This window comes from Aotus nancymaae, unplaced genomic scaffold, assembly GCF_030222135.1.
Source record: "Aotus nancymaae isolate 86718 unplaced genomic scaffold, 86718_ANA_hifiasm-v0.15.2.pri h1tg000043l, whole genome shotgun sequence".
NCBI classification, from domain to species: Eukaryota; Metazoa; Chordata; class Mammalia; order Primates; family Aotidae; genus Aotus; species Aotus nancymaae.
In genome coordinates this window covers 16,195,431-16,266,315 of record NW_026988457.1, presented here as the reverse complement: position 1 = coordinate 16,266,315, position 70,885 = coordinate 16,195,431, and the positions used below count along the sequence as shown (strand labels likewise).

The window sequence follows — 70,885 nt, the reverse complement described above, 5'->3', positions numbered from 1 at the left end:
CAGTCTCTCTTTTCTCAGCCCTCTCAGGATGCCTGCAACACAGCCAACACTTTCCTTTCCATGGCAGCAGGCATGTGAACATAAGCTATTTTTGAAACTATTTTTTCTGTAGAACAATTTTTTAGATCTACTGATACAATGAAAAATAACTTGTCAGCTAATTAATACATATTTCAAAAAGTATATAAGTATTTTCAGCACTCCCCGCTTTTTTTTCTTCAAAGTTGCTCTGGTTTAGACAATAAATTATATAGCCATACTACCCTTTGGTTACCATTTTAAAGATCAAACTTGCCTACACTTCCTCTCCCCCTTGAAGTTGCCTGGAAAATAACATTGTTGCAGTTTTCATGGAACCAGATATAGAGGCCACATGTTGAGCATGGATGCGAGTAAGAGTCACTAAATATGGGTGTCTGGGAGAAGGCATGGAGGAGAGCCTCCCAGCAGCCGGGATCCCTCAACTGCACACTGTTACTCAAGAGAGAAATAAAGTGCTTCTTACTAAGACATTATATTTTGGTGTCTTGTTGCTACAGGAGCTTAATCTGTTTCTCAAGTAATATACTTCCTAAATAATAAAGATTAAACCTTATCTGTACACACTATGTCAGAAGTCACTCAGAGAGAACTAAGGCTTAACTGCACCTCTTGTGAATGACTAGTTGTGCATGCGTGTGTGTGTGTGTGTGTGTATGTATGTGTATGTGAGAGAGAGAGAGGGAGGGAGGGAGACAGGATCTTCCTCTGTTGCCCCAGGCTAGAGTACAATGGCACCATCACAGCTCACTGCAGCCTCACTTGACCTCCTGGGCTCATTCAATGTTCAGCCTCTCAAGTAGTTGGGAACCCAGGCACCCGTCACCATGCCCAACTAATTTTTTGATTTTTTTATAGAGTAGGGGTTCTCACTATGTTACCCAGGCTAGTCTTGAACTCCTAGGCTCAAACCATCTTTCCACTTGGGCCTTCCAAAATGTGGGGATTACAGGCATGAGCCACCACATCTGGTCTGTGAGTGATTAAGTTTTAAAGTTAATTATTAACGTGAAAATTATGTAAACAGTAATACTCCTCTCACTGAACTGAATTGAACCATGAACATTAGAACAAACTAACCTGGAACCAACCCAAATGCCCATCGATGATAGACTGGACAGGGAAAATGTGGCATATATACCCCATGGAATATTATGCAGCCATTAAAAATGATGAGTTCATGTCCTTTGTAGGGACATGGATGAACCTGGAAACCATCATTCTCAGCAAACTGACACAAGAACAGAAAATCAAACACCGCATATTCTCACTCATAGGCAAGTGTTGAACAATGAGAACACATGGACACAGGGAGGGGAGCATCACACAGTGGGGTCTGTTGGGGGTAAATAGGGGAGGGACAGCGGGGGGGTGGGGAGTTGGGGAGAGATAGCATGGGGAGAAATGCGAGATATAGGTGAAGGGGAGGAAGGCAGCAAATCACACTGCCACGTATGCACCTATGCAACAATCTTGCATGTTCTTCGCATGTACCCCAAAACCTAAAATGCAATAATAAAAAAAAAACTAACGTTTAATAGAGCATGGAATGAAGCAGTTTCTTGCAGTTCTGGACCATGTTGTGTGAAATATGTGTGCCACCTAAATATCACAATCCGAGCAGTGACATGTCCACACTAGGAATGACTCTGACTCACTGAACCCAGATTCAAAGTCCTCATCTTTGACTCCTCCAGGGTATACGGTTACATGATGGAACCATATGTCTTTAATAGATCATCCAAAGTGTCTTCTCTCTTAGCTTAGCTGTATTATTGCCACGGTATACTGGATGAAATCTGGAGGTCCTTTAACACCCGGCTTCTATAGGGTCAGTTCTATTCCACCTTATCATTTCCTAATGTAATTGTAAAAGCTTTCTTCTTATTTGTACTGTAAATCAGAATATAAAGTCATCCTGAATCAAGTCCTATTAAACATGCAAGTATGGTGATTTTTTTAAAAAAACTAATATTTGCAAGCTATAAAGAATATAATGTCTTATGAGACAAACAAAATATGGCAAAGTATAATACTTTATTCAATGTAGATGCCATAACATTACCTCTCTTCCTTTACGAGTATTTGGTTGTCACCTAGATGTGCTGATTTGTGCTATATCTGTTTCTTCCAGACTCTTAAGAGTTTGAGTCTTGAAATGCTTATGACTTCATAGCATTGCTCTTCTGTTCAGTGACAATTTATTTCAATTATGTTTTAAGGGGTAAAATATTACTTAAGGATGGTTTAAACCTATAATATTGCTGACTCCTCAGCTGATTTTATCTTACCCTAGAGAAAAATTTCCTTGGTCAGGTGCCTGGGGGAATTCGTAGTCTCAGAACTACTAATAAAACAATTTTAAGGTATTAATACCTCAATATTATTTTTTTTAAATAGGAAATGTGTCACAATTTGCATGTCATCTTTGGACGGGCACCATGCTAATCTTATCTGTGTTTTTCCAATTTTAGAACGTGTGCAACCAAAGTGAGCATCTTAATACTGCTTTAAGGATTGGAGTTTCTACGCTATAGTACGTGTTATGACAAGTTTAATTCTGTTTTATCCTTTCTTTCAGGAAGCAGTCTTTTGGGTTTCCAGACAACCTCAGTGGTTAACCAGGGTCCCCACTTTTGAGAAGCTTTAAAAAACACTGTTTCTTCCCCTAAGTCCCTGGGGCTCCCAAATGTGCAGCTCAGACTTTTGGTGGCTTTCTCCAGAAAGCAAATTTCCTGACTTGAAAAGAGTTCTGAAGGGTGGATTCCTCGTTCCAGTTTCTTAGTTTCTAGTTCTAGTTCTGATCCTGTCTAAATTAGGACCTGGTTGTTCCCTGTTGTCTCACTAGCTGGTTGATGCTATTAATAAAACAAAACAAAAACACATTTTTGTTTCATTAGAAGTCCAAGACTGATGGACTTATATTAATTATATAATGTATGATGTATAAATGTGTGAAATAATGTGTCACATCACCATGTTTAAAAGAAATCATACTGTTCTCATCTGTTGCTTATGACCATGAGACAATAGCCTGAACTTTCTCCCCAGCTAGACAAAACTTTAAGCAGGTTTTCTTCTGATTCTGGGTCCCTCACTTGCACTTCTTAAGATCACTCACTTCAGTGAAGTTGAAATTGCCCCTTTGAGATATAAATCATTCCCTAGCCTCTGGCCAGTTTCACAATGCAGAAATGTCTCTCCCAAGGACCTGGGAGCTATCCCAGTGCAAGGTAATCATCTAGAAAGAGAGCACCCCTATCTTCCAGTCTCTGTGAGAGGTTAGGAACCTAACTTTCCTAATCCTCAATTAGCAAATACATCTGGCCCAATCACACTGGCCAACCTCTCCCCTAGCATCATGCAGTAGATTTCACTAGCTCATGCAAAACTCTCCCTCCTCTTGTTTCAACAGAGTGGAATTCAATCTTTCCCCTCTATTGCAGTAGCCTTAAATAACACTTTCTCTACCTCTTTAACACCATCTCTTGCAATTTTTCTCTGACATTTAAATAATGATTAATTCGTTCTGGAAATTAACCCTTTTTTTCCCATGGTTTCAGCAGCAGTAGCTAAAAGAAAAATTTTCATCAACCAACATAAAACCGAAGTTTTATTGTATGCTTTAATACAAAGGTAAAACACTGCAAACCAGTGGAACTGTATAGAAAAAATTCGCCAGGAGCGGTGGCTCAAGCCTGTAATCCCAGCACTTTGGGGGGCCGAGGCGGGTGGATCACGAGGTCAAGAGATGGAGACCATCCTGGTCAACACGGTGAAACCCTGTCTCTACTAAAAATACAAAAAAAATTAGCTGAGCATGGTGGCGCGTGCCTGTAATCCCAGCTACTCAGGAGGCTGAGGCAGGAGAATTGCCTGAACCCAGGAGGCGGAGGTTGCCGTGAGCCGAGATCACGCAATTGCACTCCAGCCTGGGTAACAAAAGCGAAACTCCGTCTCAAAAAAAAAAAAAAGAAAAACAAGAAAAAGAAAATAATTCAATTTTACAGAACACATCAGCTTTTTCAGGCTCTTAATTTTCTTAAACATAAAAGAGCAATATAAATTCCTGTGGAATTCTCCGGTTACTTAAGAATTTTATTATGAGTGAATTAGTTTAATAAGGCTGTTTGGTAGAGGGTGTGATTGCATTAAAAAATTAGAATGGGAACAAAGACTTGTAAAATTCAACATTTTATTTTATTTATTTTTGAGAAGGAGTCTTGCTCTGTCACTCAGGCTGGAGTGCAGTGGCACGATCTCGGCTCACTGCAATCCTGGCCTCCCAAATTCAACTGATTCTCCTCCCTCAGCCTCCCCAAGTAGCTGGGACTACAGACATGCACCACTACACCTGGCTAATTTTTGTATTTTCAGTAGAGAGGGAGGTTTCACTATGTTGGCCAGGATTATCTCGAACTCTTGACCTCAAGTGATCCACCCACCTAGGACTCCCAAAGTGTTGGAATTCTAGGTGTGAGCCACCACACCTGACCAAGAGTCAACACTTTAAACTACCATTTATTATATTCACTGTGTCTATGATTGGACATATTTTTTTGATGGCCACAAAATTATAAAATGGATACAGAATAGTCTCTTCAAAAAATCCGGGAAGTTCTTTCTTCTTAAAAGGATCATAAAGCCGGTCACAGTAGCTTACGCCTGTAATCCCAGCACTTTGGGAGCCGAGGCGGGCAAAGCACCTGAAGTCAGGAGTTCAAGACCAGCGTGACCAACACGTTTAAACTTCATCTCTACTAAAACTACAAAAATTAGCCAGGAATGGTGGAGGGCGCCTGTAATTCCTGCTACTCAGGAGGTTGAGGAGGTAGGAGAATCGCTTGAAACTGGGAGGTGGAGTTTACGGTGAGCCAAGATCTCACCACTGCACTCCAGCCTAGGCAACAGAGTGAAACGTCATGTTTTAAAAAAAGGGGGCGGGGTGGATTATAAATACAATTCAAACTGGCATGACGCTTTTACTAATATAGGCTGACGTTTTACTTCAAAGATCACATTTGTCCTTCTAAACTAATTTTGGTCAGTATGTGTGTGTGCATGTGTGGGTGAATGTGTGGATGTAAATGGCAGTAAAGGGTAGATAAAAAGGGAAGGTGGTAAAAAGAGACTTGGTCTAACATTTTTAACACATTTTTAAAATACACAAAATGTATGTTCTAAAAACAATGGTTTGCTGAAAACAAAATATTACAAACTAGAGAAAAGACAAAACTGGCATTTTAAAGATTTTATTATGTATTATTAAATATGTATTAAATGTAAATGTTATAAAATTTAGCGTCCCTATCTCCCAGTCTCTGAGAGTGGTTAGGAACCTCACTTTCCTAAGCCACAATTAGCAAACACATCTGACCTAATCACATGGACCAGCCTCTCTCTCAGCATCATGCAATAAGTTTCAGTAGCTCATGAGAAACTCTCCCACCTTTCATTTCAACAGATATGTCAACTGATATCATTACAAAATCATTGTATCAGATATTAGACTGAATCTCACAATCACACTCAGCTTAACACTTCTTTTAGATCTGCTCACCTAAATGTGTCTCCATTATCTATGAATTGAATAGCTTAAGAAATGTATGTCATCTGTGTTTTATAGTGTAAGTTATTGTAATATAGAAATATGGACTTTCTTTAACTTCCATTTTCTGCGTAGGAAATGCCAACATTTTTCGAGTGCGGTTAAGAGTTTCCAAGCATTCAGAAGTGTAGAGTGTAGGAAATCCACTGCAGAATGAGGTCTGCTTGTCATCATCTCAGTCTCAACTGCTCTCCCTCCCTCATCCTTCTGTTTCATTGATGAGTACAGAAGATCAATTATTTTTAAATAAAATCAACATTGATGAAACTAAGATGTTGATTTGATTATCCAACCAATCATTTATTGAGTGTTCATTACAAGTCAAGTTGTGTTCTGGAGAACCAGTTCAGGAAATGAATGTTTGATCTTGATGTACACAACAGAAATACAAACGTACCATTTTAAAACCACACGTCTTATGACAATCCAGATTCCCATGTAGGTTGTGTGAAACTCTTTCAAATGAGAATGTAGCATTTCAAAAAGAAATCATTTTAAAAAATCATTCTTGAGACAGACAATGGAATTAGAAGATCATATGTGGCAATTTCACTAGCTCAAATCGTAAAGTATTGTTTTCAGTCAGTTGGCAGCCATATAATTCTTAGTTTTATAGACTGATACTCACCAGAAATTAAAAACTTTAAAAAAAAATACCTGGCCAGGCGCGGTGGCTCACGCCTGTAATCCCAGCAATTTGGGAGGCAGAGGCGGGTGGATCACGAGGTCAAGAGATCTAGGCCATCCTGGTCAACATGGTGAAACCCCGTCTCTACTAAAAATACAAAAAATTGCGACTTCTCTGGCCTCTCCTGTCGGAAAGCAGAACCTCGCCCGGGAGCCTGAATAAATTCCTTCATATTGGAAAAAAACAAAAAAAAAATTAGCTGGGCATGGTGGCACGTGCCTGTAATCGCAGCTACTCAGGAGGCTGAGGCAGGAGAAATGCCTGAACCCAGGAGGCGGAGGTTGCGGTGACCAGAGATCCTGCCATTGCACTCCAGCCTAGATAACAATAGGGAAATTCCGTCTCAAACAAAAAAAAAATAATAATCATCTGGGACCAGCGGCTCATGACTGTAATTCCAGCTACTCGAGAGGTTGAGGCAGGAGAATTGCTGGAACCAAGGAGGCGGAGTTTGCATTGAGGCGCGATCGTGCCATCGCACTCGAGCCTCGGTAACAAGAGGGAAACTGCGTATCAAAAAAAAAAAAAAAAAAAAAAAAAAAAATCTTCCGGCCCCGGTGGCTCACGCCTGTAATTCCAGCTACAAGGGAGGCTGAGACAGGAGAATTGATTGAACCCAGAAGGCGGAGGTCGTGGTGAGCCGAGCTCTGGCCGTTGCACTCCAGCCTGGGTAAGAAGAGCGAATAGCCGTCTCAAAAAAAAAAAAAAAAAAAAAAAAATCTTCCGGCCCCGGTGGCTCACGCCTGTAATTCCAGCTACAAGGGAGGCTGAGACAAGAGAATTGATTGAACCCAAGAGGCGGAAGTAGCGGTGAGCCGAGATCGCGCCATTGCATTCCAGCCTGGGTAACAAGAGCGAAACTCCGCCTAAAAAAAAAATATATCGGTGGCTCGCGCCTGTAATTCCAGCTACTCGGGAGGCTGAGACAGGAGAATTGATTGAACCCAGGAGGCGGAGGTTGCGGTGAGCCGAGATCGCGCCATTGCACTCCAGCCCGGGTAAGAAGAGCGAATCTCCGTCTCAAAAAAAAAAAAAAAAAAAAACTTCCTGCCCCGGTGGCTCACACCTGTAATTCCAGCTACTCCGGAGGCTGAGACAGGAGAATTGATTGAACCCAGGAGGCGGAGGTTCCGGTGAGTCGAGATCGCGCCATTGCACTCTAGCCCAGGTAACAAGAGCGAATATCCCTCTCAAAAAAAAAAAAAAAAAAAAAAAAATCCTCCGGCCCCATTGGCTCACGCCTGTAATTCCAGCTACTCGGGAGGTTGAGACAGGAGAATTGATTGAACCCAGGAGGCGGAGGTTGCGGTGAGCCGAGATCGAGCCATTGCACTGCAGCCTGGCTAAGAAGAGCGAATCTCCGTCTGGAAAAAAAAAAAAAACCTTCCTGCCCCGGTGGCTCACGCCTGTAATTCCAGCTACTCGGGAGGCTGAGACAGGAGAATTGATTGAACCGAAGAGGTGGAGGTTGCGGTGAGCCGAGCTCGCGCCATTGCACTCCAGCCTGGATAACAACAGCGAATCTCCGTCACACACACAAAAAAAATCTTCCGGACCCGGTGGCTCACGCCTGTAATTCCAGCTACTCCGGAGGCTGAGACAGGAGAATTGATTGAATCCAGGAGGCGGAGGTTGCGGTGAGCCGAGATCGCGCCATTGCACTCCAGCCTGGGTAAGAAGAGCGAATCTCCGTCTCAAAAAAAAAAAAAAAAAAAAAAATCTTCCAGGCGCGGTGGCTCACGCCTGTAATTCCAGCTACTCGGGAGGCTGAGACAAGAGAATTGATTGAACCCAAGAGGCGGAAGTAGCGGTGAGCCGAGATCGCGCCACTGCATTACAGCCTGGGTAACAAGAGCGAAACTCCGTCTGAAAAAAAAATATCTCGGTGGCGCGTGCCTGTAATCCCAGCTACTCGGGAGGCTGAGGCAGGAGAATTGCCTGAACCCAGGAGGCGGAGGTTGCGCTGAGCCGAGATCGCGCCATTGCACTCCAGCCTGGGTAACAAGAGCGAAACTCCGTCTGAAAAAAATAAAAATAAAAAAATGTTCTGGCCCCGGTGGCTCACGCCTGTAATTCCAGCTGCTCGGGAGGCTGAGACAGGATAATTGATTTAACCCAGGAGGCGGAGGTTGCGGTGAGCCGAGATCTCGCCATTGCACTCCAGCCTGGGTAAGAAGAGCGAATCTCCGTCTGAAAAAAAAAAAAAAAAAAAAAAATCTTCTGGCCCCGGTGGCTCACACCTGTAATTCCAGCTACTCCGGAGGCTGAGACAGGAGAATTGATTGAACCCAAGAGGCGGAAGTTGCGGTGAGCCGAGATCGCGCCATTGCATTCCAGCCTGGGTAACAAGAGCGAAACTCCGTCTAAAAAAAAAAATCTCTCGGTGGCTCGCGCCTGTAATTCCAGCTACTCGGGAGGCTGAGGCAGGAGAATTACTTGAACCCAGGAGGCGGAAGTTGCGGTGAGCCGTGATCGCGCCATTGCACTGCAGTCTGGGTAACAAGAGCGAATCTCCGTCCCAAAAAAAAAAAAAAAAAAAAAAAAACTTCCTGCCCTGGTGGCTCACGCCTGTAATTCCAGCTACTCGAGAGGCTGAGGCAGGATAATTCATTGAACCCAGGAGGCGGAGGTTGCGGCGAACCGAGCTCCCGCCATTGCACTCCAGCCTGGGTAAGAAGAGCGAATCTCCGTCTCAAAAAAAAAAAAAAATCTCTTCCGGACCCGGTGGCTCACGCCTGTAATTCCAGCTACTTGGGAGGCTGAGACAGGAGAATTGATCGAACCCAGGAGGCGGAGGTTGCGGTGAGCCGAGATCGCGCCATTGCACTCCAGCATGGGTAACAAGAGCGAATCTCCGTCTCAAAAAAAAAAAAAAAAAAAAATCTTCCGGCCCCGGTGGGTCACGCCTGTAATTCCAGTTACTCGGGAGGCTGAGACAGGAGAATTGATTGAACCCAGTAGGCGCAGGTTGTGGTGAGCGGAGCTCTGGCCGTTGCACTCTCAGCATGGGTAAGAAGAGCGAATATCCGTCTCAAAAAAAAAAAAAAAAAATCGTCCGGTCCCGGTGGCTCACGCCTGTAATTCTAGCTACTCGGGAGGGTGATTCAAGAGAATTGATTGAACCCAAGAGGCGGAAGTTGCGGTGAGCCGAGATCGCGCCATTGCATTCCAGCCAGGGTAACAACAGCGAAACTCCGTCTAAAAAAAAAATCTTCCGGGCGTGGTGGCTCGCGACTGTAATTCCAGCTACTCGGGAGGCTGAGGCAGGAGAATTACTTGATCCCAGGAGGCGGAGGTTCCGGTGAGTCGAGATCGCGCCATTGCACTCCAGCCTGGGTAAGAAGAGCGAATCTCCATCTGGAAAAAAAAAAAAAAAAACCTTCCTGCCCCGGTGGCTCACGCCTGTAATTCCAGCTACTCGGGAGGCTGAGACAGGAGAATTGATTGAACCGAAGAGGTGGAGGTTGCGGTGAGCCGAGCTCGCGCCATTGCACTCCAGCCTGGATAACAACAGCGAATCTCCGTCACGAAAAAAAAAAAAATCTTCCGGCCCCGGTGGCTCACGCCTGTAATTTCAGCTACTCGGCAGACTGACACAGGAGAATTGATTGAACCCAGGAGGCGGAGGTTGCGGTGAGCTGAGATCGCGCCATTGCACTCCAGCCTGGGTAACAACAGCGAATCTCCGTCTGAAAAAAATAAAAATAAAAAAATGTTCTGGCCCAGGTGGCTCACGCCTGTAATTCCAGCTACTCGGGAGGCTGAGACAGGAGAATTGATTGAACCCAGGAGGCGGAGGTTCCGGTGAGTCGAGATCGCGCCATTGCACTCTAGCCCGGGTAACAAGAGCGAATCTCCGTCTCAAAAAAAAAAAAAAATCTTCCGGCCCCGGTGGCTCACGCCTGTAATTCCAGCTACTCGGGAGGCTGAGACAGGAGAATTGATTGAAATCAGGAGGCAGAGGTTGCGGTGAGCCGAGATCGCGCCATTGCACTCCAACGTGGGTTAGTAGAGCGAATCTCCGTCTAAAAAAAAAAAACAAAGAAAAAATCTTCCGGCCCCGGTGGCTCACGCCTGTAATTCTAGCTACTCGGGAGGCTGAGACAGGAGAATTGATTGAACCCAAGAGACGGAAGTTGCGGTGAGCCGAGATCGCGCCATTGCATTCCAGCCTGGGTAACAAGAGCGAATCTCCGTCTAAAAAAAAAATCTTCCGGGCGCGGTGGCTCGTGCCTGTAATTCCAGCTACTCGGGAGGCTGCGGCAGGAGAATTGATTGAACCCAGGAGGCGGAGGTTGCGGTGAGCCGAGATCACGCCATTGCACTCCAGCCTGGGTAACAAGAGCGAATCTCCGTCTCAAAAAAAAAAAAAAAAAAAATCTTCCTGCCCCGGTGGCCCAGGCCTGTAATTCCAGCTACTCGGGAGGCTGAGGCAGGAGAATTGATTAAACCCAGGAGGCAGAGGTTGCGGTGAGCCGAGTTCGCGCCATTGCTCTCCAACCTGGGTAACAAGAGCGAAACTCAGTCTCAAAAAAAAAAAAAAAAAAAAAAAAAATCTTCCGGGCGCGGTGGCTCACGCCTGGAATTCCAGCTACTCGGGAGGCTGAGGCAGGAGAGTTACTTGAACTCAGGAGGCGGAGGTTGCGGTCAGCCAAGATCGCTCCATTGCAGTCCAGCCTGGGTAAGAAGAGCGAAACTCCGTCTCAAAAAAAAAGAAAAAAGAATTTTTAACCTATACCTTTTATTTGGGAAACACTGCAGTATCACAATAAAATGTATTTTTATCATTGTCCTACTGATTGTGATTTCTACTGTGTTTAATTTTGCGGGCTTATGTATTCTATCTAGGTCATCAGGACTTAGAGGAATAGAACCAGGTCACACATTTCTCTTTTTCCCCCTACAGTGCATGCACTACACTGTTTAGAATCTTGTAAGCAATTAAAAAAATTGTGCAATGTACGAACTTATTGATAAATTAATGACATATTAGTGTTTAAGACAATTGAAGCACTCTTCACTATAGATAGGGAAAAATTCAATACAGTTGAATTACCCAGAATAAATTTCCCAGTGCCATAAGTTTATGCAGATAAAAACAACTACACAGGCCAATTCTCTAGAGTAGAGCTCCTGCTGTACCTGTTCTATTAGTATTGGACAGTTATTTTAGCCACAGAAGTGAATATACTTTTTTCTTAAGCAGTATAAAGCACCCTATATCTTTATCACTGGGTTTTTAGTTGCAGAAGAGGTTTAATCTTGCGAATATAGCGCATGAACAAAAGGTTTCACCTGCACTAATGCAACTCACATTTAATTGACTTTGCCTCTCTTATTTAACTGTCTTCGTTGTATTTGTCTTAATACAACAGCAGAGACCATAGCAGAGATTTTTAGCTGCTTTGATGTCACATAATTAAAAATTCCCTCTAAGTATAGTTCACTTCTGTTCTAATTAGTGAATTGTTTTTATGTGAAATCTTTTTAAAAAGTTCGTATGTTATATATTAGTTTTAAACATTAGAGTTTAAAAATAATCTTGATTTTATTAGATATTAGTTTAAAATCTACTACAGAATTTGCATTAGTGGTCCTGCCTAATTTGATTGCATAATAAAATTCAGGTTTATTTTATTTTAGTTTGAGGGCAGAATCTTATATAGAAATATGTCAACAATGACATCCACAGGCACAAGCAGTATGAGAAACAACAGTTGAAAATATGGGTTCATATTTCATATTGATTGTTTCAAAAACAACAGTGAAACCACAAACAAATCAGTGAGAACAGGCACAAGATGCAGATAGTTCACGAGAGGACATATAAGCAGCAACTAAGCACACAAAAAGATATTCAACATCATTAGCCATTAGGGAAATGCAAATGAAACCTACAAGGAAATATCACTGCACACCTATCAGAATGGCTATTTTTAAAATAAAGTGACAACATCAAATGCTGGCAAAAACATGGAGAAACTGAATCACTCATGTATTGTTGATGGCAATGTAAAAAGGAACAGCCACTCTGGAATAGAGCTGGGCAATTTCTTAATAAACCAGGGCTTGGAAAGGGAAATGGGAAATGGATTTCGCTTTAAAGGACAACAAAAAGATTCATGTGGTGATGGATTTGTTCTGTATCTTGACTGTGTCAGTGTCAATATCCTGGTTGTGATATTGCGCCTTAATTTTGTAAGATGTTACTAATGAGAGAAGTGGATTAAAGCTTAAAGGGGGCCTGGCACAGTGGCTCACACCTGTAATACCAGCACTTTGGGAGGTTGAAGTGGGCTGATCACTTAAGGTCAGGAGTTCAAGACCAGCCTGGCCAACATGATGAAACCTCATCTCCACTAAAAATACAAAAATTAGCTGGGCATAGTGGCAGGTGCCTGCAATCCTAGCTCTTTGGGAGGCTGAGGCAGGAGAATTGCTTGAACCCGGGAGGCAGAGATAGTGCCACTGCACTCCAGCCTGGGCAACAGAGCAAGGCTCGGTCTCAAAAAAAAATTAAATTAAATTAAAAGCTTAAAGGAAACTTCATGTGAATCTATAATTATTTCAAAATTTAAAAAATAATAATTAAAACATATTTTACTCTTCTCCCCAATCATTATATATTTATTTTTCTATTTATTTATTTAGCTTTACTGCATGTTATATCAGGAAATATTATCTTAAAAATGGGGGTACTGAGCATCTAATCTCATTTCTGATTTCACAGGAAACATTCTCAATTGGTCACCATTAAGTATGATGTAGTTTGTGGATACCATTTTCTATAATCTATAACCTGTTGAATAATGCAGTTCATTGATTCTTAGTGTGCTATAGACTTTTATTATTGACTGATGATTAAAGATATCAAATATGATTTATCTTCTGAAATATATTTTTTTCTTAATTTGTCAATGTGGCAAGTTGTATTGACTGATTTGAAAAATCAACATTACACTCCTTCAATAAACCAAGTTTTGCTGTGGTGTATTATTTTTTGTATGTTGCTGAGTACAATTTTCTAAATTTAATTTTAAGTTTTCGTCATCTATTTTTATAAGTAAGAACAATTGTTCAACTTTTGATTGCAGTGTTTTCTTTTTTTTTTTTTTTTTTTTTGAGACGGAGTTTGACTCTTGTTACCCAGGCTGGAGTGCAATGGCGCAATCTCGGCTCACTGCAACTTCCACCTCCTGGGTTCAGGCAATTCTCCTGCCTCAGCCTCCTGAGTAGCTGGGATTACAGCCACGCGCCACCATGCCCAGCTAATTTTTTGTATTTTTAGTAGAGACGGGGTTTCACCATGTTGACCAGGATGGTCTCGATCTGTTGACCTCATGATTCACCCGCCTCGGCCTCCCAGAGTGCTGGGATTACAGGAGTGAGCCACCGGATTGTAGGGTTTCCTTAATCTGATCTTCTTATAGTCTTTCAAATAAATTGTAATTTGCTATTTTTTCATAATGTTTGTTATATTAGAACATAAAACCATCTGAACACAGGGTTTTTGATGTTTCTGTTTTATTTATTTATTTATTTTGATGATGGAGTCTTGCTTTGTTGCACAGGCTAGAGTGCAGTGGGGTGATCACAACTCACTGTAACCTCCACCTCCCAGGTTCAGGCAGTTCTCCTGCCTTAACCTCTGGAGTAGCTGGGATTACAGGCACCTGCCACTACACCTGACTAATTTTTGTAATTTTGGTAGAGGCAGGGTTACACCTTCTTGGCCAGGCTGGTCTCGAACTCCTAACCTAGTGATTCACCCACCTCAGCCTCCCAAAGTGCTGGGATTACAGGCGTGAGCCACCATACCAGCCTTAGCTGTCTTGTTTTGTTCCTTCCCCAAAAGAGTGTATTTATTACGGATTCAATTAACTTAATAGTTATAGAATATTTAATTCTTTATTTTTGTCTTGCTTCAGTTTTGGAAGAGACGTTTGTCTAGGATATGTTTATTTTACTTTATTTTGTCAAATATATGACAGCCAAAAATTATTCACATTATGCTGTTATAATTTTTCATGTCTGCTTCGACCTCTCTCATACTTTCTTGTGAATTCCCTTTCAAGCGTTCCATTTTCCTTTCCTAATATCTCGCTTCTGTGAAGTCCGATCCAATCCATCAGAAGTATTTCAATACACTTGAACTTCACATTGGTTGATTGGTCAGAGGAAAGATAAAAGTCCCAGAATGTCTTCCACCTGGAGGCGTTTCTCTCACTAGGTAAGTTAGGTGCACATAGATCCACAGGAAGTGGGATAAGCAGTTCTGTTCAAATTCATAATTCATCTATCAAGCAAGATCCAAGTACAATTGGATACATTTTATACCGACATAGTAGCCCAGGCCCTGGCCTACCCAAAAATTCTATATGGTATATTTGCCATTTTCACACCATTATCTTTGAGAGTAATCTCCAAAAATGTTTTATATGGATAAATTTGGAATTAATTTAGGTAAAGTACTCAGATGTGGTTAAGCATTATATCTCATCTTTAGTATAGCTCTTCTTTTATATATTTTACTTTCAGAAACAGTCAAACTTTTCAGAGTTCAAGTTTATGTGTACACAAGCACTGTATTTTACCTTCACCAACTCAAGTCAAAAAGAAGAAAATGCCAGCTCACACCTTCCACGCTCATTTTTGTGTTTTAGGAGATGTTCCATTGAAGAGGAAAATTAGAAAGTTCAAAGACTTGAAGAGTAGAGAAAATAGGAAAGTGTTTAAAACTGGAAATACTCCACTTACTCATGGTTACCTTCACTGACCCTGTACGGTAAACAATTCGAAAACACACAGGCACCTGCAGTTTAAAAATAAATGTTACCGATTTGCATAATTTGTATTAACAGAGGATGATGTATTCTAAATTGAAGTTTTGATTCACAAGAAGATTAAAGCCATTCAGAAACCTAATTCACTCATTGAAAGGAAAAAAAAAAAGATGAGCAAATTGTCTCCGGAAATTGTCTTAGGTCGGAAGTCTGTGGTCCCTGTTCACATGTACCCCAAAGCATCCTGCTGCTGCAGCTGTCTGATAAGCACGGTGTACTCCGCCTTCTCTGCACGCTTTGCATCTAGCTCATATTACCTCATCTTTATTTCCTTTCTGACGCCTCATCCCAGAATCTTCATATAAGGTCACACAGGAAGGAGAACTGCATTGAGTTTTGGTGCCCTAAATGGCTTCTGCCAACTTTGTCCCCCCACTAATTTCTCTCAGCCTCAGTTTTCTCAGCTAAACTATGAAATGTGAATAATAATGTCTGCCCTAAAAGAAATTAACTTAATTTTTACATATTATTTATGAAAGAAGACACAAATAATGTCTCCCTAAAATGAAAAGTTACATGTTATTGACATCTGTGTTTTATAAACAGATTGAAAAGGGTTTATTTGCACAAGATTTGTTTCTTTATGTGTTTGTTTTTGTTTAATTAAACCCATCAGGGCTGGACGCAAGAAGTTTGCTTCCATGTTTTGATAAATAAGGGGCACTGAAGAACCCCCGATCCCCAAATCTCTCCCACACTGCATCTTGACCCTCTACATTTTGCTTTGTTTCTCTCTGGAATTTCACATGTAGAGGTATGTTTCTTCAGCTTAACAAGTATTAATTAGTACCGTGGGCATAGAGTTTATTGTACCTAAGAGGATATTCTCACAAGTGAAGTAGCATACTCTTAAAAATTAGTAAGTAGCTTGCTGTTGATAATTAACAACAGGTAGCAGCTAGGACAGTGCCGGGCAACCACTATTCATTGTGAGTTTAAATTGATTGTTTTCTCAAATCTGAAAGAGATTTCTGGCACTTAAGAAAAATAGAATTATGTAAAGGAGGGAAGAGAAACGAAGAAAAAGTTCCTTAATTCAGGCTCTTGCAGAAGACCCTGAGCAGCAGGGGCCCAGTGGCTATCTAGGAGGCCGCTGACAACTATGTGCTCGGCAAATTGACTGCCTTTTTGTTTACAGTGGCTGCCTCCTCTCACACACCCAAGTGCTGATTTCAACAAAATACGTGGACTGTTCCCATTTATAAAAAGGCAGAGAAAGGTCAGGTGCAGTGGCTCGTGCTTGTAATCCCAGCACTTTGGGAGGCTGAGGCGAGCGAATCATCAGAGGTCAGGAGTTTGAGACCAGCCTGGCCAACATGGTGAAACCCTGTCTCTACTAAAAAAAATTCCAAAAATTAACCAGGTGTGGTGGCACAAGCCTGTAATTCCAGCTACTCAGGAGGCTGAGACAGGAGAATTGCTTGAACCCGGGAAGCAGAGGTTGCAGTGAGCTGAGGTCAGGCCACTGCACTCCAACCTGGGCTACAAGAGTGAAACTCTATCTCAAAAAAATAAAAAAGGGCAAAGAAAAATGACTACAAAATAAAGTTAATCGATTTTGATCTATGTTGCAATGTTTAAAAATACGATTTCTAGGTATCATTGTCTGTGGCTTAGGGCATATATGTAAAAGATATATTTACATATAACATATATATAAACATGTGCATATATATATGTGTGTGTATATTTGTGTGTATATACATATTCATTCACTCGATTATGGTTTAAGAAGCAAGAAACCTTGAGCACATGAGTCTTAGTGCCATGAAACCTGTTAGAGGAGGTTGTAGGAGACTGCAGTTTCCTGTCTCTTTCTCAGAGAAAAGACACGTCACATTGCACCAGCAATTATCTTATGACTTCTCAGTTACTATCTCTGAATTCCTTACATCGAATGAGGAACTTTCTCTTTTCATGACATGTATCAAACTGTCACTCCCTTACATATCATTGAAGGCATAGTATGTACCAAATACTATATTACACGTTATAATTCATAATTTTTCTTCATAAAAACCTCATAAATTGGACGTTATATTTTTAGTTTACAGATAACAAAGCCAAAGCTCAGTGGATTTGTGTGATCGGTTTCCTGAGGTGCTACTGGCTTACTACACTGACCTTCATTCTTTTCCTTAAAGAAGATAAACTTATTTTTATTTTACAGAGTTTGTTCCTGCTCTTATTCTTTCTGTTCTCAGAATTTTCCAAGGTTAAATCTTTCCTCTCATTTTTATTTAATTCTACATATGACCTCCTCAACAAGACCATGCCTGATGACCTTTATAAATGACCTCACGTCCATCCCTATGTATTGCCTTATTCTTTGCATGTGGCAATCTAAGGCCATACACTTAACCAAACAATCCTACAAACCCCAATAAATAGCACTGCATATTTTAGAACTTTTATTTTTATACACATTTTTCATTCATTCACTCATTCAGTTAGTTCATGGAATACATGCTAGATTCCAGTTACTATGGCAGGTGTTAGAGGCACAGAGGAGACAAGTCAAAACTCTTGCCCCCAAGCAGCTTGCAGTCTCATAAGGGAAACAGATAATAAACCATGATATAATATCAGATATTGACTGCGATCTGTAGAGACACAGAGTGTGAGGTTCTATTTTACATAAAATGACAAGTGACGATTTCTTTGAGCAGGTAGCAGCTAAAGGGTGAGTCAGTTAAAGGGAGAGCCAGACATGCAGGTTGATGGAAAAACAATCTTTTAGAGAAAATGTAAAAGCCCTGTAGTGGTAGGATGCTTGGCATTTTTAAGGGGGAGGTTACTGTCAGAGAGGAGAGTGAATAACAGGAAAAATGGTAGGAGACATAACCAGGGGCCATATTATGTATAAAGCCTTCTCAACTATTAGGTCTCTGGATTTTATGGTACTTTTGATAGGAAGCCTTTTAAAGTGAAGGGGGAAGGAGTTAAACACTTCTACAAAATAATATAACCTAATTATAAAACAATGTTTCTGGCTGCCACGTGAAAAAGTTACTAAGATATTAACTGAAAAATAGAATGGAAGCAAAGGGAGCCTTTAGGGTCAACATGTACCTCTTTGTGTATTAGATAGACAAATGCATCTAATGGGCCAGCTAACTTTTGTAAACGATAACTTCCAAACCACCTATGCATCAAATTTGCATCAAGGCTCTATTCAGAAAGCAGAATGTCTTTATTCTAAAGAAATGATATTAGTAATAAAATTTTGAGCACCAAGATTATTAACCAGAGTGGTATTTTGATTTCGCTCCTTAAATCACTATACATAGCATTCTGCATTTATCTTGTGTTGACTGTCATTACTTATGTGAATGAGACTGATACCACAGCAGTATTTTTAAATAATAATTATACTTCAAATGACTGAAGTCTCAGAGGTATCTGAAGAGAATAACATAGACCAGAGGGGAAGAATTGAAGAAGATGTTACCAAGGTAAAATAAAAGCAGTTTAAATGTCAGTGAATAATGACGAGAAAATTAGCAGGAGATAAATGAAACAGATCATTTAAGATAAACAGTTTTACAGCATAGCAAGGAAGTTCCAAACCACAAGCTTTCTGTTTCCTGCATTAAAACAACTTCTTACTAGATGGTACATCTAGTCCCCAGGGAAGAAGTGAATGACACACTTTCAAGAACCAATTTGTAGCTTTCTAAATAAAACTCTTCCAGGCTGGAGAGAGATCCATGAACATAGAGATCTTAAAATTCATATTCAATAATAAATCCCATGGTTCCAGACAGTGTTAGGTGCATAGGGGCTGTTCAGTAAACATCAGTTAAATGTATGAATAAATGAATGAACGGGATTCCTGGAAAATACTACACTCTCTTTCTCCAAATTATTTTCATCTCAAAGACAGGGAATCTCTAACTTTTACTCTTTTCTTAGATTATGCTGTCTCCTAAACTATTTTTGTTTTCCAGAAATTTAAGGAAGGATGTCTCAGAGTCTGGGAAAATTCCACTTGCCTCCTGCTACACCTTACAGTTGTGAGAAAGCACATTTCAGACAACAGGGAAAACCATACTTCACCACAACAACACACTGTACATTGTCTGGGCTGCTGGAGCATAAATTAGAGAGAAATAATGTAGTCAAGCAAGTAGGTGGTAAGAGGAAGGGGGCAGAGACACCATCAGGGAGTATAAATTCTGAGATGCCTCAGCATCTCAGAGACCAAACAAGAGCTCCAGCAAAGACTTTCACTCTAGATCAGCGTGACCTCAGATTAACTAAGGAATCTTGAGAATAAAGATGAGCTCTGAAAATTGTTTCATAACAGAGAACAACTCTTTGCATCCAGAGAGTGGACAAGAAAGTAAGTCAGTTCTGATTTCGTATATACTCTATAATATCTCTACATATGACATATAATAGTAGTTACAGAAGATATAATGGTAATCTCTCTATATATGATATATAATAGTAGAAAAAATATACTGGTAATCTCTATATATGTGATATATAATGGTTGTTAGGGAAGAAAGTGAGGCTTTGTCTTTTAGAGAAGACAGGTTCTACTTCAGGGAAGAGGTGAATCCCTCTTTATATATAAGGAGTTCTAATACCCGAGATGAGAGAAAGCTGCAAAAATGAAGATCTTTAAAGATCGCTCTCTTCGCTTCAGTTTATATTATCTCAGTGTTTAGATTTAATTAGAAAACTTCCTGCTCTAGCCCAGTTATTCTCCATCATTTTCCATATCCATCTGTATATTCTCCCGGAAGTGCTGTCTATGAAAAATTCTATTTTCCGCATAAGCAATTACGTTGTTTGCCTTCCCTTGCATCTTTATCTGCTTTCGGTGTGCCTTATCCCATGTTCTCATGACAGCATCCTCTAGTTGCTGGAAATGTGCAAGTTTGCCATCTTTGAGATAATTGCTATATAAGCAGCTAACATTTTACAGTGTCCATTTGTAATTTACTAAAAGAATGTCACAAAAGGATTCCTGAAAATGCAATCATCTGCTTTCGTATTCTTTATAGGACATTTGTCCTCCATATCATCCTTCTATTTAACCCTTCCAATTTCTGGCTTCAAAGTCGATGTGACTTAGAATTTTTTCTTCCTTTCCTTTGTTTCTCATCAGAATGTAGTCATTTTAGAAATTTTCCTCTCTTCTATTTGTTTATTATATCGACATATCTGGTTTATTGCCTATTACTGTGATTTTGCCTATTATTTTTCTATAACTTATTTCTGTAAAATTTCTTGACTTTTTTCCATTTATTCCTCTTTCTCCTTAATTAATGAGGTACACTAAAGCACTAGCACTTAGGAATTAGACTTTGCTTGTCAGCAGGAGCTAGCCAGTAACAAAGGGATATGTTAGAAACAGCAGAACTAAAACAAGCTTGTAGAAAGGGATTATTTTCTTATCATGTGTCTACTATATTAGTTTCCTTCCAAAAAACATCAATTACTTCTCCTAAATCCATCCTGTGTTTAAGAACATAAAATTTAGCATGGATAACAAGTGCAAAGCATGCAAAGTTTCAGGTAATCAGGTGAACCATTAGTTATGACCCAGTTGCACTGCTACAAATAAAATAATAATAATGATAATAATTAATAAATAGCATAGCTGAAAGAAAAAAATGCAGACATTCTTAACTTTTCCTGATATTGTTTCAACTTTCTGTTGAATATCTAATTTAGGTTGCCCTAGTAAGATGATTTATTAGTATGAAGAATCGCTGGATGTCACCCTTGGGTAATTCAATAGGTAGCAAATTGGGTTTATTTTCAACTTCTCTACTAATGTGCAGGACCTGAAATCAAAGCAAAAGTGTGCTGTTGGGGGAAATGTTTTGTCACCTAGGAGATAGGTGTTACTGTGGGTAACACTAGCCCTCATTAATGGGAATAAAATACCATCTGAGAGTCATCTCAAAGCTTACTCCCTAGTTGAGCCAATGGACTCAGAGAGACCCTGGATCCCATGGGTTATTAGGGTGTGTTAGTGCTGGCTGAGGAGACAGCTGTTGTAGTGCTAAGTTCAAGCAGCACAACTGACTCTCACATAGCACCAAGTGAAACTAGACAGAGCTCTGAACTTGCTGCCTTAAGTAGCAAAGGCTGCTTCCGATCATGATTCTATACAGGTGAAAAAAGGAAAATCTGCTTTGAGAAGCTAGAAAATCGAGCTAGATAGCAGTGAAGTAAAGGCATCTTCTGCAAAATCTGAGTGCAGATCTGTGATAGGAAAAATAACTTCCAGATAAAGCAAAAGTTGATGTTGACACCAGTACCTGGTAAATTACTAAGAAAGAAAGGTAACATCTCTTGGTCCAGTTTAACTTTAGATAAATGTTTAAAGGGTAAAAATATGTGGATTTCAACATAAATCTTATGTAAACATTTTTTAAGTTATGAAAATCATCCATGCTGAAAAAAAGTTTTTTTTTTTATTTTGAAACTGTTTTGCATTGTCAGTTACTCAAGTAGCCATTTTCCATTTCGGTTTTTGAGAATACAATAGGGACCTGTGTACTTCTCGGGGGCCACATTTTAAGAATCCTGACAGCGTATCATGCAAAATTGAAATCCAAAATCTAAGTCACAAAATTCTCTTTTCTCTTTCCTCAGTTATTTACTTATACTGTAGAACAGATATCCTTCTAGAGTTTTTTGTAACTATCAATTATCATTAACATCATATTCCTATTCTAAATCCTTCCACAGAAACATTACTTGTTGGAGAAAAAAAAAAGCCTTTTACTTTGTTTAACCACTGTACAGAGGGTAAATGAAAAAACTTTCACTGAATATTTGCTCTATAATACTGTCAAATTTCCTCTATTATTTTAACATCTTTTGAAAAAATCAAATATTTCACTGTTCATTCACACATCATTTTAAACTGAGGTTTAGTTTACATATAATGAATGCACAGCTCATAGGTGTATAGTTTAATGAGTCATGACAATTGTAGAACCACAAGACCAGTCAACATTTGAATATTTCCATGACCCCAGACAGTTTGCCCTATATCCCACTCCAGTTAAATTACCTTACCTACACACACAAAGGCAACTACTGTTCTGATTTCTGTCACCAGAGCTTAGGTAAACTATTCATTAATGTTATAGAAATGGAAATATTTATTTGTATTTATAATATTACAATCTTTTGTGGCTGGATTTTTTTCACTCAAAATTATTTATTTATTTTTTTGGAGATTCAGTCATTTTGTTGCATGTATCAGTTGTTTTATTTTAAATTGCTGAGCAGAATTTTCTTGTGTGGATATACCATAATTTGTTTATTCATTCTCCTGTTGATGAATATTTGAGTTATTTCTGGAATTTGGCTCTTAAGAATAAAGCTGCTAGGAACATTCTTGCACAAGGCATTTTGAGAACATTTTTCATTTTTCTTGAGGATATACATAGGAGTAGATTTGTTGGGTCATAGAAAAGGCATATATTTAATTTTATAAGAAACAGTTTCCAAAGTGTTTTTCCAATTTACTCTCCCACTAGTAATATCTGAAAATTCCAATTACATTTTTTCAGTCATTTTAATGTTACATATTTATATATCAATTCAATAATTTACTTTATGATATTATCCATGTTTATCCCATTCATATCATTTCTCTCCAACAGTAACCCTAAGGAAGTTAAGGAATTATGCTAGAATTTTTTTTTTTTTTTGAGACAGCGTCTCACTCTGTCACCCAGGTTAGAGTGCAGTGGCACAATCTCAGCTCACTGCAACTTCTGCCTCCCAGGCTAAAGCAATCCTCCTACCTCAAATTCCCAAGTAGCTGGGACCACAGGTGCAAGCCACAATAACCAGTTAATTTTTTGTATTTTTGGTGAAGACAGAGTTTCACCATGTTGTTCATGATGATCTTCAACTCCTGAGCTCAGGTAATCTATCCACCCACCTCAGCCTCCTGAAATGCTGAGACTACAGGTGTGAGCCACCACACCCTCAAATTTTTTAATGTGTTTTCTAGGGCATGTGGATATTTAATAAATGTTCTTATCACGATTGAAACAATAAACTGATTATATACTTAGAATTTTCATAGCTATTAAGTGTATAAATTGTATGTGCCAGGTAAATATTTCGAGGAGATATTTTATGATCTCATCATTACGTTTGAATTGTTTCATTTCAAGTCAACAAGAGACTATTCAAAGTCACTCAAAATTGGGAGAAAATTAACTTAGAAATTTGTATATGGATATAGGGAAATTTCATATAAGGAGATGGGAAATACTAAATTTAAACGCCTCAAAATAATATCACATGTTAATATAGTACTTCTATAGACTGTCTGAACTAATTATCAACTTTCTCCCTTCCAGATGATGCCAATAGTCCCCGTTTTTCAACACAACGTGAAGGGTTCTTCCAAGTTTCTGTCCTATGTGCTGTAGTGAATGTGGTCTTCATCACCATTTTAATCATAACCCTCATTGCCTTATCAGGTGGGTCTGTACTTCAATTCTTCTAAAGCCTCCTAGCTGTAGAATTCATGCCCAGCTGAAATCAATATTAGTTCAGTCTAGCTAATCAGAAATTGTAGCTAATTTAAAATTATCCCATATAACATATATGGCCAATTTCCTAATCAAGACTAAACATAATTCCACATTCCTTGAATGATTAATGTAATACTTTTATAAGTATTAAAAGTATCTATGATTTATGTATTACTGTAGGATAAAATTGCATTTGAAAAGATGTTTACATCTAGAATGAAGGCAGCTGATTTGAATTCTGAATAAATAGCTATTTAGCTAGAAAAAAATGTGAACACATCCATTGATTATGGAAAAAAAATCATATCTAACATCATAGATTCATCAGGAAGTGACTAGTATTCTGTGTTTTTTCTTAAAGGCCACAGAATAGTAGTCCTGAATAATTAAGACTATATTTAAAAGTTCCCAGAGAGTCGGTAATGATAAGCTATTCAATGCCTACAGCTATACCAAGATATATTTGTGTCTTTTACAAATGGGAACATTTATCATTTTTTGAGATACTCTCAGTCATACCTGTTTCTGGATTGTGAATTAGTTCCCTAAAAGTTACTCTCTCCATTTTTCCAACTTTGTGCTGTAAATACGGCATCTTCAAATACCTCCACCTCTGCATTCAGATTCAAAACCTTATTTGAAATTTATAATGCACTTTACCTTTCTTAGTTCAAAAAACTATCTATTCCAAATTTTCAGAATTTTTCTACATTTCTGTTATTTTCTGACATTATGGCCAAAGGTACACCCCCTTACCCTCACACCCCCATCTGATAATGATTAGGTGCAATGGAAGATTCGATATGTTCCTGAGAACTTTCTTTCTTCTTACCTTTTTCAGAATTCTCCTTTTTAGCTTTCATCCTTTGCTTTATCACCACCCAGCACCACATAGCAGTCCTGGGCTAGTATTGCATGCTATGGGTATTTGGTTTCTTTTCTTACTAAAACAAAGCATTTTTCTGTTCACAGTGGGAAAATACAATTGTCCAGGTCAATACACATTATCAGTGCTATCAGACAGCAATGTTTCTTCATGCCCGGATGACTGGGTTGGCTACCAGAGGAAATGCTACTTTATTTCCACTGCAAAGAAGAGCTGGACTTCTGCCCAAAATGCTTGTTCTGAACATGGTGCTACTCTTGCCGTCATTGATTCTGAAAAGGACATGGTAAGAATAAAAAAGAGATAAAATATTACTATTTTAATTCACATGGCTAATCAGTGGTTTCCTTCTAAGTGAAAAAACATTGTACCTACCACAGTTGTACAAAAATGTCATCTCAGAGAGCCATGTGATCAGCCTGAGGTCAAAATGAAATTAGTCTTTTTTTTGAGATGGAGTTTCGCTCTAATTGCCCAGGCTGGAGTGCAATGGCACAACCTCAGCTCACCACAACCTCCGCCTTCTCTGGGTACAAGCAATTCTCCTGCCTCAGCCTCCTGAGTAACTGGAATTACAGTCATGTGCCACCATGCCTGGCTAATTTATTGTATTTTTAATAAATGCAGAGTTTCTCCATGTTGGTCAGGCTGGTCTCAAACTCCCCATGTCAGGTGATCTGCTCACCTCGGTCTCCCAACGTGCTGTGATTACTGGCATGAGCCACCACGCCCGGCGTAACTCCGTCTTTTAATTTGCTGTGACTGCTTATCTTCAAAGGCCAGAAATCCAAATAAGCTGATGCTATATCCAATAAGTAAACGGTCAGACGGGCTGTCATGCCTCAAGTTGCAACTTTTGAGAAACAGGATTTAGTATCTACTTCCAAAAGGTGTTTAATGTAACAACTCATTTGTGCTTTTTTAAAGAACTTTCTGAAACGATATGCAGGTAGAGGTGAACACTGGGTTGGACTGAAAAAGGAACCTGGTCAGACATGGAAGTGGTCAAATGGCAAAGAATTTAACAACTGGTTAAGTCTCCAGACGTCTCTTTATTCTCACCAAGGTAGCATGTCAGGAAAATCATTTTACTTTTCTCCTTTCAAAGCACTTTAGATACAAAGGCTGAGCTCTTCAAGAGCTCTAACAAACTCTTCTGAATGTGTATACTCTGGAATTCTTTAAAGACAGGCTTTATTATCATTCCTTTCTTTTTACACTTATAATTCATAAAATAAATGCTTATACTGATTCTTCTCAGCAAACTCTAATGTGATTTACTTAAAACTCTAATGTAAATAGATTTATTTGATTTGGAAATATCCTAATAATTATCATGATGCAACAAAACCCCATTTTTGTGTCACATTCAGACTTTACTAACGAGATAGTTGTTGGAAAATAAATCCCTCTTACTATTTCTCAGTTTTCATCTCCACAGAATAAAGAACATTTTCAATGCCTAATTAAGAGTTTCTGGCCGGGCGCGGTGGCTCACGCCTGTAATCCCAGCACTTCGGGAGGTCGAGGCGGGTAGATTACGAGGTCAAGAGATCGAGACCATCCCGGTCAACGTGGTGAAACTCCGTCACTACTAAAAACACAAAAAATTAGCTGGGCATGATGGCGCGTGCCTGTAATCCCAGCTACTCCGGAGGCTGAGGCAGGAGAATTGCCTGAACCCAGGAGGCGGAGGTTGCCGTGAGCCGAGATCGCGCCATTGCACTCCAGCCTGGGTAACAAGAGCGAAACTCTGTCTCCAAAAAAAAAAAAAAGGTCCTACTGCACAAAAACGAAGCCCTTCTGGCTGCCTGCACTCGGGGAGAAGCCGCGCCCCGTCAGGCTCCAGGGCTCCGGAGGCCTGCCACCGCCCATTCCCGGCACGCACCTAGAAGTCCCGAGCTCGGGCCCCGCCTTAGCCGCCCCCTCCATAGCCCCGCCCCGCCCCATTCCACCGCGCCTGCGCGCCGCCCATCGCTCCACCGCCCCGCCCCGCTCGACCGCGCCTGTGCCTAGCTCCACCGCCCTTCCTGCACCTCGCTCCACCCCGCCTGCGCCTCGCTCCGGCGCCTGCGCCCCGCTCCACTGAGCCTGCGTAGCGGGCGCCAGGGCTGCAGTTGCAGTCGGTCGGGCGCAGTGCGCGGGTTCGCTGGCGGTTGGGGAGCCGGCAGCGTCCGCCGCGAGGGAGCGCCGCCGGCGTCCGCCGCGAGGGAGCGCCTTCTGGCTCGGGCTGGGGCTGGCGGCAGCGCGAACGAGCAACGGCGGCAACTGCAGGCATGTGGACGGCGGCCTCAGCGGCCAGCAGGTAAGGTCCGCGCGGGGGAGGGTGGGTCTTGCAGGCCCGTGACGGGGTGCGGGTTGCAGGCGGGCCAGGGGTGCGGCGGCCTGGCCGGGGGTGCAGGTGAGCGTGGCCCACGCGGGGCCCGGTGGGGAATTGTCCTTCCGGCGGCGCCCGCAACGCGCGCAATGCCGGCCGGGCCGCGGCGGGGACCCGGGCGGGGCGGGCCGCGGCCTCGGGGCGGGCGGGCGCTCCTCCATCTTCACATCTCCTCCGCCCCCCGCCAACATGGCCGCTACTCTCCTGTCACCACTTCCCTGGCCGCTGCCGGTCCCTTAGCGCGCACTTTGTTTGAAGCAGAACTGGGAGGAGGGTGGGCGGGGCAGGGGGGTGGCGGCGCTGTGCAGTCAGGCGCCGGGAGGGGGGAGGGGCGGGTCGGGTCACCCCGGGGATGCCGGCCTGCCCCCGGGCCACCCTACCTAGGCCCCGGGATGGCCGTGGTCCTTGCCAGCTGTAGGTTGCCGGAATGCCCACCGGCCAGTCCTCGTGCCGGCGCAGCCCCCTTACTGATGCGTATGGCGAAACTTGCGTGCTCTGGAGAGCCATGCACTTTTCTTCTCCTTAGTGAGTGGCCTTGGATGTTGTCGTCTAGGAGTGAGTGTGTTGAAATTTGCAATGCGGGACTGCGCAGCCCCTCTGGTTTGGCTTTCTCCAGCATCGATTGTGCATTCTTGGTTTTACAGAGGTTTCTTTTGAGTAATGGCTTCAGTATTGTCAACCCCATACCCATTTCGAAGTTTGTTTATGGAATTGTTTTTACATTTCTCTTGTTATTTATAATGTTTGAATTAGATTTTGTGTTTTTGGAGAGATTTTCCGTACGTGGTGGAAACGTTTTTAATCTTGGTAAATATGGATTGTCTCTTTTATCGTGTTGATCGGAAAGCAATACCAGGAACATTGAAACGTTTTAAAGGCTTTCACTCTCCACTGACTTGTGCAAAAGACGACGTACATACTAAAACGGGAATACCTGTCTTTTTTTCTATTGGAGTTATCTGGAAGAAATTCTGTGCAATCTGAAAAGATTGATGGAGGATACAGTAATTGCTGTCTACATCGCTTTTGTTAAGCAGTGAAAATTAGACAAACTTGGAGATTTATATCTGGACCTACTGAGTTTCTGAACAGCCTTGAAGTGAAATTTTGGAAAGGACAGGTGAAATGAGGCTTCTTCCAACCTCCCCCTCCCCCCCTCAGCTTGGTTAACAGGCAAACACCAAAATATTGTAATATCTGGTAATTTACAGAACGTTGGTTATCAGATTTGATAATTATATATTAAGGTTGTACAATATGTGTATGTCAGAGTTACGGGTAGTAGGTCTTAGGTCGTAGAGTCTTATGAAAAATACGATTTTTTTTATAATCTTCTGAGTAGCGAAATGGTAACTGTTACAATGGTTATGAATTGTCAGGGCAATAGGGCCGGTATATGTCTTCAGTCATGTTTTTATGCCTGAAATCCAGGAAACTGTGTAAATGGATGTTTCCTGAAACAGCCATTGCAATGCCATATGTATTGGTGTCCTTACGGTATATCTCAGATAATGGTGTGTCTCCCTTACTTGTGAACTGAGGGGTCGTGATATTGCTGCGGCTTGTCTGTGCCCCTCTGCATTTTGTGGGTCGTGTCTCACATTTGGCTATCATATTTATAAAATGAGAGTTATTAATTTGGTTTTAACTGGAAGAAATATAGGTGGTTTTCACTTCCCAGTGACTTACCTGATTGCACGTAGTTACAACGTTAATGGCTGCACTCCTTAATTGCTAGCATCTTTTTTCTAGTGTGTTAGATATATATTCTTTTGGTTTATCATTTAAAAGAATATTGCTGAGAAAGCATTTAAATGTTAATACTGCATTTGTTTATATTTATTGGCTGCTTAATTAAATGTGTTTTATTTCCCTTTTCCTGAATGAAAAGAAATTGGGAGACGAGAATCAACCATTTTGTGCAAGTATTTTGTTCAGTTTAGAAGACATGGTATTGTGAAAACAGTGTAGTCTCTGGAGTTAGACCTGGAGTCAGAATGTATATCTAACATACTAGAAAAAAGATGCTTGGAAGAATGGCCTTCCAAGTCAGAAGCATCTGGGTTGAAACTGAGCTCCACTCCATACTCGGCCAAAGCCATGTAACTGATTCATCATGCAGCCTTTTTTTTTTTTTCTTAAAGAAAAAAAAATGTTTTTAATGTTACTCGAATATGTCAGTTTTATTGTTTCTGTATACACACATTTGTTACTGAAAATTGCAAAAATAGCACATTGAAAGTCCTTTTATTGGAGTTCAAACTTGAAAACAAGAAAATTTAATTATACTGTAGCCAGACTACCCAGTGTTTTCTTTACGTTGTTGCCCCACAAGTTGGTTTCCTCCGATTCTTGATGTTGGGCTTCATCTCACTGACTTCAGGCTTCTGACACACATGGGAATCTTAGGACCTACTGGCTCTATGGGTCACGTCAGAGAGGAGAGCTTATTGAAAAGGATGTATTGAGCATGGTGGCTCACACCTGTAATCCCAGCACTTTGGGAGGCTGAGGCGGGTGGATTGCCAGAGATAAGGAGTTGTGAGACCAGCCTGGCCAACGTAGTGAAACCCTGAAACCCATGTTTACAAATAATACAGAAAAATTAGCTGGGTGGGATGGTGCGCGTCTCCCAGGTTCAAGCGATTCTCCTGCCTCAGCCTCCCAAGTAGCTGGGGCTACAGGAGCATGTCACTATGGTTGGCTAGTTCTTTTTTTCTTTTTTTTTTTGGTAGGAGTTTGCTCTTTCCGCCAAGGCTGGAGTGCAATGGCGCCATCTTGGCTCACCGCAAGCTCTGCCTCCCGCGTTCAAGTGATTATCCTGCCTCAGCCTCTGGAGCAGCTGGGATTAGCCCAGCTAAATCATTTTTATTTTTATTTTTATTTTTGAGGTGGAGTTTTGCTGTTGTTGCCCGGAGTGCAGTGGCGCTATCCCGGCTCACTGCAACATCCACCTCTTGGGTTCAAGTGATTCTCCTGCCTCAGCCCCCTAAGTAGCTGGGATTACAGGCATGCACTACCACACCTGGCTAATTGTGTATTTTGAGTAGAAACAGGGTTTCTCTATGTTGGTCAGGTTGGTCTCAAACTCCTGGCCTCAGGTTATCCATCCGCCTTGGCCTCCAAAAGTGCTGGGATTACAGGCATGAGCCACCAAGCGCAACCTTTTTTTTTTTTTTTCTTTTAGAAAGAGTCTTACTCTGTCCCCCATGCTGGAGTGCAGTGGTACGATCTCAGTTCATTGCAACCGCCGCCTCCCAGGTTCAAGTGATTCTCCTGCCTTGGTCTCCTAAGCAGCGGAACCACTGGCATGCACCACCACGGCCAGCATTTTTTTTTTTTTTTTTTTGAGACGGAGTCTTACACTGTCTCCCAGGCTGGAGTACAGTGGTGCGATCTAAGCTCATTGCAAGCCCCGACTCCCAGGTACAAGCGATTCTCCTGCCTTGGCCACCTGAGTAGCTGGAACCACAGGCATGCACCACCATGGCCACCTAATTTCTTTTTTTTTTTGAGACAGAGATTCGCTCTTGTTACCCAGACTGGAGTGCAATGGCGCCATTTCCGCTCACCTCAACCTCCGCCTCCCGGGTTTAGGCAATTCTCCGGCCTCAGCCTCCTGAGGAGCTGGGATTACAGGAACGCACCACCATGCCCAGCTAATTTTGTGTATTTTTACTAGAGACAAGGTTTCACCATGTTGACCAGGATGGCCTCGATCTCTTGACCTCGTGATCCACCCGCCTCGGCCTACCAAAGCGCTGGGATTACAGGCGTGAGCCACCACGCCCGGCATTTTTTTTTTTTTTTTTTTAAATTAGCTGGCCATGGTGGTGCATTCCTGTGTTTCCAGCTACTCGGGAGGCCAAGGCAAGAGAATCGCTTGACCTGGGAGGCGGGGGTTGCAATGAGCTGAGATTGCACCACCGCACTCCAGCCTGAAAAAGAAAAAGAAAATTAGCTGGACATGTTTGTGCATGTCTGTGGTTCCAGCTACTCAGGAGGCCAAGGCAGGAGAACCGCTTGAACCGGGGAGGTGGGGGTTGCAATGAGCTGAGATCGCAGCATTGCACTCCAGCCTCAGGGACAGAAGGCCGAGGGTCGTGGCTCACGCCGGTAATCCCAACACTTTGGAAGGCCGAGGTGGGTGGATCACGAGGTCAAGGGATCGAGACCATCCTGTTCAGTGTGGTGAAACCGCGTCTCTACTAAAAGTACAAAAAATTAGGTGGGCACGGTGGTGCGTGCCTGTAATCCCAGCTACTCAGGAGGCTGAGGCAGGACAATTGCCTGAACCTGGGAGGCGGAGGTTTTGGTGAGCCGACATCGCGCCATTGCAGTCCAGCCTAGGTAACAAGAGCGAAACTCCGTCTGAAATAAATAAATAAATAAATAAATAAATAAATAAATAAATAAGCTGGCCGTGGTGGTGCATGCATGTGGTTCCAGCTACACAGGAGGCCAAAGCAGGAGAATCACTTGAACCTGGGAGGAGGGGGTTGTAATGAGCTGAGATGGCACCACTGCACTCCAGCCTGGGAGACAGAGAAAGCCTCTGTCTCAAAGAAAGAAAAAAAAAAAGGCCGGGCGTGGTGATTTACACCTGTAATCCCAGCACTTTGGGAGGCCGAGGCGGGTGGAGCACGAGGTGAAGAGATTGAAACCATCCTGGTCAACATGGTGAAACCCCGTCTCTACTAATAATACAAAAAATTAGCTGGGCACAGTGGCATGTTCCTGTAATCCCAGCTACTCAGGAGGCTGAGGCAAGAGAATTGCCTGAACCCGGGAGGCGGAGGTTGCAGTGAGCCGAGTTCACGTCATTGCACTCCAGCTTTGGTAGCAAGAGCGAAACACGGTCTCAAAAAAAGAAAAAAAAAAAAAAATTAGCTGGCCATGGTGCTGCATGCCTGTGGTTCCAGCTACTCAGGCGGCCAAGGCAGGAGAATCCCTTGAACCTGGGAGGCGGGGCTTGCGGTGGGCCGAGATCCTGCCTTTGCACTCCAGCCTGGGTAACAAGAGCGAAATTCCGCCTCAAAAAAAAAAAAAATTAGCTGAGGGTGGTGGTGCATGCCTGTGGTTCCAGCTACTGGGGAGGCAAAGGCAGGAGAATCGCTTGAACCTGGGAGGCGGGGGTTTCAATGAGGTGATATCGCATCACTGCACTCCAGCCTGGGAGACAGAGAAAGACTCTGTCTACAAGAAAAAAAAAAAAAAAAAAAGGTTGCGCTTGGTGGCTGACGCCTGTAATCCCATCACCTTGGGAGGCCAAGGTGGGTGGATCACGAGGTGAAGTGATCGAGACCATCCTGTTCAACGTGGTGAAACCCCGTCTCTACAAAAAATTCAAAAAATTAGCTGGGCACGGAGGCGCGTGCCTGTAATCCCAGCTTCTCAGGAGGCTGAGGCAGGAGAATTGCCTGAACCCAGGAGGCGGAGGTTGCGGTGGGCCGAGATCGCGCCTTTGCACTCCAGCCTGGGTAACAAGAGCCAAACTTCGTCTCAAAAAAAAAAAAAAAAATTAGCTGGAGGTGGTGGTGCATGCCTCTGGTTCCAGCTACTCAGGAGGCCAAGGCAGGAGAATCGCTTGAACCTGGGAGGCGGGGGTTGCAATGAACTGAGATCGCACCACTGCACTGCAGCCTGAAAAAATAAAATAAAATAAAATAAAAACAGGAGCGGAGTTTCGCTCTTGTTACCCAGGGTGGAGTCCAATGGCGCGATCTTGGCTCATCGCAACCTCCGCCTCCCGGATTCAGACAATTCTCCTACCTCAGCCTCCTGAGTAGCTGGGATTACGGGCACTCGCCACCATGCCCAGGTAATTTTTTGTATATTTAGTAGAGACGGGGTTTCACCATGTTGACCAGCATGGTCTCGATCTCTTGACCTCGTGATCCACCGGACTCCGCCTCTCAAAATGCTGCGATTACAGGCGTTACCCATGACCCTCGGCCTTTTTTTTTTTTTGAGACAGAGTCTTACTCTGTCTCCCAGGCTGGAGTGCAGTGGTACGATCTCAGTTGATTGCAACCACCGCCTCCCAGGTTCAAGCGATTCTCCTGCCTTGGCCTCCTGAGTAGCTGGAACCACAGGCATGCAACACCATGGCCAGCTAATTTTTTTTTTTGTTTTGTTTTTGAGACGGAGTTTCGCTCTTGTTACCCAGCCTGCAGTGCAATGGCGCGATCTGGGCCCACCGCAACCTCTGCCTCCCGGGTTCAGGCAATTCTCCTGCCTCAGCCTTCTGAGTAGCTGGGATTACAGGCACTCGCCAATGTTCCCAGGTAATTTTTTGTATTTTTAGTAGAGACGGGGTTTTACCATGTTGACCAGGATGGTCTCGATCTCTTGACCTCCTGATCCACCCGCCTCAACCTTCCAAAGTGCTGGGATTACAGGCGTAAGCCACCACGCCTGGGCTTTTATTGTCTGTTTTTTTTTGAGACAGAGTCTTACTCTGTCTCCCAGGCTGGAGTGCAGTGGTTCCATCTCAGCTCATTGCAACCCCCGCCTCCCAGGTTCAAGCGATTCTCCTGCCTTGGTCTCCTGAGCAGCGGAACCACTGGCATGCACCACCACGGCCAGCAATTTTTTTTTTGAGACGGAGTCTTACACTGTCTCCCAGGCTGGAGTGCAGTGGTGCGATCTAAGCTCATTGCAACCCCCGACTCCCAGGTACAAGCGATTCTCCTGCCTTCGCCTCCTGAGTAGCTGGAACCACAGGCATGCACCACCATGGCCAGCTAATTCTTGTTTTTTTTTTTTTTTGAGACGGAGTTTCGCTCTTATTACCCAAGCTGCCATGGTGGTGCATGCCTGTAGTTACAGCTAGTCAGGAGGCCTAGGCAGGAGAATCGCTTGAACCTGGTAGGCGAGAGCTGCAATGAGCTGAGATCGCACCACTGCAGTCCAGCCTGGGAGACAGAGTCAGACTCTGTCTCAAAAAAAAAAAAAAAGAAAAGAAAAAAAAGCCAGGCCTGGTGGCTCACGCCTGCAATCCCAGCACTTTGGGAGGCCGAGTCAGGTGGATCACAAGGTGAAGAGATCGAGACCATCCTGGTCAACGTAGTGAAACCCCGTCTCTACTAAAAATACAAAAAATTAGCTGGTCACGGTGGTGCGTGCCTGGAGGCTGAGGCAGGAGAATTGCCTGAACCCGGCAGGCGGAGGTTGCGGTGAGTCGAGATCGCGCCATTGCACTCCCGCGTTAGAAGAGCGAAACTCCGTCTCCAAAAAAAAAAAAGAAAAAAGAAAGTCCTACTGCGCAAAAACGAAGCCCTTCTCTGGCTGCGTGCCGTCAGGGAAAAGCTGCGCCCCTTAGGCTCCAGGGCTCCGCGGGCCTGCCGGCACCCATTCCTGGCGCGCACCTGGAAGTCCCGAGCTAGGACCCCGCCTTAGCCGCCCCCTCCAAAGCCCCGCCCCACCGCGGTCCACCGCCCTGTCCGGCAGCACCGCGGCTGCGCCCCACTCCACCGCCCCACTCCACTGCCCCGCCCCGCTCCACCGCCCCGCCCCGCTCCACCGCGCCTGCGCCTCGCTCCACGGCCCCGCTGCACTGCATCTGCGTAGGCAGCGGCAGGTCTGCAGTTGCAGTCCGTCGGGAGCAGTGCGCGGGTTGTCTGGCGGTTGGGGAGCCGTTGGCGTCCGCCGGGAGGGAGCGTCGGCCTGTAGGCGCCTTCTGGCTCGGGCTGGCGCCGGCTGGAGCGCGAACGAGTAACGGCGGCAACTGCGGGCATGTGGACGGCGGCTTCAGCGGCCGGCAGGTAAGGTCCGCGCTGGGGAGGGTGGGTCTTGCAGGCCCGTGACGGGGTGCGTGTTGCGGGCGTGCCAGGGGTGCGGCGGCCTGGCCGTGGGTGCAGGTGAGCGCGGGCCGCGCGGGGCCCTGTGGGGAATTGTCCTTCCCGCTGCGCCCGCACGGTGCCCACTGCCGGCCGGGCCTCGGCGGGGACCCGGGTGGGGCGGGCCTCGGCCTCGAGGCGGGCGTGCGCTCCTTTTTCGCCGGCCCGTACTCCTCCGTCTTCCCATTTCCTCCGCCCCCAGCCAACATGGCCGCCACTGTCCTGTCACCACTTGCCTGGCCATTGCCGGCCCCTTAGCGCGCACTATGTTTGAAGCAGAACTGGGAGGCCGGCTGGCGGGGGGTTGGGGGGTGGCGGCCCTGTGCAGGCGGACGCGGGGATGGGGGAGGGGCGGGTTGGGTCACCCCGCGGACGCGGGCCTGCCCTCGGGCCACCCTTCCTAGGCCCGGGGGAAGGCCGTGGTCCTGGCAAGCTGTAGGTTGCCGGAACGCTCACCAGCCAGTCCTCGCGCCGGCAAAGCCCCCTTCCTGATGCGCACGGCGAAACTTGCGTGCTCTGGAGAGCCATGCACTTTTCCTCTCCTTAGTGAGTGGCCTTGGATGTATTCGTGTAGGAGTGACTGTTGAAATTCGCAATGCGGACTGCGCAGCCCCTCTGGTTTCGCTTTCTCCAGCATCGATTGTGCGTTCTTGGTTTTACAGAGGTTTCTTTTGAGTAATGGCTTCAGTATTGTCAACCCCATACGCATTTCGAAGTTTGTATATGCAGTTGTTTTTACATTTCTCTTGTTATTTATAATGTTTGAATTAGATTTTGTGTTTTTGGAGAGATTTTCCGTACGTGGTGGAAGCTGGAAATCGTGCATCAGAGCCATGGGAAAGAATGAAGAAAGGCTCAGTCCTTTACGATGGTCAGCACACAGCTTAAAATTGTTCTTTTAATACAATCAGTAAACTTCACAAGCTGCTGATGCTAAAATAATAGAGGAGATTCAAATTAAGAATGCCAGCACTGAAAGAGAACATATAACCACAGATCCTGTAGTCACTAAACAGGTAACAAAAGAACATACTAACAACTACATGCACACTCATGTTAAAAACTGACATGGGCAGGGCACAGTGGCTCACACCTGTAATCCCAGCAGTTTGGGAGGCCGAGGCGGACGGATAACCTGAGGCCAGGAGTTCAAGACCAGCCTGACCAACGTAGAGAAACCCTGTTTCTACTCAAAATACAAAATTAGCCAGGTGTGGTAGTGCGTGCCTGTAATCCCAGCTACTTAGGGGACTGAGGCAGAAGAATCGCTTGAACCCAAGAGGTGGATGTTGCAGTGAGCCGGGATAGCGCCACTGCACTCCGGGCAACAACAGCAAAACTCCACCTCAAAAATAAAAATAAAAATAAAAATGAATTAGCTGGGCTAATCCCAGCTGCTCCAGAGGCTGAGGCAGGATAATCACTTGAACGCGGGAGGCAGAGCTTGCGGTGAGCCAAGATGGCGCCATCGCACTCCAGTCTGGGCTCTGGCAAGAGCAAAACTCCTACCAAGAAAAAAAGAACTAGCCAGCCATAGTGGCATGCTCCTGTAGTCCCAGCTACTTGGGAGGCTGAGGCAGGAGAATCGCTTGCACCTGGGAGACGCGCACCATCCCACCCAGCTAATTTTTCTGTATTATTTGTAAACATGGGGTTTCACTACGTTGGCCAGGCTGGTCTCACAACTCCTTATCTCTGGCAATCCACCCGCCTCAGCCTCCCAGAGTGCTGGGATTACAGGTGTGAGCCACCATGCTCAATACATCCTTTTCAATAAGCTCTCCTCTCTGACGTGACCCAAAGAGCCTGTAGGTCCTAAGATTCCCATGTGTGTCAGAAGCCTGAAGTCAGTGAGATGAAGCCCAACATCAAGAATCGGAGGAAACCAACTTGTGGGGCAACAATGTAAAGAAAACGCTGGGTAGTCTGGCTACAGTATAATTAAATTTTCTTGTTTTCAAAAGTTTGAACTCCAATAAAAGGACTTTCAATATGCTATTTTTGCAATTTTCAGTAACAAATGTGTGTATACAGAAACAATAAAACTGACATATTCGAGTAACATTAAAAACATTTTTTTTTCTTTAAAAAAAAAAGGGTTGCATGATGAATCAGTTACATGGCTTTGGCCGAGTATGGAGTGGAGCTCAATTTCAACCCAGATGCTTCTGACTTGGAAGGCCATTCTTCCAAGCATCTTTTTTCTAGTATGTTAGATGTACATTCTGACTCCAGGTCTAACTCCAGAGACTACACTGTTTTCACAATACCACGTCTTCTAAACTGAACAAAGTACTTGCACAAAATGGTTGATTCAGAAAGAAAACACATTTAATTAAACACCCAATAAATATAAACGAATACAATATTAACATTTATATGCTTTCTCAGCAATATTCTTTTAAATGATAAACCAAAAGAATATATATCTAACACACTAGAAAAAAGATGCTAGCAATTAAGGAGTGCAACCATTAATGTTGTAACTACGTGCAATCAGGTAAGTCACTGGGAAGTGAAAACCACCTAAATTTCTTCCCGTTAAAACCAAATTAATAACTCTCGTCTTATAAATATGATAGCCAAATGTGAGACACGACCCACAAAATGCAGAGGGGCACAGACAAGCCGCAGCAATATCACGACCCCTCAGTTCACAAGTAAGGGAGACACACCATTATCTGCGATATACTATAAGGACACCAATACATATGGCATTGCGATGGCAGTTTCAGGAAACATCCATTTACACAGTTTCCTGGATTTCAGGCATAAAAACATGACTGAAGACATATACCGGCCCTATTGCCTTGACAATTCATAACCATTGTAACTGTTACCACTTCGCTACTCAGAAGATTATAAAAAAATCGTATTTTTCATAAGACTCTACGACCTAAGACCTACTACCCGTAACTCTGACATACACATATTGTACAACCTTAATATATAATTATCAAATCTGATAACCAACGTTCTGTAAATTACCAGATATTACAATATTTTGGTGTTTGCCTGTTAACCAAGCTGAGGGGGGGAGGGGGAGTTTGGAAGAAGCCTCATTTCACCTGCCCTTTCCAAAATTTCACTTCAAGAGCGTTCAAAAACTCAGTATGTCCAGGTATAAATCTCCAAGTTTGTCTAATTTTCACTACTTAACAAAAGCAATGTAGACAGCAATTACTGTATCCTCCATCAATATTTTCAGACTGCAGAGAAGTTCTTCCAGAAAATTCCAATAGAAAAAAAGACAGGTATTCCCATTTTAGTATGTACGTCGTCTTTTGCACAAGTCAGTGGAGAGTGAAAGCCTTTAAAACGTTTCAATGTTCCTGGTATTGCTTTCCGATCGACATGATGATGGAACTTGTGCTAGTCACATAGGGCTGCTGCGACAAAGTGACCATAGACTTGGGGGAGCATATTAAAAACAGAAATGCATTAGTCACAGTCTGGGGGCTGGAAGTCCAAGGTTAGGGTCCCAGTGTGGTGAGGTTCTGGTGAGGGCTCTCTTCCTGGCTTGCAGATGGCTGCCTTCTCACTGTGTCCTCGTGTCGGGGAGAGAGAGCTCTGGGGTCTCTGCTTCTTACCAGGGCCCTAATCCCAACATTAGGTCCCCACTCTCATGATCTCCTCTAACCCTGAAGAACTCCCAAAGGCCCCATCTCGAAATACCATCATCTATCTTGGATTAGGGCTTCAACACAGGAATTGGGCGGGACGGGGGAACGAACATTCAGTCTGTCAGAGCCCCCCAGTCGCCCCCACTGTCCCCGTTTAGGGGCAGATTTTAGGCCTCAGGCGGAACACAGAGGTGGAGGAAGCGCAGGTTCTGCCTCCTGGGAGTGGTTCAGCCAAAACAAGGACAGGGACGTGGGGCAGACAACAGCCAGTGGGGTAACCAACAGGAGTCCTGAGGTGTCACTAAGCCGAGGTGTCACTTTGCTGAGGTGTCACTTTCATCCTTAGGTGAGGAAGTTGACTGAGCACCCACACACAGCAGAGTACAGACCACGTTCCCTTCAAACATGGCTCACTTACCATTCCTCAACCCTGCTAAGGGGAGGTGCTACCTCATCTCCTGAGGATGGCCCTGGAGGTAGAGAAGTCACGGGAGCTGCGCACATCACCCACCAGTGACTCTTCACTCCCCACATTTTCCCCGATGGACTGATGTGCGCTGAGCTGGGGAAGCCCTGCCAAGATAAACTCTTCTTCCCAAAGGCCACAGAGGGCAGGCCTCCGACAGTGCCCAAATGGAGCAGAAGGGATGGGGCGGAGGGGCATCTGTCCAGCTGACTGGTGTATTCTGGGGGAGGATGGGGCCGGAGAGGACCCAAACATGGCTCCCTTTGTGACTCGGCAGAGGGGCCAGACCGCCATGTGCCAGACAGCTGTGCCTCACCAGCCCCTGCTGCCAGCCAGCCCCTGGCACCATGACCACAGCTCTGCATACAGGCGGTACTGGGACCAGTGCTCTGGCAGTCACCGTGGTCCTGAGCCAACAGGGGCCCAGGGGAGGAATCGGAAGTCAGACAGTGAAGAAGGTATTGGCCAGAAGGGAACTGGGGCGGGTGCCAGGTCCTGTCTGTGCTGGGATCTGAGATTCTGAGAGGTGAGTTAGGGGTAATGGGGTAGAGGTCAGCCACATGGGGTGAGGGGAGTTCAGCATAGATGAGGAGGACCGGACAATGTGGGAAAGAGCAGAGCATCTTCCCCAGCCTCAGTCCCTCTCCTGATGCAGTCGTCATCTCACTCTTAGACTCCGGAAGTCTCCCTTCAGCCAACAGCTGGCCCCCGAATCCCAGGGCACTTCGCAGACAGCCAGTGCCACATCCCAGGCAGCCCCCGCTCTGCCCTTGAGGTCTGTGCCTGGCAGAAGGGTGGCTGACCCTCGGCCCCTCTCGGCCTGGGTCCCAGCTCTCCCTGGCCCTGGGACCAGCAGACACAGCCACACTGCGCCTGGCAGGCTGCCCATGCTTGTACCCGTTTGTGATGGTGGATTGGGAGGGAACTGTTTGAGTTACCAGTGTAAATCTGTGTCTGCATCAATTCCACACAAGAGTTGAGTTACCATATGGGAAGGGAATCAGCTGTGGGGGGCTCCATGCAGCACCCCAAGGGCCCCTGAGGCCAGTCCCTGTGGCCACAGCAGGGAGCATCTGCTTCCGCCAGTTGGACAAGATTCTTTCCTGCCCAGAAACCGGCAGAAGGACTTTCTCTGCTCCCCACCCACTGTCGTATCCCAAACACACCCGTGTGGATGGATGCCTCGACATCTCCCCTCAGCCCAGGGCCTCAGCTCTTCCTGATGAGGGTTAAGCAGGAGCGGCCGCCTCTCCCCGTGTCCATATTGCAGGCAGTTGCCTTCTCCTCAGCTCCCACGGGGCAGAACAAGAGCCAGCCAGCTCTCAACATCCCAGGATTTTCCAGGGATGCTGATAACTAAAGCAGGCGGGGCCTTGTGAGTGGGTGGTGGGAGGGATCAGGGTTTCCTCAGCATCCGTCAGTCCCTGGAGCATCTGAAGGGGCAGCCTACACCTGGAGGAACGAGTGGGGCTGGCCCCCGTGGGTCCCCAGTGCCTGGCATCTCCCGGTCCCTCAGCTCTCCCTCCCAGACCCCCTCCACTGAGCAGCACAGCCCTGAGGACAGAGACAGCAGCCCAGAGAGCGTTTCCAACACCACTATATTTATTCCTATTTACATATGAGACCCCCAAGGCATTGCTCCCACCCCCTCCCCCTCCCCCCAGGCCCTCCCTTCAGGTTCAGCCACCCTCTCCCTCCCCTCGCTCCCGCTCCCTCCCTCCCTATCAAGCTAAGGCCCAGCAAATCAGCACTGGGGGAGAAGCTTTTGTCTGCTTTGGGGCATCAGATGTCAGAGCCCCACCTCGGGGATTGGCACCAGAGAGCCTGCCCTGTCCCCCTACTGGCTGCAAGCCCGCTTCTTCTTCTTCCTGGAGACCACGGGGTCACCCTTTCTCTTTTGAGGCTGTGAGGGGCCAGCCAGCCCCCAAGCCAGGGATTGTGCCCCAGAGGCTCTGAGCCCAGGCCCTAGGTGGGACATCTGTTGAGCAGAGGATGGGCCTCCGAAGAGAGCTCGCTTCTTGGAGTTGGTGGTGGGAGCCGCTGCTGGGCTGAGGCCTCCTCTCTGAGCAGAGGAAGACTGACGAGCTCCCTGGGGACCCTGTCCTTCTGGGCTGAGAAGGCCTTGGGTGGCAGGCAGGGAAGCCTGAGGCAGCTGGGCTTCCTGTCAAAGACAGAGGGTGTGGCTGTGCCGGGCATCCCGTTGGGTCTCACTCCAGTTTGCATCCTGACTCCCCTCCCTGGCTCCTCTCCATCCCACTCCATCTGAACCTGCACCTCCCCACCTCGGGGTGGCTCCCCAAGAAGCCGAGCATGCCCCGCAGGGTGGGGTAGACAATCAGATGGGGCTTGTGTGCCGGGTCCCTCCTGCCCCCGGGGTACGTGGGTTCCCCTCCCTCCCTGCTCTACCTGGGCAAGGGTGAGTCCTTCCTCCTGCTCCAGCTCCTGGCTTAGGGCCAAGAGATCCATCTGTGGATCTGGGGAAAGCAGTTCTTCCAGGAATCGGGAGTGAATGATGGCCTCCACCTGGAAACAGAAGGAAGACGGTGTGAGCTTCCTGGGCAGGGAGTAACGTGGAGCCAAGGACACCGGGAGGAGATGCAGAAAGCAGCGAGCGCCCCATCCCCACCCTTCTGGAGCTGTCTCATATCATGGTGACCACCAGCTCCACACACAGACCACAGACCTGGTAGCATACACACATGCAGACAGAGACACACAAACAGACACACATATGACACAGGAAAAGACACAGACACAAGTAACGTCCACACTCCACACTCACACCCACACAGACACACAAAGAAACACAGTAAGAAATGACAGGCACAAACATACAGCAGAGCTTAATTCCAAGGACCTGTGAGTGACCCCCTTAGCCACCCCGAATCCTGCAGACCCCAGCACTTCCAGCCAGCCCACCTTGGTGAGGAAGTCTTCCTGTGAGCACAGCTTGTCCATGTAGCTCAGGAGGCCTGCCTCTTCCCATTGTGCCTCGAGCTCCCCCGTGGCCCCAGCGGGAGGCCCCAGCAGCTCCTCCATGATCTCCATATACTCCTGCACCACTTCAGGGGGCATCTCCTCGGGGGCCTTGGTGTTCACTGGCCGCCGGGGCGGTAGTAGGTTGGTCTTGGTCTTTGCTGGCCGCCGGGGCCTGGGTGGCGGCAGGCAGGCAGGTGGGGCCTTGGGGCCGGCCTTCCTCGGAAGGTACACTGAGGCAGGGAGGGAGGAGGATGGGCGTGGTGAGGGCTGCTCCTCCTGCCCTCACCACACAGGGGAGGGCAGGGCTCGGGGACATGAAGTGGGACCCAGCTGGGTCAGGACCACCTGAACCACAGCGCCCCAGAGGAGATGCCGCAGGAGGGGCACATCTGAGACAGCATCGTTTGGGAGGAAGTTTGGAGCCACCGATATGCCGTGTACTCTGCCCGCTCGTCCCTGCCCGCTCGTCCCTGTTCCTGGGTGGATTGTATGTTGAGTTTTGGACAGGCGAGGGGAGAGTAGCTAGGAAACCTGACCAGGTCAATACCCTCCTTGGTGACCATGGGCCGCCCACGAAGTGACCTGGTCAGTACCCAACATATGCCCTTGGGAGCTGTCCTGTTGGAGGAGCACATCCCTCTCTTGAAGGGAGGCATGGGGTGTGGGGACAGTGGCCTCCCTTGGCCCCTCTGGCCTTTGCCGTGGCTCCTGTGGGAATGTGGGAAGCCGTACCTGGCTGCTTGACCACCTCAGGGGCCGACGGTTTCTGAGGTCCAAGCCTCGGCAGGGCTGGCGGAGGCAGGCACTGGGGCCCCTTCATCCACTGTGACTTCTGAAGCTGCATCTCCTCCTCAGCCTCAAACTCCAGGAACCTGGGGTGAAAAAGGTTGCAGGCCGTGTTGAGAGGGTCCAGGCCCCCTGCCCCCAGGACCAGGCAGCAGCCGATGGCAGGGATGGGAAGGCGTGCCTCGGACGGGCTGTCCAGGCCCTGCCGGGGCCCATCCCCCAGTCCCAGAGGGAGCTGCTCCCAGAGTTCTGGGCTCTCCCTCCCTCACCCGGCCCCCGCAGAGCCCATGGCATCAACAGGGCTTCCTGACTCAAGTCAGGGCCGCGAGGCCCAGGAGGGCACCAGGGGGACCCTTCCTCCTGGCTTCAGCTGGCCAGGGGTGGGGTTTATGGCAGAAGGTGTCAAGAATGTTGCCCAGATGCAGGAGTCCTGAGGTAGGGACTGTGGGTCCCTGAAGTATAACCCAGGAGCACGAGGCCTGGGAGACCCCTGGTCAGGAGGAAGCAAAAGCTGGGCCCAAAAGACAGGGCCCCTTTCCCCTGAGGCTGCTGTCTTTCTGTCTTAACGGAGGGGACTTCCCAGGAGCAAAGGCAGGAAGGCCAGAGATGGGTCTCATGGTGTCCTGGACGCAGGTCGCCCCTGACCCAACGCAGGTTTCTCCAGTCCTGGCCAGGCCGGGATGGGTGAAAACCGACTTCTGGCCACTGCTGTGAGGAGAGTGCACCCGACTCTTGTCTATAGTCGCCAGCCCCCCTTCTCCCCATCCCCACAGCTGGCGGTGATCTCCTTTGGACTGTGATGCTGGCTGCTCCCTCCATGACCCCCAGTGTCAAGGCAGGGGTTGGCCCCAGGCCAAGCAGGGCGTGGCTTCCCACCAGGGCACTATAGAGACCCCAGAGCACTCTAGGAGGGAGGAGTAGTTTCTTGAGGGAGGCAGGGGCCCAGGAGGGCCTGTGTTTGTCCACACTCTCATGCTCCACGCTGAGAAGCCACCACGGCCACCGGGCCTCTGTCATCCTCTCTTACCCTGCCATGCGGGCTCTGCCCCTGCATCCCAGACTCACTTTGCTGCCATCTGGTAATAGATGATCCGCTCAGAGTTGCTTGTGTGCTGCCATTCCCGCATGGCCCACCACAGTTGCTCCTCCAGGGTCATGCTGGGCTTTTGCTGGGCCAGGGATCTGAGAACTGGGCTGTAAGGTGGTGCAGTGAGTCCCAGTACATAAGCCTACCCTCCGTCCCAAGCCCACCTGGTCCCAACACCCGGCCCCTGTCCTCCCCACACCTGTCGTGCCATGTGTCCCTGTCCTGTTTTCCCCCACGTGGGCTCCTCAGCCTCCAGGACACGCCCCCAAGATCAAACATCAACACAAGCCACTGGGTGGCCTCTCCTACTGCCCCTCGAGTCCTCAGTGTTGACAAGTTAACTCAGTACTATGGGTGGAACGTGTGTGTCCCCAGCATTCCTGTACTGAAGCCCTGAGCCCCAGTGTGTCGGTTCTTGGAGTCAATCAGGGTTAGAGCAGGTCATGAGGGTGGGTTCCTGTCATGGCATCCGAGCCCCGATAAGGGCAGGTGGAGACACCAGGGCTGTCCCTCTCAGCCACAAGAGGACACAGCCAGAGGCAGCCCTCTCCAGCCAGGACACCAATCTGCTGTCACCTTGATCTGGGACTCCCTGCCTCTGGAACTGGGAGACGTGACTGTGTCTTGATCAAGCACCCAGTCTGTAGGGTTATGGCAGAGCCCGAACTGACTGAGACAGCGCCCACACAGAATGACCGGGGAGCGAGGGTTAATGTGCAGGTGCCAGGGCCCCAGGACTGAGCATTTAACCAGCTTCCTGGGGACTCTGGAGTAAGGTAGCCCCTGGGGATGTAGCCTCAGGGTCCTGGAGAGGAGTAGAAACCAGAATCAAAGCAGAGCGGCATCGAAGCCCACTCCATGCCAAGACTGTGAGCCTGGGGCGACTCCACTCTGAGAATCAGGGTCCCCAGTGTACCGGGACTCAGCTCCAAGGGAGAATGCAACCAGTTCCACTATGCAGGGGCGGCAAGATTTTTGGGAACAGTGATGGGGCCTCCTTACACCTACACGCTGGGCAGGGGACTTGCCTACGGAGTGGCCAGTGTGTTGCCTGGTGGTTGTGCTCAAGCTCCCGTGGAGTGCGGGTTTGCTCATCAGCGGGGGACACAGGGTCACAGAGGCCCTGCAGGATGGAGAGAGGCAGGACTGGGAGTGAATTGACAAACTCTCAGATCTGAGGCGTTGCCGCCTCAGTCACCACAGTCCACAGCCCTGAATTTCTGGGCTCGTGGGCTCGTGGTGCACTGAGAGCCATCACTGGAGCCCGTGGCTTTGGGGAGCGCTGTCCTAGATGGTTTAGTTCTGATAATGATAGCAATAGGGACAGTAATCATAACAGCTATCATGTAATGTGTCCCAGCATGTGCCGGGCACTGTGCTATGTGCCTCATATGTGAGCTCAAGTCACCTCCTCACCATCCTCTGAATGAAGCATCATTGTCCCTTCTTCTAGAAGGGATCGAGGGCGAAGCTGCAAATACCTGCCCAGCATCGACCCTAGTGTGGGGCCCAAGACCATCCCCTGCGCAGGCTCCACCACCGCTGTGCCAGCTGGACCTCGGCAGAACGGTGGGCGTGTGCCGGTTTCCTGCAGCTCCCACCCCCAGCTCCATGTGATGTGCCCCTGGCCTTTGCCACTCAGGTCAAGGGGAGGCACTGGGGTGCACTAAACCCAACCCGTGGCTCATGTTGGACCGGGAACCCTCTCTGACCTGGGTCTTCTGTAAACATTGTCATGAAAATGTTTGAAAGTAAGGATTGGCCGGACTCACAGGACAGTGAGGGGCAGGTGAGATGAGGCCCCTGAGAGTCTGTCCTGAGCGGCGGCCAGATTAATGTTGCTGAAAATGTGCCCTTCCATAGCTCCACCCGTCACCTTCAAGACCACCCTGCAAGCTTCCCTGAACGGCGCGACCTCCCGTCCATCCAGCAGCCTCTTTATGGGTGAGCTGCGAGATGAACTCCGGTGCCCCGAGGACACTCACATGAAGAAGCAGGAAAGCGCTTCCATGTCCGGACTCTGGGGAATGTGCCTCCGGGCCAGGGTCTTGTAGTGTTGCCAGAGTCGGAAGTTCTCATACACGCTCTTGTTGCAGGAGTCGGCCGGTTGGGCCTTGGCCTGGGAGGGAGCCTGGCTGCCCTCTCCATGAGCCCCTTGTGGCCATGGACAAGCATTCCCTGGGGCCATGATGGGGGCCGGCTGGGGAGCCGGTGGTGGTGCTGGAGGAGGAAGGCTCTGGGACCAGCCTCCCTCGCAGGCCTGGGTGCCCCCAATGACATGGGCAGCCCTAGCGGGCACCACAGGGGCAGCTGCTAGGGGTCGGGGAGGTGGACAGGTGACACCCCCGCAGAGGGTGCCTGGAGCCTGCCAGACGAGGGATGCCTGAGTTAGGACCAAGGTCTGTGCCTGAGGGACCTTCACAGGCCCCACTTCTGTCTTTATCTGTACAAGGGTGTTGGAAGCCCCAGCCCAATTCAGGCCTTGGCCATCCTGTCCTGCCACCAGAGGGGTGCTGGGGAAGGCAGACAGCACGAGAGAGCTGCCTGGAGGAACCACTGTAATCACGAGGGTCGGCCCATGTGCTGGGCTGGGAGCAGGTGTGGTGAAGGGCAGAGCCGTGAACACTGGCATGGAGGCGCCAGGGTTCTTGGTCACACTTGGTTCCAGCACTGGGCATGCTGTGGAGACAAAGGAAAGAGATGAATGAGCTGGGGTCTCCAGGTCCGCACTAGTCACTGGGAATCAGAGGGGTGTCCCAACAGCTGAGGGTGTGGGACAAGGAAACTCTGTAGCTTGTAAGTGTCCGTGAGTGTGCATTGCATGCGCTGTTCCTCCACGGGAGAGTCGCTTCACTAGAGAGCCTGGCCCTTGCTCCACTAGACTCCCTGACCCCTGTCTGCCAAGAAACAACAGCCAAGCCTTCGCTGCCTCTGAGGATCTCCCTCAGACATCCCTGGCAGACCCTGCCAGCCTTACAGGCATCTCCCAAGCCATGGGTCAGGGATGAATCTCTCGCCGGCTTGGTGGCCCTCAGCATGCTCAGCAGCAGGTGAGGGGCCTCCCCCAGGACAGTGCTATGCACTCAGAAGGCCTATAGGAAGTCGGAAGATTCCTAATATTATGGTCCTGTCTCCTCTTCAGTCTTCCTTTTCCTGAAGCTCTTGAAAACCCCTTTCTTTCTTAGCTCAGCACAACAAAATAAAACCACTGATTAGAGTGGGTGTGGTGATTCATGCCTGTAATCCTAGCACTTTGGGAGGCTGAGGTGGGCAGATAACCTGAGGTCAGGAGTTCAAGACCAGCTTGGTCAATGTGGTGAAACCATGTCTCTACTAAAATACAAAACTCAGCTGAGTGTGGTAGTGCATGCCTGTAATCCCAGCTACTCAGGAGGCTGAGGCAGGAATATTGCTTGAACCCAGGAGGCAGAGACTACAGTGAGCCAAGATTGCACCACTGCATTCTGGCCTGGGTGACAGAGCAAGACTCTGTTAAAAAAAAAAAAAAGAAAAAAGAAAAAGAAAGAGAAAGGGAGGAAGGAAGGAAGAAGGAAGGAAGGAAATCATTGGAAAGAAATCTGTCCCAAGCCAGCACCCTGTGAACCCTGAAGATAACCCATATGTGTTATGGCCAGTGTGCAAGTGATTGTCCTGGCACCATGCACGGCAAGTGCTGAACAGGGGTCAGATTTGGGCCACCCTTTTCTCAGTGCTCGGTGGTCCTGGCTGCCACTCAGGAAGCTCTGTTCCCGGGGGCAGGTCTGAGAAGCAGTGGTGTGGAGTTCCCTGAGATACTTTGATTGCTCAGCCAGCAACAGCTGCACACGATTAGAGCACAGCCAGGAAGCAGTGAGCAGTGGGGCTGTCAGGGGAGGTGTCCAGGGATTTCCACAGCTGCTGGTCATGTTACAATAGGTCATGGGACAACGAGCCCGTCTCTGGTCCTTTTCCTTTGAGCTCCCCATAACTGAATCTAGTGACCAACCAAGAACCAGAGGTTCTTGGGCCACAAGCCAGGTGTGACAAAGTTGTCTGGAGCTCATCCCTGTTCACTAGGACCTCATGCAGTCTCCAGTCAAGGGGAATAGGGATACAGCACATGCACCTCATCAGTCAGGACATACATCCTGACTTGAAGAAGATTAATAAGAGGACCATCTTCCTATTTGTACGCTACTCTCCTTCCTCTACTGAATAGGAAACCAGTCTTTCCAGACCCTTCCACTGAGAACCAGCAAGAGTCCACACCTGACCCCTGTTCACAAGGTAGTAGACATGGAAAAGAGGCAAATTCTTCCTCTCCACAGTAACACAAAGTGCAGAGGACAGGCCATGAGCTAGCAGACAAGAGGAAGTGGGTCTGAAGACCTGAGCTTCCACAAAAGGACGAACAATTCAGAACAAGCTGGGAAGCCCAGGCCGTGTTGCCTGAACTTCCCCAACTGCCCCCACCCCTGTTAAATCAGAGCCAACAGCCACCTGAACTGATGGAGAAGCCACCTCTGGGCAGGGAGCTGAGAGGCTGCGGCAGTTACAGTAGCTCCAGCCTCGCCCACCCAGAGGCTGTCACTGCGTGCTCTGTCACAGACAACCCACCCAACAGTTTTCTGGCTGAGCCCACTTCTCCCCACTCTTCCCTAAGATCTAGAAACGTCCAGTCCAAATCCCTCTGAACAATATGGAAGGGCACCTTCCAGGTGCCTGAAGACACACAACACAGGGCTCAGACTTGCCTGTCATCCTCCCTGGGCCACCAGCACAACACGATCCCACCACTCCCTACAAAGACACGGTGACGTGACCTGTCCCCCTCTAGAAAGAATTAATACATCCACTCCATCCTTTCCCCTACATGGTGTATTCCCCGGGCACCTTGGTCCACCTCTAAGGAGCCGTCCTCCCTAACCACAGACTCAGGGTGCCATGGCCCTCCCCAGGTGTGATGTATTTGGGAACATCCAGTGTTCCCTACCTCCTGGACATCAGCCCTATCAGCTGTCCCCTGGGGCACTGTGAAATCTGAATTCCCGAGGATTTGAAACATGGCAGAGAATTGGATAATGCCCTTGTCCCTACAGACTCACCTCCATTTGAAGCCATCCCCTCAGGCTGGGTGCTGATCACTGCTGTCTGGCAGTTTCTGTGGTGAGAAAAGTCAAGGGCAGGACCCAGAGAGTGACCTGCCTCAACAGATTCTCCTGAGTTCGGGTAGGTCAGGTAAAATTTGAAAGTATGGCAGTTTAGAACATAGGACCCAGACATTCTGCAGAGGGGGAGGGGCGCTGTAGCAAGTACCGGTCGCGGCAGGGGACATTCTGTGAAGGGCTCCAGTCAGTAGGCAAGAGCTGAGCTTCCCTTCCAGCTGGAGGGCAGCAGCGCAGACTGTGTGCGCCTCTTTAGGCAACTTTTAAATTGTCTTTCTGTCACACAGCACAAAGCTTCAAGCTGATTTCCCCTTTACTTCCGTTCTTTGTCAACAGACCTACTTTTGTGCCCCTCAACCCATGCTCCTTCCCATTTGGGCTCTTTCCCTCTCTTCATGAATCTCAACAGGGGCTGCACTTCCTAAACACAATTTAGGACACTTCCTAAGAAGCCCTGTGTTTGTCAGACGATCCACATCTGGATCCTCTGCCTGGTTCAGGCAGAAAGCCTTTCCTGGAAAGCCTCAGTCTGGGAAAGAGTGGCTCTGCGGCCAGAAAGCCTTTCATTTTGTTTCCCAGCATATTGTGCTTGTATTAAATATTTATTTTTTATCTTTTAAGTGACTTGAATTTAACCAAGCATTACTTTTGCATGGTTCGAAATTCAAATTGTGCACAGTGGAATAGGCAGTGACCAGTCTTCCTCCCACTTTTTTCCTGTCCACAACATTTTGTTTCCTGTAACAAACGGGTGTTCTGACTCTTTTTCATCTGTCCAGAGATCTGTTATACAAATGAAAGGATAATGAAGCTGTTTTTGCTGTCTGCAAATGCTTTCAGGTTTTTTTGGGTGAAAGTTGATATATTCATATTAATATGTTCCAGTATTCTAACACTTCCCGTTGGCACTTATGAAGCATTTGCCCCTTCCTAGGACAATTGGACTCATGCAGGCAGAGTTGCAAGACAACATAACCGGGGCCACACTGCAGGGAAGGCGGCGGATTGCAAGTCTGAAGCCCAGGGTTCTCCCCTCCTTGCTCCGGTTGTGTGAGAAACTCATTTTCTGACTCCTGTCCGATATCCCTCATGAGTTCTCGGTTTGATCCCAATTCTGAATGTGAATGGTCCTTGAGCATTTCTATGAAATGCCTCCACAGTGGCCACTGGCAGGGGAGCGACCTCCACACAGTGCCTGCCTGTCCGGGTGCTCCCAGGCCTTTTGTCCTCTGAGACAGAGCTGCCTTCTTACACGCAGCCCTCTTCCGCCGTGCAGCTCACCTCGATCTTAGCTGAGAAGATTGGTGGAGAGCAATTGAAGCAAAACGATGGTAAACTTACCAAAACAACGTCCCCAGTAGTGGGGATTACAGGTGTGCACCACCACACACAGCTAATTTTTGTGTTTTTAGTAAGAGACGGGGTTTCACCATGTTGGCCAGGCTGGTCTCGAACTCCTGACCTCAGGTGGTCTGCCTGCCTTGGCCTCCCAAAGTGCTGGGATTATAGGCATGAGCCACTGTGCCTGGCCTGTTATCGCTAACTTCTAAGTTACTCCTTCCCATTTCCTTTTTTGTATTCCTATTTGCAAATGCTTTGTATCCTTATATATCAAGATCATCTGTGATATTGACTGACTTAATTGGCATCTCCCTTTTGTTTTACAAGTGATGGCCAAAAAAATGAGCAAATGGAAAAAGAATTATCCAGATCCCAGTTTCCATTATCCAGAAGTATGGTGCTGATGCGCGCAGGTACAGACCGGTGCTTTGCCTTGTGTGTCTTTATTGTTTTATATGTAAGCGTCTCCTATACTATTAGTCAGAATTGTTAGGTTTGGTTCATAGTTAGGTTTTTACCAACACATCTCTGTTATAATTTGGGTGTTATGTTGGTGTGCTTGTTGATCTTCAACTCCCCAAATAGTTTTCTAGATAATAAAGGCATTTTTCCACCTAGAGGTCCGTTTGGGGAAGAGGACCTCTGTTGGGTGTTGGTCAAGCTGTCCCAAGTCTTCCCCAGGCTAGATGTGGATTGCCTCTGCCTTCGTTCCTTTCTAGTTTCTCTGTCTTGTTGGTATTCGAATTCTCTTTCATCATTTATTTTAATTTTGTACCTACAGAGCTATGTGAGATATATCTATGCTAGAGCTAATATGTGTATGCTAGAGCCTGGTTGTGGTGCTGCCAGAGAAACAAAGCAGGACATGAGTTCTGTGTGTGGAGCAAGGACTTAAGATCAAGGAGGATTTTGCAAAGAGTGGGATAGAACATTCTGGGTAAAATGAACAGCTTTAGCATGGCAGTTCCTTCTCAGTACTCATTTTGAGTTTGTGGACAATCATTCAGTCCTAGACAGTTTTACTGTCCTTCCTTCCTGAGGTTTAAAGGAACTAAACCCTGCACTTTCTGACAAGGTTTTAGAATCTCTCTCAATTCTTAATTACTGTTTGGTGCAGAGAAGTAATATTTTCCTAAACTCTCTTTGGTTCACTCAAAAACATAATCAAGGACTTAATGTCGTACATTGGTGTTTATGTTGAAAGTATTGCTGAAAATCAGAAATTCACTCTGCCAGCAGTGTTTGGGATTTTTGTTATTTGTTTGTTTAAGTGATTGTAAAAGTTTATTTCCTTATAGTAACTTACCCCAATGTGCAAGTGTTTAACTGATTGTTCATTCCTAGGAAGAAGAAATAGAATTTCTCTCCAATGAGAACACAGTTAGAAAAAGCCCCAACATGACGGACCGGTGGATCCTGTCCTTCATGCGGTCTCTCATTGGCTTCTTTGAGACTGAAATGGCAGGTGAGTCTCTCTTGGTCTGTCCTCCCAGAACTACTCTCTTTGTAACTGCCCTTTTGGCATGTGTCTGTCTATAAACATAGTGGAAATATTGAGAGAGACAGAAAATTAAATAATTACTTCCTTTCACCTCTCAAATGTAGTATTGTTAAGGCTTGTTAATTGTTGGGATATCTTTGTTTCAAGGCCCCAGGGAATTCTGACCTGGCTTGGTGGCTCACACCTGTAATCCCCAGCATTTTGAGAGGCCGAGGCAGGTCACCTGAGGTTAGGAGTTCCAGACTAGCCTGGCAAACATCGGTGAAACCCCGTTTCTACTAAAAATATGTTAAAGAAAAAGTTAGCTTGCGATAGAGGCGGGGCACATGTAATCCCAGCTATTCAGGAGGCTAAGGCAGGAGAATCGCTTGAACCTGGGAGGCGGAGGCTGTAGTGAATCGAGATTCCACCACTGCCTGGGTGACAAGAGTTAAACTCCATCTTTTAAAAAAAAAAAAAAAAAAGGCACTGAGCAATTCTGTCTTTAGGAGGTGTCCTGGCAAGCTCAACCCTCCACAGAAGAGCTTTGGAGTTCTATAGCTGTGGGTTCAAAGCCCAGCTGTACCACTTGTTCGCAATCCAGAGAGTTGCATAAAGTCTGACCATCAGTTTCTTTTTTTTTTTGTTTCTTATTTATTTATTTATTTTTTAAATTTTTATGGGTACCTAGATATATATATTTCTGGGGTATATATTTTTAGACAGGCATACAATGTGTAATAATCACATGACGGTAAATGTAGTATCCATCATCTCAAGCATTTATTGTATCTTTAAACATACCAATTATACCCTTTTAGTTGTTTTTATTTATTATTTATTTATTTATTTATTTATTTGACACACAGTTTCCCTCTTGTTAACTCAGGCTGGAGTGCAATGGCATGATCTCGGCTCACCACAACGTCCACCTCCTGAGTTCAGGCAATTCTCCTGCCTCAGCCTCCTGAGTAGCTGGGATTACAAGCACGCGCCACCATGTCCAGCTAATTTTTTGTATTTTTAGTAGAGACGGGGTTTCACCATGTTGACCAGGATGGTCTCGATCTCTTGACCTCGTGATCCACGCGCCTCGGCCTCTCAAAGTGCTGGGAGTACAGGCTGGAGTGCAGTGGCGCAATCTTGGCTCACTGCAACCGCCGCCGTCCGGGTTCAAGTGATCCTCCTGCCTCACCCTCCTGAGTAGCTGGGATTACAGATGCACACCACCATATCTGGCTAAGTTTTGTATTTTAGTAGAGACAGGCTTTCACCATGTTTGTCAGGCTGACCTTGAACTGCTGACCTCGTGATCCCCCCGTCTCTGCCTCCAAAAGTGTTGGCATTACAGGTGTGACCCACTGCACCCGGCCATGATCTTAATTTTTCAGAAGGCTTATAGATTAAAAGATTTACAGGGCTGGGCATGGAAGCTCTTGCCTATAATCCCAGCAGTTTGTGATGCAAAGGCGGGTGGATCACCTGAGATCAGGAGTTCAAGACTAGCCGGCCAACGTGGTGAAACCTGGTCTCTAATAAAAATACAAAAATTGGCCAGGCGTAGTGACTCATGCCTGTGATCCAAGCCCTTTGGAGGCCAAGGCAGGCGGATGACGTGAGGTCGGGAGTTCAAGACCAGCTTGACCAACATTGTGAAACCTCTTATTTATTTATTTATTTATTTATTTGTCTGTTTCTTTGTTTGTTTATTTTGGGACAGACTTTCTTGTTACCCAGGCTGGAGTGCAAAGGCGCGATCTGGGCTCACCGCAACCTCCGCCTCCTGGGTTCAGGCAATTCTCCTGCCTCAGCCTCCTAAGTAGCTGGGATTACAGGCATGCGCCACCATGCCCAGCTAATTTTTTGTATTTTTAGTAGAGACGGGGTTTCACCATGTTGACCAGCATGGTCTCGATCTCTTGATTTTGTGATCCACCCGCCTCGGCCTCCCTAAGTGCTGGATTACAGGCGTGACCCATCGCGCCCGGCGAAAGCTCACCTTAAAAAGAAAAAAAAAAGAAACACAAAAATTAAGTTGGAAACGGTGGCCCAAGCCTGTAATTTCAGCACTTTGGAAGGCTGAGGAGGGTGGATCATGAGGGCAGAGGTTCGAGACTACCCTGCCCAACATAGTGAAACCCGTTCTCTGTAAAATAAAATAAAACAAAATGAATTAATAAATTACCTGGGATGTGCTCGCTTTGGCAGTACATACACTAAGCTTGGAATGATACAGAGATGATTAGCATAGCCCCTGCGCAAGGATGACATGCAAATTCATGAGACATTCCATATATTTTTTTGTTTTTAAAAATCAAATAAAAATAAATTTAAATTTAAAGTTAACAGAAAAAAGAAAATTAGCTGGGCACGGTGGTGGACACCTGTAAACCCAGCTACCTGCGAGGCTGAGGCAGGAGAATCGCTTGAACCAAGGAGGCAGAGGTTGCAATGAACCAAGATCGCACCATTGCACTCCAGCCTGGGTGACAAGAGGGAAACTGCATCTCATAAAAAGGCGGGTCGGGGGGATTTATCTAGCACCTCGTTTTTATAAGTGTGGACACTGAACTCTCTGATTTTTTTTCTTTTTTTTTTTTTTGAGAAGGAGTATCGCTCTTGTTACATAGGCTGGAGTGCAACGGCGCGATCTCGGCTCACAGCAACCTCCGCCTCCTGGGTTCTGGCAATTCTCCTGCCTCAGTCTCCTGAGTAGCTGGGATTATAGGCATGCGCAACCATGCCCAGCTAATTTTTTGTATTTTTAGTGAAGATGTTGTTTCACCATGTAGACCAGGATGTTCTGGATCTCTTCACGTTGTGATCCACCTCACTTAGCCTCCAGAAGTGCTGGGATTACACTCCTGAGCCACCGCTCCCGGAAGATTTTTTTTTTTTTTTTTTTTTTTATATATGAGACGGAGTTTCGCTCTTGTTACCCAGGCTGGAGTGCAATGGCGTGATCTCGGCTTACCGCAACCTCGGCCTCCTGGGTTCAAGCAGTTCTCCTGCCTCAGCCTCCGGAGTAGCTGGAATTAGAGGCGTCAGCCACCAGGCCCGGAAGATTTTTTTTTTTTGAGTCGGAGTTTCGCTCTTGTTACCCAGGCTGGAGTGCAATGGCGCGATCCCGGCTCAACGCATCCTCCACCTCATGGGTTCAGGCAATTCTCCTGCCTCAGCCTCCTGAGTAGCTGGGATTACAGGCGCGCGCCACCATGCCCAGCTAATTTTTTGTATTTTTAGTAGAGACTGGCTTTCACCATGTTGACCAGGTTGGTCTTGATCTCTTGACCTCATGATCCACCTGCCTCAGCCTCCCAAATTGCTGGGATTACAGACATGAGCGACCGCACCAGGCAGATTTTTTTTTTTTTTTTTTAATAAGATGGGGTTTCACCATGACGGCCAGGCTGATCTTTAACTGTTGACCTCAGGTGATCCACCCACTTCGGCCGCCCAAAGTGCTAAGATTAGTGGCGTGAGCCACAGCGCCCGGCCCAATCCCTCTGATTTCTAAAAGTAAAGTTGGCCGGGCATGCAGGCTCATGCCTGTAATCCAAGCACTTTGGAGACCAAGGTGGGCGGATCACCTGAAGTTGTGGGTTCAAGACCAGCCTGACCAACAAGGTGAAACCCCGTCTTTTAAAAAAATAAATTAATTAATTAAAAACTAAATAAAGTTAAGGCTGGGTGTGAGGGCTCAGGCCCGTAATACATGCACTTTGGGAAACTGAGGCTGAGTGGAACACCTGAGGTGAGCAGTTTGAAAGCAGCCTGGCCAACATGACGAAACCTGGTCTCTTCTAAAAATACAAAAAATTATTTGAGCATGGTGGCGAGGACCTATAATGTCAGCTACTTAGGTGGCTGAGGGAAGAGGATCACTTGAACTGGGGAGGCAGAGTTTGCAGTGAGCCAAGATCCTGAAACCGTACTGCAGCCTATGCAACAATAACAAAACTGTGTCTCAGAAATAAAGAAAAAAAAGGAAGAATTAAATAATAAAGTTTAGGCTGGGCACAGTGGCTCACCCTTGTAATCCCAGCATTTTGGGAGACTGAGAAAGGAAGATCGTTTGAGACTAGGAGTTTGAAACCAGCCAGGATGACAGAACAAGATCCCATCTCTACAAAAATTTAGCTGGGCGTGGTGCTGTGCACCTGTAGTCCTAGCTACTCAGGAAGCTGAGGTAGGAGGATTGCTTAAGACCTAGTAGTGGGAGGCTGCAGTAAGCTACGATTGCACCACTGCACTCCAGCCTGACGGACAGAGCAAGACCATTTCTGTAAAAAAAAAAAAAAATATATATATATATATATATATAAAAGCTTTTTTTTGAGACAGACTCTTGCTCTGTCACCCAGGCTGGAGTGCAGTGGCGCGATCTCGGCTCACTGCAACCTCCACCATCCGGGTTCAAATGATCCTCCTGCCTCACCCTCCCGATGAGCTGGGATTACAGACGCACACCACCATGTCTGGCTAATTTTTGTATTTTAGTACAGACAGGCTTTCGCCATGTTGGTCAGGCTGGCCTGGAACTGCTGACCTCATGATCCACCTGTCTCTGCCTCCAAAAGTGTTGGCATTACAGGCATGACCCACTGCGCCAGACCATGATCTTAATTTTTCAGAAGGCTTTTAGATTAAATGATTTACAGGGCTGGGCATGGAGGCTCTTCCCTATAACCCCAGCAGTTTGTGAGGCAGAGGCTGGTGGATCACTTGAGATCAGGAGTTCAAGACCAGCTGGCCAATGTGGTGAAACCTGGTCTCTAATAAAAATACAAAAATTGGCCAGGCGTAGTGACTCACGCCTGTGATCCAAGCCCTTTGGAGGCCAAGGCAGGCGGATCACGTGAGGTCGGGAGTTCAAGACCAGCCTGACCAACATGGTGAAACCTCTTTTTTATTTATTTATTTATTCATTTACTTATTTATTTATTTTGAGACAGACTTGCGCTCTTGTTACCCAGGCTGGAGTCCAATAGAGCGATCTCGGCTCACCACAACGTCCACCTCCTGAGTTCAGGAAATTCTCCTGCCTCAGACTCCTGAGTAGCTGGGATTACAAGCATGTGCCAATATGTCCAACTAATTTTTTGTATTTTTAGTAGAGACGGGGTTTCCCTATGTTGACCAGGATGGTCTCAATCTCTTGACCTTGTGATCTACCAGCCTCGGCCTCCCAAAGTGCTGGGATTACAGGCATGAGCCACCGCGCCTGGCAGATTTTTTTTTTTTAATAAGATGGGATTTCACCATGACGGCCAGGCTGATCTTTAACTATTGACCTCAGGTGATCCACCCACTTCCGCCTCCCAAAGTGCTAGGATTACTGGCGTGAGCCACAGCGCCTGGAAGATTTTTTTTTTTTTTTTGAGACAGAGTTTCACTCTTTGTTACCCAGGCTGGAGTGCAATGGTGTGATCTCGCGTCACTGCCACCTCCGCCTCCTGGGTTCAAGCAGTTCTCCTGCCTCAGCCTTCCGAGTAGCTGGAATTACAGGCATGAGCCACAGTGCCAGGCAGATTTTTTTTTTTTATTTTTATGGGGTTTCACCATGACAGCCAGGCTGATCTTTAACTATTGACCTCAGGTGATCCACCCACTTCTGCCTCCCAAAGTGCTGGGATTACAGGTGTGGCCTACCGCGTCCAGCAAAACCTCATGTTTAAAAAAAAAAAAAAAAATTAAGTGGAAACAGTGTCCCAAGCCTGTAATCCTAGCACTTTGGAAGGCTGAGGAGGGCGGATCATGAGGCCAGAGGTTCGAGACTAGCCTGACCAACATAGTGAAACCCATTCTGTGTAAAAATAAAATAAAATACAATAAAATAAATTAATAAATTACCTGGGCATGTGCTCGCTTCGGCAGCACATACACTAAGCTTGGAATGATACAGAGCAGATTAGCATGGCCCCTGTGCAAGGATGATATGCAAATTCATGAGGCTTCCCATATTTTTTTTGTTTTTAGAAATCAAATAAAAATAAATTTAAATTTAAAGTTAAAAAAAAAAATTAGCTGGGCATGGTGCTGGACACCTGTAAACCCAGCTACCTGGGAGGCTGAGGCAGGAGAATCGCTTGAACTAAGGAGGCAGAGGTTGCAATAAGCCAAGAACGCACCATTGCACTCCAGCCTGGGTGACAAGAGGGAAACTCTATGTCATAATAAGGTGGGTCGGGGGGATTTATCTAGCACCTCATTTTTATAAGTGTGGACACTGAACTCTCTGATTTTTTTTCTTTTTTTCTTTTTTTCTTTTTTTTTTGAGAAGGAGTTTCGCTCTTGTTACCCAGGCTGGAGTGCAATGACGCAATCTCGGCTCACCGCAACCTCCGCCTCCTGGGTTCAGGCAATTCTCCTGCCCCAGCCTCCTGAGTAGCTGGGATTACAGGCACGCGCCACCATGCCCAGCTAATTTTTTGTATTTTTAGTAGAGATGGGGTTTCACCTTGTTGATCAGGATGTTCTAGATCTCTTAACCTCGTGATCCATCCGCCTCAGCCTCCCAAAGTGCTGGGATTACAGGCGTGAGCCATCGCCTTTTCCTTTTCCTTTCTCCTTTTCCCTGCCTCTCTCAGCCTGGGACACCCATGACTTGACAGCTGGCCTTGGGGTGCAAAGGCTGCTGTGGGTGACTCATTGATCTCCAGCCAGGTCTGGACTGATGGCGCGTGGCTTGGGTGAATCTGAGGAATCCAAACAAGTAGCACATGGCATGGTATACTGGAAGGATCATGGCCTCATTTCAGGCTGAGCTAAGATTGAATCCTGATGGTGCACTGATGAGTCAGATGACCTCTATTATCTCAGCTTCCTCACCTGTAAAATGGGTTTGTAGTGTCTTTTTCACAACATATGTAAGACATCAAGCACAGTGGTTTTTTGTTTGTTTGTTTGTTTGAGGCGGAGTCTCCCTCTATCACCCAGGCTGGAGTGCAGTGGCATGATCTCACTGCAACCTCTGCCTCCCAGGTTCAAGCAGTTCTCCTGCCTCAATCTCCTGTGTAGCTGAGATGACAGGCAAGCACCACCAAGCCTGGCTAATTTTTGTATTTTTAGTAGAGACTGGGTTTCATCATGTTGGCCAGGCTAGTCTTGAACTCCTGACCTCCAGTGATCTGCCCGACTTGGCCTCCCAGAGTGCTGGAATTTACAGGCGTGAGCCACCTCACTTGCCTGCACAGTGTATTTTGGATGTCCAATTGGCACTGTGGCTGCCTCTGGCCAGCATCAATTAAGCCATGCAGATGGTGGACTAGGCTGCTGGGGTAAGAGGAAGGAGAACCGGCTCTTCTCTCCTCACTTTCTTTTCTTTTTTTTTTTTTTTTGAAACAGAATCTTGCTCTGTTACCCAGTCTGGAGTGCAGTGGTGTGATCTTGGCTCACCGCAACCTCCACCTCCTGGGTTCAAGCAGTGCTACTGCCTCAGCCTCCTGAGTAGCTGGGATTATAGGTGTGTGCCACCATGCCCAGCTAATTTTTGTATATTTAGTAGAGACAGCGTTCACCATGTTGGCCAGGCTGGTTTCGAACTCCTGACCTCAGGTGATCCATCCATCTTGGCTTCCCAAAGTGCTGGGATTACAGGCATGAGCCACCACACCTGGACCCTTTCTTACTCTCTTTCTCTTCTGGTGACTTCTACAGCCGGACAAGAGCTAGGTCTCCAGTGGTTGCACAGAGAAGTGTGTTTGCACAGCAGGAGCCATTCAGTGCAGGGACTTCCGATGCCCCTCTGGATCCCACTGCCAGCTCAGTTCCAACAACAGCAACATCAACTGTGTCTCAGACAGTAAGGGGAGCGACCAGGGCGGGTGGAGAGGGGAGCACTTGGGGCCAGGGCAGAGCTGTGGGAAGAGGCAGGCTGGTAGGGGCTTAGCCTGAACCCGTGCACAGGCTGGGTTTGGGGCGGGCAACTGAATCAGGAGGTCTGGTCTCCAATCTGGCTTTTGCCAACTCTGGCCATTTGCCAGGTCCTGATCCCCTCTGGGACCCTGTACCTGTAGGGCAAAAAGAGGGGACTGGTCAAGGAGATCCTCCAAGGTTTTCGTTTGCTTGTTTGGGTGGGTTTTGTTTTTTTTTTTTTTTTAGTCTCACTCTGACGCCAGGCTGGAGTGCAGTGGCGTGATCTTGGCTCACTGCAACTTTCGACCCTCTGGTTCAAGGAATTTTCCTGCCTTAGACTCCCAAGTAGCTGGGATTACAGGCACTCACCACCACGCCCAGCTAATTTTTTTATTTTTAGTAGACATGGGGTTTCATCATGTTGGCCAGGATGGTCTCTATGTCTTGACCGCTGAGCTGGGGAAAGAGGCAGGGCAGGAAGGGGTTTAGCCTGAACCCGCGCACAGGAAGGGGTTGGGGCGGGCGACTGAATCAGGAGGTCTGGTCTCCAATCTGTCTCTTGTCAACTCTGTGGCCATGTGCCAGGTCCTGATCCCCTCTGGGACCCTGCCGGCCTTGACCTCCCCAAGTGCTGGGATTCCAGGCGTGAGCTACTGTGCCTGGCTCCTTGTTTGTTTTTTGAGACTGGGTGGGTCTTGCTCTGTTGTCCATGCTGGAGTGCACTGGCACCATCGTATAGCTCGCTGTAACCTCAAATGCCTGGAATCAAGTGATCCTCACATCTCAGCCTCCCAAGTAGCTGGAACTGCAGGCATGCACCACCACACCCAGCCAATTTTTCTATTTTTTTGTAGAGATGGGATCTTGCTACGTTGACCAGGATGGACTTGAACCCATCTCAAGTGTTCCTCCTGCCTCGGCCTCCCACAGTGTTGGGATTACAGGCATGAGCCACTGTGCCCGGCCTCTCTAAGGTTTTTAATCAGCCCAGGAGAGGGAGAAAGTTGAAGATCAAGGATCCAGGGAGGCTGGGCATGGTGGTTCATGCCTGTAATCCCAGTACTCGGGAGGGCGAGGTGGAAGGGTCACTTCAGTGCAGGAGTTCAACACCAGCCTGGCCAACATAGAAAGACCCTGTCTCTACAAAAAATTTTAAAATATTAAAAAATTAGCCAGGTGTAGTGGCTTGTGCCTATAGTCTCAGCTACTTAGGAGACTGAAGCAGGAGAATTGCCTGAGCCCAGGAGTTTGAGGCTGCAGTGAGCTATGAGTATACCACTGCACTCTGGCCTGGGAGACAGAATAAGACCCTGTCTGGAAAAAAAAAAAAAAAAAAGGGCCTTTAATTGAGTGTCACTGGGAGGACTTCTTGAGGCCAGGAGTTCAAGACCAGCCTGGGCAACATAGTGTGACCCCCAGCACCTCTAAAAAAAAAAAAAAAAATTTAGCTAGGGGTGGTGGTGCACTCCTGAAGTTCCAGTTACTCAGGAGGCTGAGGCAGGAGGATTGCTTGAGCCCAGGAGCTGGAGGCTGCAGTGAGCCATGATTGTGCCACTTACACTTCAGTCTGGGTGACAGAAGGAGACCCCGTCTCAAAAAAAGAAAAAACAAAAAAAAAGAGAAAAAGGATCCAGGGAGCCTAAGAGGGTGTGGCCACAGGGGACATCACCGTGGGGGAGTGACTTTGGGGACCATTACACCTGGGCAGGGTCCCTTCTCACTCTTTTTGTTTTTGTATTTTTTGAGACGAAGCCTTACTCTGTTGCCCAGGCTAAAGGGCAGTAGCGTGATCTTGGCGCTCACTGCAACCTCTGCCTCCCGGGTTCAAGCAATTCTCCTGTCTCAGCCTCCCAAGTAGCTGGAGTTACAGGCACACACCACTGCACCTGGTTAGTTTTTGTATTTTTAGTAGAAATGAGATTTCTCCATGTTGGCCAGGCTGTTCTCGGACTCCTGACCTCAGGTGATCCACCCGTCTCTGCCTCCCAAAGTCCCTGGATTACAGGCCTGAGCCACCACACCCAGTCCCTTCTCACTGACTTCTTGGCAGAGTCTGAACAATGCTCAGTCTACGGGGACCCCCGTTACCTCACGTTTGACGGCTTCAGCTACTGCTTCCAGGGCCGCATGACCTACGTCCTGATCAAGACTGTGGACGTGCTGCCTGATGGGGTGGAGCCCCTGCTTGTGGAGGGACGCAACAAGGTGGATCCACCCGGGAGCTCCATCTTCTTGCACGAGGTGATTACCAGCGTCTATGGCTACAAAGTGCAGTTCCAAGCTGGTCTGGAGCTTGTGGTAAGTTCTGGGCCTGAGCCTGGTGGGTATGGGGAGGCAGCTGGACCAGGTAGGCCACCTGGAGGAGGAGAAGTCAGGGGTCCCTCTTCCCTGGGACGTTGGTGGCGGGGCGGGCGGGTTGTAAAATGGGAGTCAGCAGGACGCAGTGGTTCATGCCTGTAATCTCAGCTACTCAGGAAGCTAAGACAGGAGGATCACTTGAGCCCAGAAGTTCAAGACCAGCCTGGGCAACATGGCAGGATCCCACATCTCTGCAAAAAATTTAATATGAGCTGGGTATGGGGGCGCACACCTGTAGTCCCAGCTATTGGACAGTCTGAGGCTGGAGGATCGCTTGAGCCCTGGAGTTTGAGGCTGCAGTGAGCCAAGATCTTGCCACTGCACTTTAGCCTGGGTGACAGAGAGAAACGGTCTCAAAACCAAAAACAAATCCAACAACAAGCTCACTGCACATGGGGAGGCAGCAGAGGCTGGCAAGAGACAAGAGGAAGAGAGGAGGTGGAGGAGGGCAGAGCATGAGGTGTGTGAAGGTCAATCCCAGGCTGAAGAATCAGTGGCATCCACTGCACCAATGTGGGTTTATTTTGTTTTGTTTTGTTTTATTTTGTTGAGACAGAGTCTTACTCTCTGACTCAGGCTGGAGTGCAGTGGCACCATCTCAGCTCACTGCAACCTCCGCCTCCTAGATTCAAGTGATTCTCCTGCCTCAGCCTCTCGAGTAGCTGGGACTACAGGCGTGCGCCATCACACCTGGTTAGTTTTTGTATTTTTAGTAGAGACCAGGTTTCCCCATGTTGGTGAGGCCGGTCTCGAACTCCTGACCTCAAGTGATCCATTTGTCTCAGCCTCCCAAAGTGCTGGGATTACAGGCATGAGCCACTGTGCCCAGCCTCACTGCACCAATTTTTTGCAAGGAAGGACTTGCGCTGGGAAGGGGGCGGACCTCACAGAGGCTTCTGCCATGTGGAATAGCAAAGCCGCTACTTGGGTATCTCATTCCCCTGTCTTCACGGAGACGTATGGACATGGCTGGGAAAAGCAAAGCCCAGGCAGGAAAGGTACCAGGTCAGGCAGATTCAGCCCTCCATGCTGCTCCTGTCTTCTCTCTTTAGGTCAACAACCAGAAGATGGCCGTCCCCTACAGACCGGATGAGCACCTGCGCGTCACCCTGCGGGACCAACGGTTCTACCTGGTCACCGACTTTGAGCTGGTCGTCAACTTCGGTGGAAGGAAAAATGCAGGTAGCGGAAACAGGGCAAAGAAGAGCAGAAGGGCCATTTCTGAGAAGGGGTAGGGAAAATCCTAAGACAGGCAAATCCTGGTGAGAGGACCTCTGCCCGGATGTGGGGCACCTGGCTCCAGAGAAGGACCAGGAGGAGGTGGAGTGAGGCCAGTTGGAGAGCGGAGGGCAGAGCCTTGGTCGGGTGCTGCGGCACCGGCCTGTAATCCCAGCGTTCTGGGAAACTGAGACACGGGGATTGCTTAAGGCCAGAAGCTCAAGACCAGTCTGGGGAACATAGTGAGACCCCCGTCTCTACAAAAATTTTTTAAGGCCAGGTGTGTGGCTCATGCCTGCAATCCCAGCATTTTGGGAGGCCAAGGCGGGCAGATCACCTAAGGTCAGGAGTTCAACACCAGCCTAGCCAACATGGTGAAACCCCATCTCTACTAAAACAAAAATTAGCTGGCCATGGTGGCAGGTGCCTCTAATCCCAGCTACTTGGGAGACTGAGGCAGGAGAATCAATTGGACCCAGGAGGTGGAAGTTGCAGTGAGCCGAGATCATACCATTGCACTCCAGCCTGGCAACAAGAGCAACTCTGTCTCAAAAAAAAAAAAAAAAAAAAATTAAAATGAGCCATGTGTGATGGTGTGTGCCTGTAATCCCAGCTTCTGGAACTGGAGAGGCCAAGATGGGAGGATCGCTTGAGCCAGGCATTCGGGACCAGCCTGGCAACATAGCAAGACCCCGTCTCTACAAAAAATAAAAAATTAGCTGGGTATGATGGTGCACACCTGTAGTCCCAGCTACTGGAGAGGCCAAGGAGAGAGGATTACTTGAGCCCAGGAGTTGGAGGCTGCAGTGAGCCATGATTATGCCACTCTACTCCAGCCTGGGCAATAGAGCCAAACCCTGCTTTTAAAAAAAAGTTAATTAAAAAAAAAAATGAGGGATGGTTTTGGTGGCTCATGCCTATAATTCCTGAACTTTGGGAGCCAAGGTATGTGGATCACTTCAGGTCAGGAATTCTAGACCAGTCTGGCCAACAGGGTGAAACACCATCTCTACTAAAAATACAGAATTAGCTGGGCATGATGGCATGTGCCTGTATTCCCAGCTACTTGGAGGCTGAGGCACGAGAGTCACTTGAATCCGGGAGGTGGAGGTTGCAGTGAGCTAAGATTGTGCCCCCTCACTGCAGCCTGGGCAACAAAGCGAGACTGTGTCTCAAAAAAAAAAAAAAAAAGAGCGAGGAGTCTCACTTTTGGGGGCCCCCTTCCTCCCACAGTGATCTCCCTACCCAGCATCTACAGGGGGCTCGTGCGTGGCCTCTGTGGGAACTACAGTGAGAACCGCAAGAATGAGATGATGCTGCCCAGTGGTGCCCTGACCCAGAACCTCAACACCTTCGGCAACAGCTGGGAGGTGAAGACCGGGGACGCCCTCCTCCGATTCCCCAGGTGCGTGGCCTGGAAGGGATGCGGCTGGGGAGATGAACAACTCTGCGCCCAGTGGCCGCTGGCCCTCCTGTCCTCAGCAGAGGATGAAACTCCAGGGAGAGGGTGCAGAGACACCTGGATCCTCCCGATTCTGTCATTCCCTCTCACCCGACTGTCAGGGCACCCACTCAGTGGAAATCCCAGTCTGTGCCCCCACCCCACCCTCCGCCTGCCTTTCCAGTTCTTCTTTTTCTAAAAATCTTTTTTAGAGACAGGGTCTTGCTCTGTCGCCTAGGCTGGAGTGCAGTGGTGTGATCCTAGCTCACTGCAACCTCTGCCTCCCAGTTTTAAGTGATTCTGCTGCCTCAGCCTCCAGAGTATCTGGGTCTACAGGCACCCACCACCATGCCCGGCTAATTTTTCTATTTTTAGTAGAGATGGGGTTTCACCATGTTGGTCAGACTGGTCTCAAACTCCTGACCTCAAGGGATCCACCCACCTCAGCTTCGGCCTCCCAAAGTGCTAGAATTACAGGTTTGAGCCCCAATTGTTCTTCTTTCTTTTTTAGAAAAATCTTTTTTCGAGACAAAGTCTTCCTGTTGCCCAAGCTAGAGTGCAGTGGCGTGATCTCTGCTCACTGCAGCCTCTCTGTCTTCTGGGCTAAAGTCATCCTGTTGCCTCAGCCTCCCGAGTAGCTGGGACTACAGGCAGACACCACCACACTCAGCTAATCAGTTGTTCTTCTTCCCTCACTTCACCTTCATTGTGGCCTCACCTGACCCCGTGGCTGTCTCTGCTGCAGGGCTGTACCAGCGGACGAGGAGGGACGAGGGGCGGAACTCGGATTCCATGTGTCTGAATGTAGCCCGGAGCAGCTGGTGAGCAACAGCACCCAGGTCTGTAGGGTGCTGGGGGACCCCCAAGGCCCCTTTGCTGCCTGTCACCAGATGGTGGCCCCAGAGCCCTTCCAGGAGTGAGTCATGGGCCCAGGACTTGTGGGAATGGTCCAGGTGCCTCCTCTGATCTTCCCTGGGACCTCCTGCCAGCTTCCTGACCCAAGCTCTGTCTGGTTCACTCCTCCGTTCTCCCTGTGGCCTCGTTTCCTTGTGACCCTCCCTGGACACCGACTGATGTCTTTCTGTTTGGGTTTCCAGGCTCTCTTTTGCAGGGGTGGGCCTCCTAGCCTCCCCAAACCTGACTGCGCCCTTCCTGTCCCCTCTCCACCCCAGGCACTGTGTGCTGGATCTGTGCTCTGCTTAGGACCCCAGAGAGCAAGAGGAGCTGCGTTGCCAGGTCCTCAGCAGGTATGCCATCCTCTGCCAGGAGGCGGGCGCTGCCCTGGCTGGCTGGCGGGACCACGCCCTCTGCAGTGAGGCACTGCCCCTCCCCTCTGCTGTCCACCTCTGCTGAACTCTCTTCCCACCATTGCCTCATCTCCAGCTGTCTTAGTCCCAGCCTCCCTCAACTTTCTTAGTCTCATGTCCAAGTCAGTACAACCTGCAGCCTGACTCCTCTGACCCTACCTGGGAGCCTCCTGACCCCATCCCCCATCCCATTCCTTCCTGCCAGGATCCACTTTTGCTCAGCCAGTTCCTTCAAATGCTCTAATGCTGCAGACAAAAAGACCCTGGATAGGCTGGGCATGGTGGCTCACACCTGTAATCCCAGTGCTTTGGGAGGCCAAAGCTGGAGGATGGCTTGAGCCCAGGAGTTCGAGGCTGCAGTGAGCCATGAGTGCACCACTGCACTCCTGGGCACAGAGCAACATCCTATCTCAAATAAAAAAAAAAAAAAAGGCCAGGCACGGTGGTTCACACCTGTAATCCCAGCACTTAGGGAGGCTGAGGTGGGCAAACCACGAGGTCAGAAGTTTGAGACCAGCCTTGCCAACATAGTGAAACCCACTCTCTACTAAAAATACAAAAAATTAGCTGGACGTAGTGGCAGATGCCTGTAGTCCCAGCTACTTGAGGGACTGAGGCAGGAGAATCGCTTGAACCCGGGAGGCGGCGGTTGCAGTGAGCCAAGATTGCACCACTCCACTCCAGTCCAGGTGACAGAGTGAGACTCCATTAAAAAAAAGAGAGAGAGAGAGAGAAAGGAAAGAAAAAGAAAAAAAGCGAAAGAAAGAGAAAGGAAAGAAGAAAAGACAAGACAGGCTGGGTGTGGTAACCCACACCTGTAGTCCCACCGCTTAGGGAGGCTGAGGCAGGAGCATCAATTAAAGCCAAGAGTTTGAGACCAGCCTGGGAAACATAGTGAGACCCCATCTCTATAAAAATTTCAAACAAATTAGCTGGGTGTGGTGGTGCATGCCTGTAGCTCCAGTCGCTGGGGAGGCTGAGGTGGGAGGATCACTAGAACTCAGGAGTTGGAGGCTGCAGTGAGCTGTGATCACACCACTGCACTCCAGCCTGGGCAACAGAGCGGGACTCCATCTCTAAACAAAACAAAACAAAACAAAAAAAACAAGGAAAAAAAGACCCTAGAGGAAGCCGTGACGTTTTCTGGGTTCCTGCCTGTAAGCATCTCTGAGTTTTATTAGGTGACCTTGCCTCTGTTTGGCCTGCCCAGCCCCAGCCAGCTTCTGACCGTGACTCTCCCCCCAGCCATGGAGTGCCCAGCAGGTACCATGTATCAGAGCTGTATGACGCACTGCCCAGCAACCTGTGCCCACCTGACGGACCCTGGGGACTACGAGGGCCCCTGCATGGAAGGCTGCGCCAGCATTCCAGGCTATGCCTACAGAAGCACCCAGAGCCTCCCGCTGGCTGACTGTGGCTGCACCGGCAATGGCATCTACTACCAGGTCTGGGCTGGCAGTGGGAGGCCCCGGGAAGCAGAGGTGCCAAGGGGAGCCAGACCAGGGATGGAACCGAAGCGTCTCCTCTGGCCCTTCCCTTTTCTAGCTGGGTGACATCTTCGTGCCTGAGGACTGCTCTCAGCGCTGCACCTGCGGCAGCTCACGGATCCTGCTTTGCGAACCCTTCAGCTGCAGAGAGGGGGAGGTCTGCAGTCTGGGGAACCACACCCGAGACTGCTTCCCAGGTGAACCTGCACCCATGCTTGCTTCCCAGCTGCCCCATGTCCTGGAGCATCCATGCACCAAGGATCGTCCCCTCCCTGTCCTTGGGACTCTTCCACATTGATTTCAGGATGTCTGTCCCTGCCTTTGTGGAGAGGGACAAAGGACAAAGATCTCCCGTTTCCTGAGCATCCATGAGCTGCTGGATCCTTTCCTACCCTGCCTTCCTGTTCCTCCTCCAGTCCTCACTTCAGTCCTGGTGGTTAGCACAGCACTCCTATTTTATATGTAACAAACATGGAGTGCAGCGAGCCTCAGCCATGTCCTGCCAGGTGTAGGGGACTCCTGCCTGTAATCCTGGCATTTTGGGAGGCGAGGTGGGAGAATTGCTTTGAGCACAGGAATTCAAGATCAGTGTGGGCAACAGAGGGAAACATCGTCTCTAATAAAAATTAAAGGAAAAAAAAAGCTGGGTGTGATGGTGCAAACCTGTAGTCTCAACTACTTGGGAGGCTGAAGTGGGAAAATCACTTGAGCCCAAGAGATTGAGGCTACAGTGACCCATAATTGTGCCACTGCACTCCAGCCTAGTGACAGAGTGAGATCCTGTCTCAAAAAAAAGAAGATGCCGGGCAAGGTGGCTCACGCCTGTAATCCCAATACTTTGGGAAGGCCAGGCAAGTGGATCACAAGGTCAGGAGTTTGAGACCAGCCTGACCAACATGGTGAACCGTGTCTCTAGTAAAAATACAAAATTAGCCGGGCATGGTGGTGCATGCCTGTAATCCCAGCTACTCAGCTACTTGGGAGGCTGAGCCAGGAGAATCGTTTGAACCTGGGAGGCGGAGGTTGTGGTGAGCTGAGATCCCGCCATTGCACTCCAGCCTAGGCAACAAGAGTGAAACTCCCTCTCAAAAAAACAGAAAACGGGGCCAGGTTCGGTGGCTCAGGCCTGTAATCCCAGCACATTGGGAGGCCGAGGCGGGTGGGTCAGGAGGTCAAGAAAGCGAGACCATCCTAGTCAACATGGTGAAACCTTGTCTCTAATAAAAATACAAAAAATTAGCTGGGCACAGTGGCGCGTGCCTGTAATCCCAGCTACTCAAGAGGCTGAGGCAGTAGAATTGCCTGAACCCGGGAGGCGGACGTTGCGGTAAGCCGAGATCCCATCATTGCACTGCAGCCAGGATAACAAGAGCGAAACTCCGTCTCAAAAACAAACAAACAAAAAAATTAGCTGGCCATCGTGGTACATGCCTGTGGTTCCAGCTACACAGGAGGCCAAGGCAGGAGAATCGCTTGAACCTGGGAGGCGGGGGTTGCAATGAGCTGAGATGGGACCACTGCACTCCAGTCTAGGAGACAGAGTAAGCCTCTGTCTCAAAGAAAAAAAAAAAAAGGCCGGGCGTGGTGGCTTACGCCTGTAATCCCAGCACTTTGGGAGGCCAAGGCGGGTGGAGCACGAGGTGAAGAGATTGAGACCATCCTGGTCAACATGGTGAAACCCTGTCTCTAATAAAAATACAAAAAATTAGCTGGGTACGGTGGCACGTTCCTGTAATCCCAGCTACTCAGGAGGCTGAGGCAAGAGAATTGCCTGAACCCGGGAGGCGGAGGTTGCGGTGAGCCGAGATCGCGTCATTGCACTCCAGCCTTGGTAGCAAGAGCGAAACACGGTCTCAAAAACAAACAAACAAAAAATTAGCTGGCCATGGTGGTGCATGCCTGTGGTTCCAGCTACTCAGGCGGCCAAGGCAGGAGAATCCCTTGAACCTGGGAGGCAGGGCTTGCGGTGGGCCGAGATCCTGCCTTTGCAATCCAGCCTGGGTAACAAGCGTGAAACTCAGTCTCAAAAAAAAAAAAATTAGCTGGCCGTGGTGGTGCATGCCTGTAGTTCCAGCTACTCAGGAGGCAAAGGGAGGAGAATCGTTTGAACCTGGGAGGCGGGGGTTGCAATGAGGTGATATCGCACCACGGCACTCCAGCCTGGGAGACAGAGAAAGACTCTGTCTAAAAGAAAAAAAAAAAAAAGGCTGCGCTTGGTGGCTGACGCCTATAATCCCAGCACCTTGGGAGGCCAAGGTGGGTGGATCACGAGGTCAAGAGATCGAGACCATCCTGTTCAGCGTGGTGAAACCCCGTCTCTACAAAAAAATTCAAAAAATTAGCTGAGCACGGTGGCGCGTGCCTGTAATCCCAGCTTCTAAGGAGGCTGAGGCAGGAGAATTGCCTGAACCCGGGAGGCGGAGGTTGCGATGGGCCGAGATCGCGCCTTTGCACTCCAGCTGGGGTAAAAAGAGCCAAACGCCGTATCAAAAAAAAAAAAAAAATTAGCTGGGGGTGGTGGTGCATGCCTGTGGTTCCAGCTACTCAGGAGGCCAAGGCAGGAGAATCGCTTGAACGTGGGAGGCAGGGGTTGCAATGAACTGACATCCAACCACTGCACTGCAGCCTGAAAAAAAAAACAGGAACGGACTTTTGCTCTGGTTACCCAGGGTGGAGTCCAATGGCGCGATCTCGCCTCATCGCAACCTCCACCTCCGAGGTTGAGGCAATTCTCTGGCCTCAGCCTCCTGAGGAGATGGGATTACAGGAACGCGCCACCATGCCCAGCTAATTTTGTGTATTTTTACTAGAGATAGGGTTTCAACATGTTGACCAGGATGGCCTCGATCTCTTGACCTCGTGATCCAACCGCCTCGGCCCACCAAAGTGCGGGGATTACAGGCGTAAGCGAACACGCCTTGCCTTTTTTTTTTGTTTTCTGAGACAGTGTCTTACTCTGTCTCTCAGGCTGGAGTGCAGTGGTTCCATCTCAGCTCATTGCAACCCCCGCCTCCCAGGTTCAAGCGAATCTCTTGCCTTGGTCTCCTGAGCAACGGAACCACTGGCATGCACGACCACGGCCAACAATTTTTTTTTTCTTTTCTTTGAGACGGAGTCTTACACTGTCTCCCAGACTGGAGTGCAGTGGTGCAATCTCGGCTCATCGCAACCTCCGCCTCCCGGATTCAGACAATTCTCCTGCCTCAGCCTCCTGAGTAGCTGGGATTACAGGCACTCGCCACCGTGCCCAGGTAATTTTTTGTATTTTTAGTAGAGACGGGGTTTCACCATGTTGACCAGCATGGTCTCGATCTCTTGACTTCATGATCCACCGGACTCCGCCTCCTAAAGTGCTAGGATTACAGGCGTGAGCCAGGACCCTCGGCCTTTTTTTTTTTGACACAGAGTCTTACTCTGTCCCCCAGGCTGGAGTGCAGTGGTACGATCTCAGTTCATTGCAACCGCCGCCTCCCAGGTTCAAGTGATTCTCCTGCCTTGGCC

General features: G+C 47.5%; 1 protein-coding gene, 3 non-coding genes and 2 pseudogenes across 4 annotated transcripts; 4 read left to right on the top strand and 2 right to left on the bottom strand.

Moving 5' to 3' along the window:
• The window catches only part of LOC105713166 (rho-related GTP-binding protein Rho6-like), a 17,776-nt pseudogene extending 2,680 nt beyond the window's left edge, over window positions 1–15,096 (bottom strand).
• On the bottom strand, window positions 2,432–2,535 carry LOC135268826 (U6 spliceosomal RNA). The gene has a single exon (XR_010337162.1). It is a non-coding gene; the product is annotated as a U6 spliceosomal RNA (small nuclear RNA).
• A 4,297-nt stretch (window positions 15,097–19,393) lies between the features above and the next one.
• LOC110569441 (early activation antigen CD69-like) lies at window positions 19,394–25,709 on the top strand. Its single transcript, XM_064361808.1, has 4 exons — window positions 19,394–19,523; window positions 23,530–23,652; window positions 24,679–24,878; window positions 25,520–25,709. Exons 1-4 carry the CDS (start codon window positions 19,460–19,462, stop codon window positions 25,706–25,708), a joined length of 576 nt encoding a protein of 191 aa, XP_064217878.1. The 5' UTR covers window positions 19,394–19,459; the 3' UTR covers window position 25,709.
• Window positions 25,710–51,442: 25,733 nt separating this feature from the next.
• LOC105729378 (zonadhesin-like) lies at window positions 51,443–67,682 on the top strand (annotated as a pseudogene).
• LOC135268816 (U6 spliceosomal RNA) lies at window positions 53,909–54,015 on the top strand. The gene has a single exon (XR_010337153.1). It is a non-coding gene; the product is annotated as a U6 spliceosomal RNA (small nuclear RNA).
• Window positions 57,578–57,684, top strand: LOC135268820 (U6 spliceosomal RNA). The gene has a single exon (XR_010337156.1). It is a non-coding gene; the product is annotated as a U6 spliceosomal RNA (small nuclear RNA).
• Window positions 67,683–70,885: the final 3,203 nt, after the last annotated feature.

Coding starts and splice junctions, on each gene's coding strand:
- LOC110569441 (XM_064361808.1), top strand. CDS start 19,460: ATGAGCTCTGAAAATTGTTTCATAACAGAGAACAACTCTTTGCATCCA. Junction 19,524..23,529: donor TCCAGAGAGTGGACAAGAAA/GTAAGTCAGTTC, acceptor TCTCCCTTCCAG/ATGATGCCAATAGTCCCCGT. Junction 23,653..24,678: donor AACCCTCATTGCCTTATCAG/GTGGGTCTGTAC, acceptor TTCTGTTCACAG/TGGGAAAATACAATTGTCCA.